Raw genomic sequence first — 72,089 nt, 5'->3', positions numbered from 1 at the left:
CTGTGGCAGGTTTCCTCTGCGTTGTTGCCCAGCAAGGGTGCCCCTGAGGTTGTTTTGATCAGGGGGTGCAACGGCTGCTGGAAGATGGCAAAAAAAATGCAATACCTCCAAATACCTCTTTGCTTTTTAAGCTTCTGCCTGCTGTTTTGGCGGGTAGCTAGTGTACGCCAGGAGATTTCAAATCCTTCCCCTGCTCAACACAGTGTTATCTCCCCTGTCTGCACCAGGCTGGCACTGCCTGGCATTTCTGCCAGCTTGAACCCCTGCATGGTGGAGGCCCCATAATTATGTTAATTTTGGGGCACCACTTGTAGTGTTACTTGGCCCAGTCCTTAATTGTATGAGCACTGGAACAGCAGCAATACTAGGCAGTGTAATGGTCACCCCTTACACTTCCATAAGGACGTTTCCACTGCAAAGAGTAACACTGTGACAGATGACTTTTCAGTGGCTCTTTTAAGAAGCAGCAAAGAGAGGGAGCATTTGCCTTTGAAGACATAAAACTGCCCATCTGAGCAGGCACATGGCAGCACAGCAGCTCCCAGTCCAGCAACCTCGTGGGCGCCTGGACGGCTGCTCCAGCTGCGCTCACCACCACGAACTGAGCTCCCAAGTCTTATGGCCACAGAAAATAATGGAAAATTTTGTGTTATGGACTACATAACTCACTTGAGACTGAGCTCTGCAGAGACTGCCTAGCTCACTTCGCATGTTCCCTCATCTTGCAAGTCCTTTTCTAAATAGCAAAAAAAAAACCAAACTAAAAAAAGGAAGTTATTCCTCTGGAGTGCTTTGATGAGTGCTATTTGTAAACCCTTTCAATTAGTTTTCCCATCATGGGATCCTGGGAGGCCACTATGTGCTCTTTGCGGAGTGTTTGCAATGAGACATGGCCACATCTGTGGAGTATTCCCATCCTGGACATGATTCCTGCCCCACTGCCGTGTCAGAAATAGGTCTGGCTGGCAGAAACCAAGCCTTTCAAAGCAACCATCAGTTTTGTGTATCTGTGATTTTGTTTTTTATTTGGGTTTTTTTTTTTTCTCTCCCATAATTAATACACAGAAGATTTCTCCAATTAGCCCTGAGTGACTTATGGCTTAGTCACTTCTGAATACTCTGAAAGTCACTGCAACCACAAGGAAGTGTTTACCAAGTTTTAAAGAAAAAATGAGCCTGCCCTCTAGCTGCTGCATGCACACCCGTCTCCACTTCCTTGGCTTTCCTGCAGCAGGCAGGACTTGAAATCAGTTTTGCTTCCTCCTCTCGCCTCTCACGCTTCCCCGGCTCTGCTGTTTCTTGCCCTGTGCAGGGGCTCCAGCTGGGTTTGCTACGTGGTTCCTTTGCACAGACACGACCACCCATATGGCCGTTTACTGATAAAGTACGGCTGTGTGACTTTTGCACAGTAAAGCTGATTCTCCAAGCCACTGGAGCCAGTTCATGGCTTTAAGTTCACCTGCATTGCCTTCATCACGGTGAGGAACCAGTTTTTGAAGGGCAGGCCCATTTCTCGCAGCCCTCAGGGTCTGGTGATGCACAACACCTAAGGTCAGCACCTGAATTTAAACCAGGTGTAAGATAAGGACCACAGCAAACATGGGTTTGAATGCCAGTTCAAATTTATATATAGATATTATTTGGATAAAACAATCTTGAAAAATGCAGGAGAAAGCAAGAGGTCACCTGCGTGCTGGGGGGCCGACACTCTAAAAGCATAACACCCCTGAAATGCCAGAAAGGTTCAGCATTTCGGAGTTTTAAATGATGAGAAGACAAACTGATGCTTACACTTGCTTGTATATGCTGGCACAAAGGCACGTGGCACTGTTCAAACAGACTGCCCTGCAAAGCACAGGCGGGGGCCATGGATTAAGAAGCTAATGGCTTGAGGCATGAGTTGCTTCAAGAAGTGGGATGCACCTTGGAGATCTTCAGGCTTTCAGGACTGAGCAATTAAATCGACTGCAAGGATACAGTAACTCTGAGTGTGGCTGGATAGAGAAGCAGTTTAGGAAAAGCAGAGGAAAGAGGGAAGGTTGCCCTGTAAGGATCTCTCCATGGTCTTTCCTCACTTTCTGTCTGTTGTTCTAGAGTTCATCTGTAGGGAAAAAAAGAAGGAGAAAACAAGAATGGGGAAGGGGAGAAAAAGGAGCACTGCTGTATGTATTCTGCTTGCTTACATTGGCAAGGGGCAAAATGATTTTAGGGGTGTTAGCGTGGTTCTCTCTTTGCTGTCCATGGTGAAGCCTGGCAGTGGCCATTCATAAACACAAAAGAATTCTCCAAATGGTCTGAAAGGAAAAAATGATAAACCATGTCAGAAATGTTGAAAGAGTTTTTTTGAGAAAAGTCGGAGTTTGTTCCAGAAAAAGGAAACATCTGGCACTTTCAAAATGGACTATTCTGTTCTCTAGCATTTACAATGAAAGGCAAGAAATCAATGTTTGGGGAAAGTGGCTTCTTTTTTATTGCTGCCTCTGCCTAATGCAAGTGCTAGAGAGAACATGGATCAGGTCTGGATCCTCTCTTTGGCCAGAGTGACTTGGACGTCCATTGCCCAAATTTAATGACGATGAAGTTCTTCTATTAGTAACTGCAAATGCATGCTCTGTGTCCTGTGACAAGGCATCCTGGCTTGAGCTGGGCTCATCCCGAGCCACCGTGATGCTGGCAGTCCTCGAGGGGTTTCCACTGGCCTCTTCTGCAGACACCACCTCACTTTGCTGGCAGCACTTAGGGCCCGACTGAGGCACAGAGGTATTTATTAACACAGCAGTTAGGTCACCGTGCTGAGAAGGGAGCAAGACTGATCGAATTAACTCTTTTGGAGACAAAACATAGTTCATAACCAAAACTCCCTGTTTCTTGGGGAAATGGCCTAACCACAAGGCTATGGTGCTACATCTTTTATCTGAATGAAAATGGCTGCAGGGCACTCCAAATCTAACTGCTGAGCTGAACAATAAAATCCTCCCTGGCCCCTGTAAAAAGCTAGTAAGAGGGAAAGGGGAAGACCACTTTAAACCTTTCCTGTTTAGTTCTTTTCTTGAAGAACTTGGATTTTAACTAACCTGCACATTTTGTGGCAAGTGTCTACCACCACTGACTGCTCGAAAGTAAAATATGCCACCTCCTCTCCACCAGATGTTTTATTAAGGTGGTAGGACAGAGGGGTAAGAAGGGCAGCCAAAGGGGGCTGGGCTCCGGGAAGGCTTTGAACAAGCCAGACAAACAGCCATCAGCAAAGCCCAAGGTGGTGGAAATCTCTTGTGGGGGTTTCTGAGGGTGCAATGAGAGGCGAGAACTTGCTAGGGCTGATGACAGATGGCTCTCGGGATGGGCCATCAGAGGAGGTTTGCAGGGCACCACACCTCAGCTTGCTTCTTCAATAGCAAGGTTGAGACATATGTAATGACTGGCAGAAGCGGTGTGCGTCTGAAAGTCATGTTTAATAAGGAATTTCCCACTTTGGAAGCCACTAGGTGGCATATGAGGTGTAGCAGAAATGAAGCACAGTAGCTGGAGGCAGAACAAGCTCCTCAGTGGTCAGGCAGGGCAGCAGGGGCCATCGCCCGGCCTGAGGAATCGTTGCGCAAGAGCCAGCTTGTTGCAGTAACGCCATGTTCTAACATGTCACAAATGTGTGGGTGTTGTGGCTTTTTTTTTCTTTAAAAAAAGAACAAAAATAAGTTGGGTTTTTGTGTGACACATATGTATGTTGACAGGCAAGAACCAGCTCACGGTTCTCTGCAGGGACCTCCCAGAGTGCCTCTGCCTCCCTCAGGGTGCAAACCAGGGGACGTAGTCACCCACCCCCTTGGTGGGTCATGCTGAGCCTTGGTAGCAGTTGCCAGTTACTTCCTGCTGTGTTTTCACTTCAAATTTAAACAGAGTGTTATTTTACATGAACATTCACCAGCTAGGAATTTATCTCTGGCCAAATATATCTTATAAAGGTCACTGAACAGCCACCGTGAGTCTTTACCTACTATTCAGGGGACAGTCTTGAAGCAGTTGTCCAGCTCTGTCACCTCTGTCTTGTACTGAACTATTTGGTCCTATTCTCATGGTGCTGTTTTGTTGTTTGCTTGCTTGTTTGCTTTTAATACTCAAGTTGAACAAACAAATCTAGTGACAGGTCACAAATCCATCTTTGTTTCAATAGCTAAAAGCATCTTCTACAATATGCTTTTCATTCATTCCTCCAGTGGTATTTGCAAGTAACGCCACAGAGGTGTCTTAAATTCCCCCAGTGCAGCATTAGCATATGCCAGCTCAGAAACAATCCTCTGAATCCTGGTCCTCGGAATCACTTGGTCACGGCACAAAATGACATTTTCTCCCAGCTATTCAGCTTGCAGGAATATTGTCATTTGGAAGAGAAAACCTAGTTAATCAACTGGTGGAATAATGTGCAGAAAAATATGAAAATTACAGGGTACCTCTACAAAAATGTGGAAGCATAAGTAGCCCGGGCTATACATGGGAGGATACAGGTTCCACCTGCTACTGAGTCCTGGTCTCTAGGAAAAGAGAGGGAGAGCAGTATTTTGAAAGGCAAAAACAGGGATTAGGCACCTTACTTCTGCACTGAGCATCCTTTGTACAACTATCCCCAACCACCCATGAAAGCTGTAGGCTGGATGTGTGAAAGGTGGGGGCAGGGACATGTTCCTACTCTATTGCTTGCAATGAGAACCCAGCCCCTAATTTGATTATGAATTACGGGGGCCCATCATCAGCCCTGGAGAGGGCTCGCTGCCTTCACCTTTTTGCCCCAGCCTGTATGTGGGTAGTATTGGCTGGATGGTCTCCATCTGAGTCCTACACAGCTATCAAGGACTGTCAAGGCGTATATGCTTTCTGCTAGTTGAAGTCTTGAGTGGATTTATAAATGAAGCAACAATTTAGAAGTTTTAGGAGACTTGCTGGTTTGACTACATGTGCTTTTTTGGCATAAACACTGCTTAGGGCTTTTCAAAGCAAACCAAAGTGGTTGCTGTTGTAATTTTGGCATTAGCTGTCAAAACATCCCTCTTGGTAGCTCTCTTGTTCCTGTGGTATGTGGGCCTGCATGGCTGGCTTTTGGCTCCACTGTTCAGAAGAATCTGTAGAACTGAGCAAAAAGATGAAGGGAATCCAGCCATTTTAAAAAACAAAACCAAACCCCAATCAAATAAGCTATTTAGTAACTTCTGGATGAATTTCTCCTTTTGTCTAAGGATTCAGGCTGTAACAATTAGGGATGGGGACTTTATATGTTTTTGCTAGTTCAAAGTAAACAGCTCTGTTGTGTGGGAGCAGTGATAGACCTCAAAGTAAAGAATCATAGAATCGTCTAGGTTGGAAAAGACCTTTAAGATCATCATGTCCAGCCGTTAACCTAGCACTGCCATCCCAAATGGGATGACCTATACTTTTTAGGTCAGCAATGAGAAAACATGCAGAAAAATGTTGAGGTAGCATTGGATTTATTGTGGAAAAAGAAGGTGCTAACGGAGCCCAAACTGCCTTTCTGCAATAGTTGTCATCTCCTGCACTCTACTTGCTTCTGGCATGTTGTCCTCTCCCTTCTGCAGAGAGCTTCAGTCTATTTCCAGCTCTGCCAACAAGTGCCTCCCCAGCTGAGGACCCTGCTCCAGCCCTGTCAGATAATGAGCATGCCCTTCACATGGTTCATGTAAACTAAAGCACAACTAATTCACCAACTGGTGTCCCAGATGATGCAGTAAGAAGTAGGTAAATTCTGTATTGCCTACAGGAGAAGAGGATTTAGTCTTAAATGCATTTGCTTTTGACATGCCAATGCTGCATGCTCTAGCCACAGAGCCACAGAGAACTTCTTGCAGCAGGAACAGGTCTCAGAGCAGAAACGCCCATGAGGCACCCATCCAGATGGACATGATTTCAGAAATATCCACCGTCCGCTTTAGGATGAACCCAAACTCCTGGGGCTTTTGCTGTTTAACAGAAAGGTCATAGAGATCTTTCTCAACTCCATAATAGCCTAGAGATCACCAGAAAGGCATTTACTGGGAAATGACAGGCCAAGAGTCAGTCCCTGCTCACGCTTTGTTCAGACTGGAGCTCTGCACCCTCTTGCCCACACCCATCAGGATGGGATAAGGCATGCCTTCCTTGAGGAGAGCGGTATCCACCTTGTTCTGGTTAAAGTTCATTTGCAGAAAGCTCAGCCCTGGCTTTCCTACAGCCTGGCTGCTCTGCTCTGTGCAGGCTGTCTGCTCTGCCAGAACCAGGGACGGTCTCTCTTGCATGGAGCAGAGATTGTGTGCCTACATTTTTGTAACACTGTGACCTTAGGTTGGTTGCCTGGACCGATGCCTTCAATTTTTTTGACATTTGTCCTCTAATGATAAGCTTAATAAGTTCCAATTAGTGTAATCTTCAGATGGGTTTTGACAGCAAAACAGGTTACCAGCTGGATGCTAGCAGGTGAAGTTGAACAAACACAAAGAAATGGACTGGAGGAGGAGACCCCACATTGATCATAAGGAAGGATGCTACAAAGGACTGACCAGGACCACAAGTCTGGGCTGTGGCCACATCACATCTGACTTCTGCAGGGTCTTGGCTACATGCGCTGGGCTTCCAAAACCCCAGCAGGTATGAGCAGAGGGGTTTTTTTTCTGCTGTTATTGCAACACTGGTGGTTCCCCCAAGAATTTTAGCTGAGCTCACCACTGTTCCATCCAAACTCCTTGAAAAAAGATCATTCTGGCCCCACTTCTGGAAAGAATTTATTTGTTCCCCAGAAGCTGGTGGCCTGATGCAACCTCCGTGATATAAAGCAGAGAGAGGGACAGGCCCTGGTCTTTGGCCTCAGGCCACACCAGCAGGGAAGACATACCTGCAGCTCTCTGTCAGCAGGGATGGGTTTTTTCTACAACTTCAACAAAAATTTTTTTTTTTTTCTAAAAATTTTCTACAGTGTTGACTGAGAGAACTGTCTTGCCCTACACTCTTGGCCAAAACAGCTATTTTGGTAAAACCTTGCAAAGTAGAGGCTGATCCAGGGTTTGCATTTTGGTACTGTGGTAGAAACATTTCTTAGGATTGTGGGAAAAGAATAAGGTTCCTCAGACAGTGCTAGGTTTGGGTGGTATTTCAGCAAAGCAGCTCGTGATCACAAGTGTTTGATTTTCAGCTCGAAGCTTTTAGTGCATGTTCCCAGCTAAAGGGTCAACTTTGGTTTTCCAGGCACAGAGTTGAGCTGTGTGGTGCAAACCAGAGGCAGCTCACTCGCAGAACACGGAGCAAGAATCTGCAAGTCTTCTTCATGGGAAGATCCATAATTTAAAGAATCAGAATGAGATCACATTCAAAAAAGATTTGGATGCATTCAAATTTTGCATGTTGAATGCTGAAATGTTTTGAATGTGGAAATATTTTTATTAGACTATGAAATAAAAATGTTCTTTTCTGGCAGTGCCAAAATAGAAATTCTAGCCTTACCCAAATGGGTGTTTACATTTTTTTCCTATGAAATCTCACTGAAATCATCCCGTTTCCTGGAGATTCCGGGTTTCAACACAACTGTGTTTATTTGTGCATGCCATTCTGTAAGAAAATTTTCAGCTCTTCCTAGCTGCAACTATTGCCTAATATAGAATCAGTCCATCTACCTGCTGTACAATTTTACCCTAAGAAATTCCCTCAGCCATAGCATTTTAATAAAAGCTGCACAGATGCATGTATGTTTGAAAGCTGGTTAGAAACATCTTACCTGCAGTGTGCTGTATTCTGAAAGAGCATTATCATGACAATAAAATCTCTCTTCTCTTTCATCTGTGACCTACTTTACAGTAATTTCCATCCAAAAGTATAAATACCTGCTGAATAAAACTCTATAGATTGTGCCTCTTGTCTTAACTTTTTTCATTAACCTTAATGAATGAGCCTCTCAGAAGTCCAGCTGGCACCTAAGGGGGTGCTCATTGCATGTTTGGGCACCTGAGGAACTGGGGAGGTAAGGGTCTGACACGCTGGGTGTGTTTCCACGCGAGCCTGCAGCAGAGCCTATGAGACCGTCGGCAGCAGCTTAATTTCCCAGAAGCTCGGGGCAGTTTTGTTTCATGATATGGGTGCCTTCTCCTGAACTTAGTCATAAAATAACTGTGGGGAAAAAAACCCCTCTTCTGGCATGAAGACTGTGGAAAGCCTTGAGATGTTTTGCCCAGTTCTCATACGATCTATTAGTACATGTGATGCAATATGTTTTACTGTAAAATTTAGGAGGTTCAAATTGTGATGTGCCAGGAAGTGAAGCAGTAAAGAGGAAAAGGAGGAAGTCAAAATAGTTCCAGATCCTCCGCTTGTCCTTGAGTTCCTCTGCCAAAATGTGGTGCTCACACTGCCCTGTATTTTTAGTTTCCTTTATCATGAGACGGAAGAACTGGACAGATACCAGGAAAGCTAACAGGCTGGACTGACTACGCAGAGACACGGTAAATGGGAATAGTCTTCATGTCCTGACAACTGTAGCAGATATATGAGGTGAAGGAGGGAAAGACTCTTCTGAGCAATCGTTCTGTAACCGCACATGCAAGAAGTGACAGAATACAAAACATTTTTCCACTTGGCAATGTTATTCTTCTAGGGGGCCTTATTTTCCTCTTGTGATGGTGTGGCAACAAACTCTTACAAACACAAGCAGCACAATGAGTGCTATGTCCTCGTCAGAGGGTCAGGAACAAACCTCCTTAAGCCACAGAGCAGAAATGCCTTTCTGAACGTGTTTGTACTGTCTCAGTGCAGTGATTAAATTTGCTGAAAAAAATTCTCAAGGGGTTTTCACTCCATTTTGTTTTGTTTTGTTTTGGTTTGGTTTATTTTATTTTATTTTATTTTATCTTATTTTTATTTTTAGCAGGTGAAGTTGATAGTAATTGTAGCAGCCATAGAGTGTAATTATTACTGTTCTGATTTTGGTTTAAATCCCTTGAAGGCAAGACTTTTTTGAGCTGCAAATCAAGGGCACTCTGGTGAATGCTTTCCTGGCTTCCAGAGAGCGATCAGCAATGACAGCTAAAGATCCCATCTATTATTTATCAGCTTTATCATAGTTTTGAGTTTTGCCCTTTATATCATGCAGGCAGCGGAGTGGAGTAATAAAACACCTCTGCATGAGAAATGATTTAACTTGGCATGGGTTGATCCAAAAATAAACCTGACTAGCATCCAGGTACAGGGAACATGGACGCTAGAAGCTTTATGGAAGAGGTGGATTGCCAAATGCTGGGGTTTCTTTATTGATCGCTCCTCATGATATCTTTCATTTTGTAAAAACTGGAACATTCATCCATGCTGAAAATCAGAAAAGGCCCTTTCGTTGCCCATTTCTGTGGAGGATGGTGGGCAAGCATGTGCCAGACTCTAGTGTTATTACCCAAAGTGCTATGCCAGCTTGGAAAAATGACCTTTCTAGGACTGATCCTGGGTTGAATTTCCATCGAAAAGCCTGGCTGCTCCCCTGTCACTCCAGGATGCCCCATCTGTGGGAGCAGTGTGAGTCCTCCCAGCCTGGCATCAGTGCCTGATGGGCTGCACTGGGTGGTGCTGGTCCATGGTGATCCCCATCAGAAAGGCACTCAGACTCCATGAAGTATCGTTTAAAATGCTGTTTATTAGAGCTAACATTATACAGATAAAATAGCATAGATAATCTTACATCCCTTTAGATGCCAGGAACCCTGAGCTGTGCACCCACACACCGTGCAGAGAGGGTTACCCCAGTTTGGTCATTCGAGCTGTTACAGGATTTTCTTACAAGAAAACAACTCTACTCATCATTACTGTCAAACAGAGAGGATGTTTGCACCAAGGCTTCTTGCTGCACTTTTGGACAAAGGCGAGGCCACGCTGGTGGCATAATTGCTGGTACCAGGTGGGAGCTGCCTGTAGGCTCCTGCATTACAACCAGCTGGTGAAGCTTGTCCTGCGGCCGCGGGGTGCCACAGCCCGGGGACACAGTGCACACACAGGCTAACTGCGCCCTGTGCACGGTGGTCCTCTGGTCAGGATCCCTGTGCCGAGGCTTCCCCACGCCTTGGTCTCTTGCAGAAGCTGTCCCAGCCAGCAGCATGTGGCACCGGCTCCTGAGGGGGACCTACGGCAGCACCGTGGCACTGCAGACCTGCTCCACGCCACGATGTCACGTGCCAATTATTCTGCATTCGTATGCCAGGCTGCCAGCGGTGATAATTATGTCCCAGGCATATGGGCTAATCCGTTGCCTCCTGCTGTGAGATCACCGTCATCACAGCACATCTTTCAACAAACCCTGCCAGGGAGGTTTAAGATACCCCTTAACAAGCCAAAACTGAATGCCAATTCAGTGTTGTCAAAACCCTGCACATCATTAAGCAGCTGTTCTTAAAACAATGTAGATTGAAGCTGAATTGGTGGAGTGACCACGAGTGTCTTTGTGCACCAGCTGATTCACACCGACATGTTTTTGGTTCTGTAGCTATTGTAGAAAAATAGGGTCCCAATCCCCTGCCACCTCACCCCACCCCTGTCATTGCTTGGCTTCTGCCAAGGGAGTAGAAAATGCTACCAAACCAGAAGAGCAGCTCTCCCAGCAGGCATGGTGTGTGCACGGGCTAATCCCTCCTGCCACAGAGAAATATTTAAGCAGTGACAACAGGCACGTGGTGGAGACGCGGTGAGGCTAAGGCAGTGGCCTCCCCAAGCACCCAGCAGATGCTGGAGGGTTTTTCTTTCTCCCTTCAGTGCAAATTGGGGAGAAAACGGGAATGCGTAAGGAGGCATACGGAGGTGCATGGGGACGCCAGGCAAGACAGAGCAGGGACCCCGGCCCATGGTGCTGTGGGGTGCATGGGGGTTGTCGGGAAGTGGGAGCTGCCAGGGCCACCCCTGGGCTGCTGTGTTTGATGGGTTGGTGCTTGCAAAGCACTGGGACCTCAGCTCACAGCACTGTGCAATGGCTCTACTGCAGGGAAAATTGCTTTGGCCCTCCTGGCTCAGTGCTTCCCCATCTGTTTGGCCAGGATAATTTTATTTTTCTCACTCCGAAATAAATATTTTTAAATGGAGTTGCCTTAGCCTCCACAGAGGTTTATTACAAGTTACTCGGGCATGTCTGGAGCATACAGTGTGGCTGCTGAGGCTTCAAAAATCAGATTATAGTTTCCTTTTAAAACCTAGAGGAATGTCTTCTTGAGCTGTGAGTCACCACAACTCTGACGTACTTGTTTGGACTATTTCTGCTTAAAAAAGAAGCCCTGAGCATCAAACAGCAGTGGGAGGTGGCAAGGGCTGGACAAAAGTCTTCAGGCGCTTCATCCCAAGGCAAACCCAGCCGCGAGCGTGCCCGGCCCCAGCAGCAAGGGGCTGCATCCCCGTCTCCCGCCAGGTGGGCTCCTGCCCGGCGGCACGTGGCGCAGCATGGAAGGAAGCGTTCCAGTGGTATGGAAATCTACGCTGACGTGACATAAAGACAAATGCTGTTTTGAACCCCCCCCACGCACACACAAAAAGGGCTTTCCCTCGCAGCTGTCAGGCGAACCCTTGGGTGCTTGCAGCCCAAGCAGGGCAGTGGTCTGGGAGCAGGGGGCTTCTCCTGTGCTCCTACTGCTGTGCCCATTGCTTCTGCCTCTGGCCCCACAAATGCCCAGAGGGCTGCTGGCACAGTCCAGCATGTCCCCGTGCCCTGCAGCAAGGCTCAGCACCATGGCCCCAGTCCCAGTGTGCAATGGGGTGGTGAGGGCTGCATCGGGGTCCAAACTGTCCTGCAAATGGGATCCCAGACCCCAACACAGCCGATTACAGGGAGCACTGCCTTGGGGTGCACCAGGAAGAGCAGCCTCTCGCGGGGGTTAGATAAACCTGACCTGACAGAGCCTCCAGGGAGAGTTTGCAGCAGCAGGGAAGGATCATGTTGGACGCGATTCAATTGCACGGAGCGGAGCTCCCCGAGGACCTGCGGCCAACTGCTGCCACTTCCTGCGGCCGGCCCCTGCCCTCGGCAAAGAGCAGAGCAAAACAATGGCCCGGCAAAATGAAACCCCAAAAACCTCTCCTTGCTTTTCTAATGCGATTGAAGTGCAGCCTGTGGTGAGGGGAAGGGTAAGATGCCAGTTTGGCGCTTTTTAATTAGTCAATGAGTAAGCAAGGTCCGGCAATAAGCTGGTGAGCGTCCTGTCGGCGCTAGTGCTGTCCCCTGACTTGCACATCCCCCATTTGACTTCAGCAGAGGATTTTGCACTTGTGTAATGCAGCCCTGCTGTTATACAACGAGCTCCAGCCACACGTTTTCTGATTTCACTTGTGATTCCTATCACACAGGAGCCAAAACACGCTCGCTGGCTCCCGCTGAGCAAAAGCCACCCCGCATTATTCAGGTTAAGGTTCATAGTACTCGGACCCTTGAGCAGCAACAGGCATATCAAGCAAATTGACAGTGGTTAATATTTACAGGACCAAAGATAACAGAAAATCAATAAAGTCTGTGAGGTGGTTGTGGGCCAAAACTTCAAAACCAGAGGTAAAGCTTTCCAAACTAAAGGGCCGACAAAAAACCCACCGGTGTCTGACAGTGCTGTTTGCTTCTTTCCCTTGTACATTCTCTTGTGCAACACCACATGTGCAGCTTAGACCAAAAGCTTCTGACCCTAAAATGAGGCTTTATATCACATGCTTCAATGAAAGGATTTGTAGCAGGCAAAGGGAGCACCAGGCTAATCCCAAAGGTATCTAGTTCATGGAGTGCTTTCCTGGAATTTGAGCAACAACCAAATATTGCAGGCTGGTGCTTCCTAAGCTGCCTTGTGGTCTGCAGGACGTAGGTCTGCAGGCAAATTTTTTTGGGATACAACTCCCACTTGCAGAACAATAACTCTGTGCAGTCCCAAGTTCTTGTGTCATGCAATTTCAGACTCTAGCAGATAAGTCATGCAAAAGACGTTGCAGGAACAGGGTGAGATAAGACACAGAGAAAAGAGCAAGCAAAAGCATACGGCCTCCCCTCTAGCTGTTTAGCTGTAATAAATGTTTTTGACTAGAGGCTCAGAGAAGGTCTCTCCTGAAGTCACTCCCATGCTGTACCCTTGTGCTGAAGCTCCTGAGCTCTTGCTGGACATTTGTGTTGCACCTCCTGCTTGGCTGCCCCAGCATAAATCCAACTAGAGAGCAGGACATTGGTCCCACTTTTGGGGACAAGGACTCCATTTGATTTAGCTCCTTTTTGAAAAGCATCCTCACATGCAGGGCATGTCCCTGGCCAGCCATCTAACCTGGTACTGCCTCGGAGATACAGCACAGGCCCAGAGCATACAAAAGCTGGGGGTGAGGGTGGAGGGGTGGCTCACAGTACACCACATTTTTGGTCCCAGATGATGGTCTAACTGCAGGCTTGTTTGTGGAGCCAGAGTTAAGCTGAGACTAGATGCAGATTGGGGCTGAGTGCCCTTGCACTGCTGGGGGAAAAGGGGGCAGCAAAGAGGGCAGCCAAGGAGGCAACATCACAAGAGAGGTGCAGAGGTGGCCAGTTGTGGCCAGAATGATGCTGGTCTAAAGGGGACCCTGGAGTTGTACCTGTGGCCACAGAGCTCCGGTGTAATCATAGAATCATAGAATGTTTTGGGTTGGAAGGGACCTTTGGAGGTCATTTATACCCTGCAGTGAGCAAGGACATCCCTAACCAGATCAGGTTGCTCAGAGCCCCGTCCAACCTGGCCTTGAATGCTTCCAGGGATGGGGCCTCCACCACCTCTCTGGGCAACCTGTTCCAGTGTTTCACCACCCTCATTGTAAAGAATTTCTTCCTTATATCTAGTCTAAATCTACCCTGGTTTAGTTTAAAACCATTACCCCTTATCCTGTCACAGCTGTCCCTACTAAAAAGATTGTCCCCATCTTTCCTATAGGCCCCCTTTAAGTACTGAAAGGCCGCAATCAGGTCTCCCCGCAGCCTTCTCTCCTCCAGGCTGAACAAGCCCAACTCTCTCAGCCTGTCCTCATAGGAGAGGTGCTCCAGCCCTCAGATCATTTTAGTAGCCCTCATCCCAGGAGGGAGGAAGACTTAATGCAAAGGGGTTGTTCTGGGGCTGGGGATGCCCAGAGTTGTCCCTGCTGGACATTTCTCTGGTCTTGTGATCCATCAGCCCTGCATCCCAGAAGATCCCTGAAACAAGAAATCCTGGAAAGGACTCTCCCATAACCACCCCATAACCACCGAAGTTAATCCTCCCACTCCCCCGCTCCCCGTAGCCATTAGTGACTGAGACATGACAAATGCAAAGAAATCCTTCTGCAGAATTGATTGATAGTTAAATCGGCAGCTTTCCACCTGCAGCCCATGAAGTCCCATGGGTACAAGGTACAACAAATGGGAAGCCTATTGTCAGAAGGCTTAAATTTGCCACAGGGGGATCCCACATCTGCTGGGGAAAATATCTGGGCCCATAAACGTAAAATGGTCCACAGCCTCCCAGATGTGTGTTTGCCCATAAACCATCCAATATTCTGGTGGAATGGCTTTCCTATGGAGTTAAAATTTAGCCACAAGACTAAAATAGCCAGGGCTAACGTTTGGAAAAGTCATCTATGTTTTGCAAATCTGCAAAAAGCCATTATGCAAAAACAGTTGTTTCATGTCCGTGTCATTTAATATCACAGGGATTTAAATCTTGGCTAACCCAACTGGCCAGGCCAGTTCTTTTATAATCCTGAAGAAAAAAAAGTGAAGTCATGTGTATTCTGTGTGGGGCTCTATTTTTGTTTCTTGCAGGCTTCTAGCTCTTTCTCTATTGCTGAACCTTTCTTGCATAATACATTGCAATTTTAATTCAGGGAGAAAAGCATTTTGTGGCTTGCAGTGGCCTAGGCAGTGAAAATGTTTTACTGGTAAAATTGGGCAGGTAGTTTTATTGGTGGCTGAGGAAGAAGAGGAGGTTAAACCACATGAAGGTGTTTCTGTGTTCCAGCATTTATTAACAAGACAGGCAGGGACTCTGTTTGCTCTCAGAGGGATTGGTGTTCGATGTTGCAACACGACTTCATGCTGCGCCAGGAAATCTCTGCTTGAATCCTTTGAAGAGTGAGGGTGAGTTAAGCAGAGACTGACGTTTCACTCGGTCCCATTAAGCAGGGCACTCAGCATATAAAAAAGCTTTTTGGCTGTGAGCTCATCTTGCCACATCCATATATATTGAAGATAACGCAGAATTAGACAGCACTAATGACACTAAATGACACTGAGCTCTTTGCAGTATGATGGCAAATGGCCTTACTGAAGTGGGCACATATTACTTGCCTTGGTTTGCAGATGTGGAAGCTGAAGTGCAGAAGTGAGCTGCTCAAGGTGACAAATACAAACTGGCAGGACTGCAACTAGGACCCAGTCCTGCTTTTTTCTGGAGTGCCCTTGTGCGATACGTTCCCAGACTTTGTATTATGGGTTAGCTCCAGCCTTGCCTCTGGGCTGCTGAACTTCTGACCTGTCATGTGTGGCTGCAGGTCAGCAACTGGGACACCCCTGTAGGCTCAAGTGGCTGATCGCCTCCTGGCCCTGGGCACGAACCAGCCATGCTCCTGAGCTCTTGCTCTCTGCAGCACTTTACACACTCTGTCCCACACTGAGCTTCCTACAGAAGCATCTTCATCCCTGGAAGTTATTTAAGAAAATCTTCAGTACCTGTTGTTCAGAAGTGCTATAAGGGCAGCTGAGCAGCAGGTTGCATTAGCTGACCTCCTGAGATCTGCTCCAGTCCTAACTGATTTTATCTCAATGACTAAAAAACCTTGACACCCTATATTCTGGCAGGGATTGTGCTGAAGAGCCTCAGTTGTTTATCACCTGCTGTCGAATGAGAGTTGTGGTGGCTCCAGTCCTTGCCCTCCAGAGCCACTGCTGCTGGAACCAGCCTGAGGCCACCGGTGCCTTGGGATGCATGTACCAGGGTTGCTGTCTAAACAGTGGCTGATGGTTTTGATCTTGGAGATGCTGGGCATGTGTCAGCAGCAGGATCCTCTCAAATTAAATCACAGCTGCTCAGACTACACTTGTTTTTTATGCAACTGGCTTTCCCAGCAGCTTAGCCAAGGTGGAAACCACCAAGGAGAGAAGCTAGGCCCCTGCCTGCGGCACAACGCTTTTCCTGAGCTTGGAAGACGCTAATCCCACTCAGATATTAAAATAAGAATTTTCCTTACAGGATGAGGCAAGCACTTAAATAACTTGATTGGATTTATCAAAGCCCTTTGACTAAGCTGTTACAAGCACTTCAGCAACCTCTGAAAAATTGCTTAGATCACCACCACCTTGGGATCTCCCACATTTTTGTGCCTGGGCCATACATACACAAGCATATAGAGTGTATAGCATGTTCAACATGTGTTCAAGTGTGGTGCATTGACCTTGACTGGCCGCCAGGTGCCCACCATAGCCGCTCTATCACTCCCCTTCCTCAGCTGGACAGGGGAAGAAAAATATGACAAAAGGCTCATGGGTCGAGGTAAGGACAGGGAGATCACTCATCAGTTACTGTGATGGGCAACTTGGGGGAATTAATTGAATTTATTGCCAAGTAACACCAGAGGAGGATAATGAGAAACAAAACCAAATCTTAAAACACCTTCCCCCCAACTCTCCCTTCTTGATGGGCTCAACTTCACTCCTGATTTCTTTATGTCCTCCCCCTGAGTGGCACAGGGGGACGGGGAATGGGGGTTGCATTCAGTTCAACGCACTTTGTCTTCTGCCACTCCTTTCTCCTCACACTCTTCCCCTGCTCCAGCATGGGTCCCTCCCATGGGGTGCAGTCCTTCAGAAGCAGACGATCTGCTCCCCCGTGGGCCTCCCTGGGCTGCAGGGGCACAGCCTGCCCCACCATGGGCTGCCCCAGGGGCTGTGGGGAATCTCTGCTCTGGCGCCTGGAGCCCCTCCTGCCCTCCTGCTGCCCTGGCCTGGGGGGCTGCAGGGCTGCTCCTCTCACACATTCTCACTCCTGTCTCCAGCTGCTGTTGCTCTTGTGCAGTAACTTTTCCCCCTTCTTAAATTCGTTATCCCAGTGGTGCTACCTACCACTGTTGCTGAAGGGCTCGGCCTTGGCCAGCAGTGGGTCCGTCTTGGAGCTGGCTGGCATGGGCTCTATTGGACATGGGGGAAGCTTCTGGCAGCTTCTCACAGAAGCCACCCCTGTAGCACCCCCGCTACCAAAACCTTGCCATGCAAACCCAGTACAGTATGGAATTTGGTTGCCCTTGTCACCTTCTATTCCACTTTTGAGACAGGAGACACTATTATCCCTGTTTATGAAGAGTCTGCTGAGACAGGAGGAGCCCAATGCCCAGGCCAGGACTGCCTAACCCCTCCCTGTATCTCACTGGAAGTCTGATAGGAGTTAGGTAAGAAAACGCTTTTGGGGTTGTGCAGCTTAATTACTTGCCTCGGGGCAGAGAGGACAGCTACAAAGAATTGAACCTATATTTCAGGTTAGTACCTTATGCACCAGACCATCCCCCTTCCCCCTCCCATGGACGTGGAGTTGTAACGTTCACATAAGACAAAAAAGTTGCTGTCCTTGGCAAGTACTAATATTCTTGATTGAGTAGTTTCTTTGGTTTCATAGTTTAATTCAAATCTAAATATGAATCCAATTATTTCTCAGCATCCTAGGAATGTAATTTTTCTACTAGTGTGAGTTTTGAGTTGCCACTGCTTTGAAAGCTTTTAAGTTCAAATTCTTAGACTTTGCACACGTTTATACCTGTCATATCGCATTCTCCCACTTGCTTTTGAAAAGAAGGAATCATTAATGTGTTTTTCTTCTCATGGGAAAATACATTTTCTCTTTCTAGAATTGCATTGAAATAGAGAATAAAAATTGAGCCTTTATGCTTTTTTTCAGTAAATTGAATGATTGTACACTATTTTTCTCTCAGTACTTTGTGTTGACTTATATTTAATGCATGCCATTGTCATTTCCAAAGCTTTCATTTTGCAGGGAATTTAGATGCACGTCCTCGGTCCTTTGACTGTAACACATCATATTTCTACAGACCTTGGTTTGCTTTCTTTGAATTCTTCTGTACTTTGGAGGCATCCTTTTCTGCACTTGAGAATACTTCTCATTACTGCATGGATTCTAGCTTAAAATTACCTTCCTTCCCAACCCCAGCTGGCTTCAATTCCCTTTGAAATGTGAGCCTGCATGCAAGGGTAAAAATGACAGGCAAAATACATTCTCCTTAGGGCCAGCTCTTACTAAGAATTTGGGTGCCTACAGGTCAAGTGTTCGCCCTTTGAGGGTTAAAAGCAGATGTCTGCTCTCTGCTGGGTGCCCATGGTCCCCTCTCCAGTGCATGCAAGAGCCCATGGTCTCAAGGTGGGACCCCAAATGGTCAGTGCTCCAGGCAAGCCTTAGAGAGTGAGAGCAAGGAAAGACCTGAACACCGCTCCTCAGGCAGCTCAGCTGGGGCTGTGGGCAGGCATCTCCAGAGAGGACTGTCAGGGTGGATGCTCAGGGACTTTTCATTCACAGAACCAAGCAGGACTCACTCCTTTAAAACTGAGGTGGGGGAAAAGATGGCCCATGTGCCCCCCTTCCCATTGAATTATAGTTTGAGTTTTCTAAATACAACAGATTAGCAATTGCTAATTGTATTGTAGGGTAAATTTGATGGCACTAACCATCTGTGCGCACATAAAAACTTTTGCATTTTTGGTTGAAAGCAAGTACTTCTTAGGGATGGGCTAGCATTTCTTCTAAGTATTTAACTTAACAGTTCCTGATGAGTTTTTTCTCTGTACATTCCTACCTATCCCTTCCAATACTGCATGCAGACTCTCTCTTTCCTTCTCTTTCCATTTATATCACTTTTTGTAATCCCTTAGTCATCTGTTGAAATTGTGATCTATTATCCACACCTACGATTTCTAAAACTAATAGAGGAACAAGTCAAGAACAGAAAGATGCGTAAGCTAGTATCTTACTGTGACTTACTGTTACAGTCCCTCCAATTTCTTATCAGACAAGGTGATTCAGGAGCTGTGATTCAGAGACTAACGGGTACTTTGGTAGTAAACATCTGTCTTTGGCTTTCTGTTTGCTCATTTGTTCATAGATTTGCTATATGAGGTTGGAATGGTGTTACCTGAGAGGCTTTTCAGGTGCAAGTCTGCAATGTCAGCACATAAAGAGGGTGACTGCAGCAATTTCAGGCCTATCAGCCTGACTCCAGGAATGTATCTAGAAAAGATCCCTGCTAAGGCGTGCTTCCAAAGGGGACTTGAGGTACTTGTGTACATGAGTGCAAAAATTACTCCCTGCCGCAAACCTACCCCAGGAGGTACCACAGATACCTCCATCCCTCATCTGCAGGCTCTGCCTGCCTGTAGAGCAGCAGGTCCATGCAGCTCCCTGTCTTGGAGCCTAGATGTTGCACCTTCCCAGGGAGGGTTTGCCCACATTTTGCTCATATCTGGTTGGCATTTCTGAGGATAAATCCTTCTTACCTTGGCCCTCCTGGTGATGCTTCACCCATATCCATGAAATTACTTGGGGGTCACTTAGCAGCCAGGTTCTTAGAGCAGTGAGCTGGGTTGACCCTCGCCAGCAGCCAAGCACCCAGACAGCTGCTTGCTCAGTCCCCCTTCCTCAGATAGGATGGGGGAAGAAAATAGGAAGAGCAAAAGCAAGGAAATTGTGGGTTGAGATAAAGGCAGTTTAATAGGTGAAGGAATGAATTAAAAAACCCACGAGTGATGGAAAGGAAATTGCTCACCACCTCCCACAAGCAGACCGATGCCCAGCCAATCTCTGAGCAACAGCCACCTTAGAAGCCCCAAATCTCCCCTCCTTCTTCCTCTCCCCAGTGTTATTGCTGACATGATGTTTTACGGTATGGAATATCCCTTTGGCCAGTTCAGGTCAGCTGTCAGCTCTGCCAGCAGTGGGGGCAGAGTGGGGAAAAGAGAAAGCCTTGATGCTCTGCAAGCACTGTTCAGCGACAGCTAAAACATTGCTGTGCTATCAACACTGGTTTAGCCACACATCCAAAATGCGGCACCATGTAGACTGCTATGAAGAAAGTTGACGCCACCCAGCCAGACCCAGTCCAAGTGCCTGGCCCAGGAGGGAGAAAAGGAGTTGAGTCCTGCTCCTCATGCTTGCTCCTGCACTTTATCCCAAGATTTGTCATGCTATCGCACAGGGCCACCCCAGGCAATAAGGAGAAGGAACCGGGGCTCCCCTGCCTGGGCAAGCACAAGGACCACCAGACCACTTGTGTCCTCGGTCCTCTGGCAACCTTGGGATGTCTGATACCCGGTTTACACAATCAGACAGCTTCAGCATGAGGCTTGACCTACCAGCAGGCTCCTGGGGGTTGCCCTGGCTCCTGGAAGATGTGCTTTCAAATCCTTTTCTGGCACAGGAGAGAATTCAATTTACCCCATTTGCCTTAGGCAGAAGAGGCTGGTATTCAACACCTCTGCATTTAATGAGATATCTGATGCTGTTGGTGTGTGCTCGCTGTGTTATGAAGGTACCAGATGGATTCAGCCCCCAGGTTGCCCAGGCTGGAGCCATGTCTGTGTCTTGACTGGGACATGGGCACGGAGCAGCTCCTCCTGACAGCCTGGGGCAGCTCCAGCCTCCCCCAGGGGTGCAGCTGGAGGTCATCAGAAATTTAAAAAAGCAGTATTTGTGTGCCTCAATGTGGCACTGAGCAGAGGTTTTCAGACTCATGGATGTGAACAGAGGTAGGGTTCTAGCTCGTAGCTCCTCCAGATGACTTGGCCTGTGATGCCACTTCTCTGCTCCCTCCCCAGCGCTGCAGCACATCACCTGTGCTCACAAGCACTCCTTCAGAAAACATCTGAAAAACCAGTGGCCATTTCTTTCCAGTCTTTCTTTAAATACCCACCATGATCTCCAGGCTTTAAGCAGCTAGGGCCCTAAAAACATACGTGTTCATTTGTGTGCTCTATTAAAGACAAGAAGCAAGACACAGGGAAGTTTTCAACTTGAAGTGAAATGCGTAGTTATAATTGCCTTAGTTCTTTTCTGGATCTCTTGGTGCTTCAGAATGAATCTGGGCATCCTGTAACCACAAGGGTAACAAAGGCAATCCACATGCACCCTAATTGTCGCCAATAGTAATATGATCTGATTGTCATGGAATCAAGACTCAAATAAAAATCCTAATGTCAGGAAATCAGTTCTGTTGTTTACCGTACCTTCTGTTAGAGCTATAATGAGGCAGAGAAGCGAGGAGGAGGTCTGAAGACATAGGTACTTCATAGACTATCAAATCACAAGATGGAGCCAGATCCATCAACATAAATATTTATATTAGAGAGACAAAGCTGCAGCAAATTCTCGGCTGATGTGAAGAGTCTTCAGCTGATGCAAATTTTTATAGATTGTGCTTTCCAGCAGGGCTGTGACAATTCACAGCAGCAGAGGAGCTGCTGCTTTATAATTAGCCAAATCCTTGCAACAGGGACGGCTGTCACCTTCCCATCAACCCTGCTTTCCACACACGGTTGCTATTTAACCAGTTGCAAAAATGCTGCTTATCAGAGCATCTTGACAGCACACCGAACAAAAGAATATCTGGAACTCAGGCTCACTGTCAGACAGGCAGATCCACAGATGATGCCAGCATTGATTTGGGATCTTTAGTTATATTAGAAGATTAAAGATCAAGCAGATCAAAGGAGACAGTTTCTTTTGCAAAATGCTGGATGCAGGAGTTGGGCTGAAGTTACTCCTGAGCTGTTGCCTCTGGGTTTCAGCAGGGCAGGCAGTTCGCGATGGAGGTGGCGGAGCTTGCCCGCTGGGAAGGGGAGAGCACAGGCGTCTGCTTCCACCTGCAGCCTGGGTCGCTCCCGCACGGGTCAGGGTCTGTGAAATGGGCTTTCGCCCTGAGCGTTACACCTAGCAAAGCCGCCTTTAACACATAAAAATAACAGAAGCATCGCTGGGGTGATGAGGTCTTGGTCAAATGCTCTCCGTCATGTTTTTCCTGGGGCAGCAGAAGGAAAGTACAAGTGATGTGGGAGAGCTTGGCTTGTTCTGCGTGACTCTGAGCAGTGCAGCAGTAGCAGGGTCCCTGGTAAGCTGGCAGCCCTGTCCTGTCTGCTGCAGCCTGGTGGAAAAATAGTCCAAAAGCAGTTTTCCTGGGAGTTGCACAGCCCCATCAAATGCCCAGGCAATGCCAGAGCTTAGCTGGAAGCAAGTGCCTACAGTTTTAGAGAAAGACATGGAAAAGGCAAGTAATTAGAAATTGGAAACCAAAAAGATCACAACATTTCACTACATAAAGTGAACATAAAGCCCATTCCCAATGCACGTGGAGCCCTCATTATTCAAGCAAAACCAGGGTCTCACCATAGGCCAAAGAGTGGCTTTCACTGGGGATGACCCTCCAGCTCACCTCCCAGATCACAAACCCACATCTGGGCTGGCGGCAGCACCTGTGGCTGCTCCACAAGGTTTTCTGTGCACCAGGAACATCCACACCAAGAGCACGGCTGGGCACTGTGGATGGGAGCTGGGCTCCGCACGACATCCCTTAGCTCAGCTTCTGGCGTGAGCTTGCTGGGGCTGTGCTCTGCCATCACGGTGCCCTGATTGTTCAGGCAAGGACCGCGGCGCCCTGCCCCATCATTTCCACACCGGTCTGTGCCGCGCGGCCCCTGGGCGGCCCCTTACGCAGACCAGGGGGTTAGCTGCCACCTCGTCCTCCTCGCCAGGCCCCAGGGAAGGCTGTTTCTTCAGGAGATGAGTGCTATTTCAAAGAGATGTCTCCCCTCAGGAAAATCACCAGAGTGGGTGTTTTGTTTCCAGGAGTGAGTTTTCCCAAGGCTTTTGCAGCAGCACTGCCTGTGTGGGCTCCCATGCCAGCCCACTCTCTGGAACAACCCAGGCTGATGCTTTATTTGGCAGCTTATATAGAATTTGATTGCTTTTGCTCTGGACCATGACTGTATATTTCTACTTCTGGCCTGAAGGATTTGCAGAGTCAGGGTAACCCCTGGGACACTCTGACCTAAGGGATGTCTGTATACAGCATCCATCCCCTCCACCTGGAATCTGCCCTCGCCACCGCTCCAGTTAAATGCATGGACCTGGCAAAATAAGGGAACCACAAGGTGCCTTTATGCACTAGTATGGATCACAGAAGTATCATTTGAGCATCAGAAACTTCTTAAAAACAGAGTGAAGGCAGTGGGGTAGGAAACATTCACCTTGTCATGACGGCACTACGGAGAGGGGCATCTCTCTGACTTCACTGTTTCACAACAGTTCTGCAAGTGGGTCTTTGGCAAATAGGTATTACCTTGCCCCTGAGTAAGCATCACTCAGTTTATCGAAGAGTAGTTGAAAAGGTAAACTGCTTTCTGACTACAGCTTTACACTGCCCCTTTCCTGCATGGTTTGTGGAAGGCTCCAGCAAACTGCGAACGTGATTTCCAGCCTATTCTTAGAAAGGATATATATGTGTGTGTGTGTGTGAAGTATGTGGGTGTGTTTGTTTATATATATGAATACATATATGTTTTGCTTATTGTCTTTTATGTATGTGTGACTACAGAGAGAGAGGAAGACAGCAAAATGGGTGAGGATTGACCTTCATCAGCCCTGTCCGTGCAGCGAGCTGTGTCCTCGCTGCCCTCCAGCCGCCTCCGTGCCCACGTGCAGTGCTGCTGCAGGGTGCTGCCACAGGTGAGCTGCTCCTGCTTGCCCGCGGGATGCAGATGTTGTAGCAGCCTCAGCTCATGCCACCACTCCTCCATGCACGCTCAGACGTGCTCTGCTGCCCAACACAGCCTGGGTGGCGGATGGAGTCTGCCCAGGGATCTCCTCCTCTGCCGGGGAGGTGCGCAGAGCCCGAGCGGGGCAGATGTGGGGCTCTGCTCAGCCCCTGTGCTCTCTGCTGTGGAGATGGGAGGAAGCATTAGCCCACAGTCTGTGCCTGTCATCCCCATAGGACCTCTTCTCCTTCACACAATGAAGGCGTCAGCATCTTCCCACCATTCCTTTGCTACTGTATTTCCACACCCGTTCTGAGTATGAACAAGAAACTGCTAGGCAAAAATAGGTTCTCAATTGCTCTGGGGCCCTCAACGCTTTACTGCAGTCACCGACACTGCCAAAGCATCAATGCCTGCAGTGAGGATATCACCACGATCCCCACCTGCAGCCCAGGCTGGTCAGCCCTCTGCCAAGCAACAGCTTTGAATATGCGAGACCAGTGCCTGATCCTGCTGGGCTCTGGAAGACCCCAGAACACTGCCAGGGTGTCCAGTCCCAGCTTTTGGTGCTCCACTGGGCTTGCTCCTGGGTGCAGTGGTGATTGGTTGGGGCAGCTGCTGTCCGGGGGACAGGAAGAAAGATCCCCATGGGTCACAGCAATGGCTGTGCACCTGGCCCACAGCACTCCTCTTCCCTGCAAGGTCCACCAGGCTGGGATGGGGATATGGGGATCATCACAGGCTGCCCATAATGACGGGGAACTGCCAGGAGTTCCTCTGGCTTCAAAAGCTCCACCACATCCATCCTGAGTGGTCTTCTGTTGATCATCATCAAGGACCCTGACCCGCTGGGCACCCTTCTGCCACCCTGCTCAGACCCTGTTGTGGGAGCAGGGTGCTCACAAGCTGGGGAGGCCACCAGGATGTGGCCAGAACATGGTGCCTGTTTGCTGGGGTACGTGGAAGGCTAGGAGCCCATTTTATGCCTACAGCTTTAGAGGAGGCTGCTGTGCAGAGGGATGCTGGAGGAAACAGGGAATGGCTGTAGTGGCTGTGGACGGCTGCACCACCAGGCTGACCATCAGTCTGGCCAGAATGGCTGCAGTGAGAAAGCACTAGGACCACTAGATGTAACCAGGGATTTTGGCAGCCCCAGGCCATGGGATCCTTGGTTTGGGGGTCTGCAGGGCAGGGCTGCATTTCATGGTGATGGGGGCTGGAATGGGGTCCTGGGCCATGGGCAGGGCAGGTGGGAAAGGATGAGCCCATGGTGCCTTCCCGCTGCCCAACACCTCAGAGGCATTCATGGTTCTGCCCCCTGCATCAGACAAGGTCTATCAGACCTTAAAAAGTTCACATTTTTTTTCTTGATCTGATTATTCTAGGCTTGCCGCATATGGTGTGAGTTGTGCTGCTCCCTGAGCCTCAGCAGTGTCTGAGCTTTGGATGGGAGCTCAGTTCATCAGATGCTTGGTGCCTCAGGTCCCCTTAATTACTGACCTGTCAGTCTCCAATAATATTGGAAGAACTGGTACAGAGATCCACTAATAAATAATTAAAGGGAGGTAATAGGATTAGTGTTGCATAACCTAGATTTATGAAAGATATTACATTCACATTTTAAAAGTAATGTTAAATTAGTTTGAGAAGTTTGGTTGATAAACATGATGTAATTAGAGCCATACGCTTAGACTTGTGTAAGGAAGCTTGCTTAATCTTAATTTATATTCTGACTGAGATAAATGTTACGACAAAATTGACACTGCATCTTTGTCTTTTTTGGGAGTGATCCAGAACAAAAAGATCATTATTGATAATGTTGGGGGAATTGATAAAAATACTGGCACAAGCAAATAATGTGTATTTTGGTAATACAATATAATATATCTAGCAACAAAAAAAAATGCAGGTCATGTTTGCCTAATAAGGTATTCTGTCCTGCAGAGCAGTAATTCTGGAAGAGATCAGTTGTAATGAAATCACAATATGATGTTGGGACCTTCCGAGTCAGTGCTGTTCTTGAATGTAGTCCCCAGCTTGTCGCTAAGCCAGAGCTCAGTGAGGCTTGTTGCCTCTGCATCTGGCACAGCTGCAGCTGGAATGTGGTGTCCAGTCCTGGACTTCACACTCCAAGAGGGATATAAAAAAATCAGAAAAAGTTCAGCACAGACCAATACTGTCTGAAGGTCTGAAGAACCTCTTATAGGAGACACAAAGTCTACTTATCTTCTCTAAACAGTCTGTAAGAACGTGCCAAAGGATTTTGATGTTACAGATAAAGATACAACAGCCTTCTGCATTTAGAGTTGATAGATAAGTTTAAGCAAGAAATATGATGTAATTATTTTCACTAATGAGGATGATGATTGTTATAGATTTGCCATCCCTGGAGAAGTTTTCAGTCAGTATTTCTCTGAGGGATATCCTCAGATTCAGCTGTAGTTACTGGAACTGAATCAAGGACTAATTTGGGGGAATTAGGTAAGGACTCAGACAAATGACCTCAGTTGTTCTTCCTGGCCTGATGGTTGGATGTAATCACACAGCTCAGCCCTATGCAAATCTGAAAATCAAAGTTTGAGCTCAGTATCTTTTCATGCCTGCTGTACAATGTTCAACATCTTGGCAAATGCCAGGGAGGAAAAAAAATTGTGCTAGAGACTGCAGGGCAGTTTTTTTCTTCCCTTTGGGGAGATCCAGGGCTTGTGGCATCTGCTGTGTCCCAGCTGTTGGCTCTGCGGCTTTCATTACGTACCTGAGCAGCAGAAGAGACTTTTATGGCATGAGGTTCAACATGGCCAAGTGCAAGGTCCTGCACCTGGGTCGGGGTAACCCCCGGTATCAATACAGGCTGGGGGAAGAAAGGATTCAGAGCAGCCCTGAAGAAAGGGACGTGGACCTGTTGGAGCAGGTCCAGAGGAGGCCACAAAAACAATCCAAGGGCTGGAGCACCTCTCCTATGAGGACAGGCTGAGAGAGTTGGGATTGTTCAGCCTGGAGAAAAGAAGGCTGCGGGCAGACCTTATTGCAGCCTTTGAATACTTAAAGGAGGTTTATAAGAAAGACGGGGACAGTCTTTTTAGCTGGGCCTGTAGCGGTAGGACAAGGGGTAATGGTTTTAAACTAAACCAGGGTAGATTTAGACTGGATATAAGGAAGAAATCCTTTACAATGAGGGTGGTGAAACACTGGAACAGGTTGCCCAGAGAGGTAGTGGAGGCCCCATCCCTGGAAACATTCAAGGCCAGGTTGGATGGGGCTCTGATCGAGTTAGCGGTGTCCCTGCTTATTGCAGGGGGCTTGGACTAGATGACGTCTAGGGGTCCCTTCCAACCCAAAACATTCGATGATTCTATGATTTAAGACATATCAGATATAAACTATGGAATCCCATTACTTATTTACCTTTGTGAATCCTATTCTGATCTCCAAGCTCATGTAGTGGAATTGCAGAGTGAATCATGACTGGTAAGTTTGCATGAAGCCACCTGTGTGAGTGACCATCTCACGGTGTTGTGAAGACGTGACAAAGGGATGCCTGGAACCTGTAGTCCTGATCCTCCTCCTCCAGGGCCTTAAGCTGGCATGAGGGCCATCTCCACTCATGTGGGGGCGACTCTGCCAACTGCGATTCTCTGGTGGAAAGCTGGACAGGAGACCAGATTTAGCAGCCCGTGACAATGCCTAGGGCTAGCTGACAAATCTGGCTATGGGTGCTGAGCTCATTGCTCCAGCACATCACACCGTCTATCGGTGCAGTCCCCACTGCCAGTAGCCAATGAACACCCACACTTTTACTTCATCCCTTGTCAATGTGGGGTGTATCACACTCCCACCCAATTGCGTTAAGAGCAAATGGATGTGAAGCTCTAAGTTCCGAAGCTTCTCATGGGTTAGGAGTGGCTTTGAGGCAAAGCTTTGTGATCATCACCTGCTTCAGCCTCGGGTTGCCAAATCACCAGTAGTGTCTGTTGATACTTGCAGCCTTGTACGTAACAGTCTGCCTGGTAGACTGTAAACAAACTTTTCTCAAGAAGATGGTGTGTAGCTCTGCACCACACACACAGGCAGTCTGGCTGCGTTACTGTGTCCTTCTCATGAGTCCCTGGAACCTCCAGTACCATTGCAGTTTCAAATAACGATGTCATTACATGTGTGTGTATACACAGACAGATACCCATACGCACATAAGGAGAGCTGTAGGTATAAAATATATCTACTATAGACTACCTAGAATATCTATAACATGTAAATAATGTAATTATGAAGCAATACAGTGTGTTTATATAAGCATATATATACACACACGCACATATATATGTGTGTCTGTATGGAGAGAGTGAGCGTCTGTGAGTTGGAGTGCACAGCCACTGCACCCACGCCTATCACTGTTTCTTAGCACCTTCAGCCTGGTGTGAATCCAGAGCTGACGAAGGGCACTCGGCCGATAGCTCAGGATGGAAGCTTCTGCCCACTTCAATGCTGTCAGCAGCCCTGTGAGCTGCTTAATCCTGATCCCTAGCAATTTAGCCTGGGTGGACCCACTTCTGGTGTAATAAGTTGCTGAGGTTGGCTCAGATTAAAAACTAACCTCGGGCCTAGATTTGCACAAGCAGTCTAGACATAGGAGCTTTCTCCTCTGCAAGGACTGTCTCTGCAAGCACTTCAAACCCATTTTTTTCTTTTTAATTATTCTCTTGAGAAGACTAAGGCTTTGAAGAATTTTTAGAATGAGGAGCAAAAACTAAAAATCTGCCACTCTGTGTGACCGTGTTTAACAGAATTCTCTATTTTGACTTGGAATGCTAATTTAAAAGCAAGCAGCCAAGAGCACAAGGCATTTCTGATTATTCTGTGCTGTTACAGGCAAGAAAATTCAAGAATGAGAACAACAAACCAGATGTCATGACTATTACTTGTAACTCTTCTTTCAAAGGTCACAGATGTTAAGGAGTCTGGATCAGTGAGAAATGCTAGCTGCTTCTGCAGGCTTCTCGCTTCTTTATTCTTTCATTAGGACTACATATTCAAATACAGCAGTATCGCCTTTCCCAGCTCAGACCATTAAAGCTTTGTAAATGTGTATGTTCATCCCATTTCTTGTTTTGGATTTCATCACCACTTCTAGCAAGGTGCAAAAGTTATTTTTGCAGTGCAATTCTATGAAATCCAGGAGTCATTCTTCCAAGGCTTTTTATTCTGTGTTTGAAAAAAAAAAAAAAAAAAAAAAAAAAAAAAACAGCTATTAGATGTGAACTGCTTCAGCAACATGGCTCGGTTTATTGACTATATGATAGCAATGAAGTTGGCCAAACTTTACTTGACAAACCGAAAAATCTCCACTGTCTCATTCTCCACATTGCCATAAACATCAGATCTCACCTTAGAACCAGAGTTAAAACCCAGGTCTTTGGGGGACATGTGATGCTTTATTTTGTATCTTACACCACGCCACAAATTATGTCTTCAAATCAGTTCTGGATTTGTATAAACATGGAAAAACAAGGCACACACAGCTGCGTGTGTAAAATAGCACCTGAGATGGTTTTGTAAGTCCTCCTTGACTGGTCTGAAGAGACATGTGCAGTACAAGCTATTTTTAACTGTCTCTTACTGTGTAAGGATGAACTCTGCAAGCACAAAGAAAGCGTCTTCTCTGCAAGGCCCGTGCCTGCTGTGCAGGTGCACCCGCTGGGGCTGGCCTTTTGTCAGGCAGGCACAAGGGATGCAGAGATATTTTTAGTCTTTGTACATATATATTTTTCTCTATATCCATGAAGGACAGCATTTTGGGACAAGGACTGTGTCATCCAATGAGTCACGAGCGTTGCCTGTAGGACAGTTTGCTGTTTCCAGCCAGCTTGCCAGAAGCGGGGACATGCTTTGCTTCCCGTCAGTTCTCAGCAGCTCAGCCCTCGTCTCATAGTGAACACTCTCCCCCAGTGTTTCATCAGAAATAGTCCTCAGACATTCTCCCACTTCAGTTCTTGTGCCAGGGGTTCAACCTTCCTGTTAAAGGTATCGCCAAAGTGATATTTCTGTGATATTCTGCTTCCCCTACGTTTCCTCCAGCTTAGGGCAGGAGTCACACCACAGTTACAGCAGGAGTTCGCCACGAGCCTCTCTGCTTAGCATTTCCCAGGATGCAGGCCAGGTTTGCTCATTTACATTTTGGTGCTGGCCTCAAGGCTTGCTCCCCAAGCCAGCTCAGGCTCCGGAGAAGGAGCACGTCACACACAAAGCTGTCCCCAGCAGCTATCCCACCATCCTTCCCTCTGAGGCCAGGGTGGTGGTGGACTGCCAGTGCACACCAGGGCCAGAGGAGGGTCTCACACAGTGTCCTGATGCCCAATAACTGGCTTAAGCAGGGCAGTTATCCCTCCACCCATGGTACTCCTACAGCTGTTGTCCTCATTCCCTCCAGTCCCTGTTTCCTCCAGCCAACAGACATTTTTATTCAGCCCATCAAATCTCTCCAGTGGATGCTAAATCCCCTTTTTTTCTTTCGCTACTTCTCAGACTATGTGATTGTGGGTGGAAAATGATCTTTTACCTCCCCTTCTGCCCTCCCCAGTTGGATTTCTTTCCATTTTCTCCTTTTGGTGGCCAAGTTGCAATCCAGGGCTTATTAGCTCCCTCTCCCCTCCTCTTCTCACACCTGTCTGCAAAAATACTTCATCTGATTTAAACCATTCTTGAAGGTACTGATTTTGCCTGCAAAGAAGATGCCAAGTGAGAATTCTGCACAGCTTATGTCAGAATGTGATTTAAATAATGACTGCCTTTCCTTGGCACCAGGTGATGCTTCATGGGACTGAGCTTTCGAATGCAGAGCTTGGAAGGATGAAATATAGCACTAACCTTTAAGGCTCCTCCAGAAACTCAAAACGTGGCACTGATCAAATGTCAAGAGCAGCGCTCTTAGGTATTTTATCTGGGCTATATGCATTGAAAACCCAAGCACTTTGCTACATATGTTAATCTGCGATGTATCACTGAATCAAATCATTGTGTAATGATTATTACTCATGCATTATTCTCCTGATTCTCCATATGCATACTTCTAGGTGTTATCATTTTAAAATGAATGACATTTATTTGAAAATATGATGAGGGCTATGTGGATGCCTGTAGTATATGGCTTTGGACTCAGCCATTTGAGTGTGCATAAACTCAAAAAAAAGGCAAAGCTTGATTTAAAAGTACTTTGAAACATTTCTCTTCTGAGAGACCCTGAATCACTCAAAGCACTCAAAGGGATCGGGAGCCACATTCAGGACCTGCTTCAAGAACTCCTCAAGACCAGGGTTGGAAGCCAGAACTTCTTTGGCACCAAGCTATACTGAGCTTGGTAAGGTCAGGGAAGAGATCGTGTGACACGCTGCTGCTCTGGGAAAAATGAACTTGATGACCAGAAGGTGTCTGTGTTCTGAATGTTTGTATCACGTATGAGTGCTTAGTCAGATTATCAGCCCTTGTATGGTCCTAAACCAGCAGATCATGTGTGTATTTGTTGATCTTAAGCCTGGACAACTCTTTTGGCTTGAAGGGGCTACTTAGGTGCATGAAGTTAAGCAAATGTGTGATTGTAGTCTTCACAGGAGTTTCGCAAGGCCTTCATTCCAAAACGAGGTTAATGCAAGTGGGTCCTTGAGCCCCCATTGAAACTGGATCTTCAGCTGCTTCTGCATGTTCACACTTCTGTTGTACAACTTCTGCTACTGCAGCAGGTAAGAACACTCTTCATGAGCAAAGTTAGGGACTGATTTCACCTGGGAGAGTGGCAGGAATTGAAAAATGTGTTTACCTTGATAACACCATCTTCAAATCAACAGCAGCTGAGAATAAAACATTTTCTAAAATGGTTCACTTCAATTTCTAGGATATTTGCAAAACTGTTTTGATCAACTACTGGATCCAGTGGTCAACCCAGACTGCTGTGTAGCAGACTGCTCTAATGTCCACCCTCCTCTTTTGGTCTCATTCTTGGAATCTGTAGGTTCATTACATCCAACAGCTCAAACTACAATTAGCACTGACTGTAGCCTTTCTGGGTGTAGCACTGAGACTCTTGGTGATCTCCTTAGGACCAAAAGGATGGCAAGGCTTCATCAGAAGTGAGCTGGGTTTATGCTAATCATAAAAGATTTCCCAACGGAGCTTACAAAATATCTGAATTTCAGTGCATGTGCTTTACAGACATCCTAATAGTCCTTTAAAGCTCATCAGTTCAATACCAACGATCGGGTGGTAAACAACTTGTATTGAACTGATGGTAAAACTGCTACAGTGTGGCTTTGAAGGAAGGCATCCAGCTGACAGGTCAACAGAGGAAAAGTAATTTGAAAAAAGTTCACTACTGCCTTGCCATCAGCAGAAGTTTATGTATTCAGCCCGAAACAACACCAGCCCCTCTCAGATCGGCTGCTTCTCCCAATAGTGCAGAGACAGCAAAAGTCAATAGCTGTATTACATAGAAGAAACACAGCAGGCAACAGTGTGTGTGTATATATCTATTTGTGTGTATGTGTGGGAACGCATCGCATATATAACAAATGTATATGATACATATCCAAACATAACAGACTTAGAAACACTGGGATGCAGCAAGCATCCTAGCAGAGCCTTACCGTGTGTCACTCATGCACGTGCTAAACTTTATGTACACACCTACGCTGTTGACTGAATTGATGCTGGAATAAGTTGCCCAGCCTGTTTGCTCAGCTTCTCGGACTAGGATTGAAATCCTGCTCTATTCCTTTAGGATAAGAGATGCCTCCCATTTTGTAGTTCTTGAAGCAGAGTTGGAACTGACAGTAGTAAAAAGTGGTGCTCCTAACATATTCATGTAAATGTTCTACTTAAAACATTTGGAGGTCAGTCAGGCTTCTAAAAATAAAAGCAAAACAAAACCCCAAAAGAAACTATTGTGGGTTTCTGCTGTCCATTATGGCTGTGGTTTTTTCCCCTGTCTAACTACAGGGAAGAAAATATCAGGAAATATTTCTAAACCTCAAGTTTAAACCTCTCCTGTAGACCCCAAGATTCTGCTTCCATGCGGATGAATCAATCTGATCACAGTGTGTTGTATGAAAACCCATTCTTGAGATTCATCTTGAACAGTTATGGCTGCTTCTGTGTTTTACAGTCATCAAATTCTGCTCTGAATGCAATGTAAACACCCTTTTCAAATGGATTTTACAATAGGTTTGGGGAAAGTTTTCCTAAGACAATCTTTTCCCTCACCTTCCATATGAGCAGGGCACATTTTTTGTGGTGGTTAAACTAATTTGCGGAGATCAGCCTGTAACATGTAGACTGTAATAGCCAACATTTAATTTCCTGGTGGAAACATTTCTCATGAAAAACTGGCAATGCTTTGGCAGATTTCTGGGAAGAGGATGGAGGGGGGATGGAAGTGAACAGAAGGTAAAAAGGGAGGGATTTTTTTTTTTTTTTTTAATAGTGCTGCCAGTAAATATGTGCATCTGGTTTCACTTAATCATGTTCTTTTTTATTGTCCTCCACTGGGCTTTCTCTCTACCAGATTATGGAGATCCAATACATATCTGGTGGTCTGCAGTGACTGTTCAGGATACCCACTGCCCCAGCAGTCTCAGACCAGATGTTAATGAAACATTCCGCTCTACAGAACACATACCAACTTGTATTTGCTCACTTTGCCTTTACCTCTCTTAAATGCAGATGTTGAATGAAGGCCCTCGATTACCAAACACTGGTGGTTGTATTCTGGCTGCTCATGTCCTCTCACAGCAGAAGTCCTGATAGGACGCAGCAAGCACAGACAGCATCATTGAGATGATGGACAGGAGAACCTTTAAAAGCTTTGTTGAGGGACAGAAACCATATTTTCCACATATACCCAGCACAATAGCTCAGAAGAGGTCAGGAATGAACCTCACTGGCTATTTTTTAATTGCCAGGACTAGTGCTGACTGCCACAGTACCTTAATGCTTTACCTTCCCAACGACACCAAGCCTGAAGGTTCCCAAAATTTACTGTTTTACTGTTGAGTACAGATGTAAGCAGTCACCCAAAAGCAGCTGACACACTACAAAGCCACACTCTGTTTATGCGGCAATAACGTACCCCGTGCCCATATCCAAGACATTCCCATGAAACACTGGTTTTGTAGCATATGCTGCCATTCACGAGCTCTCCATCAGCAAATCCCTGGAAGTGAGCCACTGACTGGGGAAGCCACAGGAGGAGAGATGGAACAGAAACGTCACGTTTCCTGTAGACAGAAAGCGGGAGAAAACCATTAAGGAAGCGGCAGTGTGTGGAGCCCACCATTGTGCTCCTGCGTGCCTGGTCAGGTACCCTGTCTGAAGTGAGCACTGGATACCGCTCTCTAAGTGGCCCACGGGAAAACTAAACCAAGAAAACCCAAACCCCCTTACAAAAAATCAGCTTTTTCCAAAGAATCCGGTGAGTTATATTCTATCCCATGTTCTCTGAAGCTTTTACAAGGAGTTCTCCTGAAGGAAGAATTATCCCTTATGCCAACATAATTTCTGCTCCCTGTCTTATCAGTGTAAAGCTATTCTAAAGCACATTTCAACAATTATTTTATAATGGAAACAATACAGCTTTTTCTTATCCTTCTTCACATCTTGCTAGGAAACACTTTTTTTTTTCTGACTAAAGCTGACTTCTGGGCAGAGTTTCAGTATTGCTGCTAAAACCTCATCCCTCCTCGGCTGCCTGAGGTTTTATTTGCTGCACCCTAACAACCATAACAAGTTCTTTTCATCTCAGACTCTCACCCCACGGTGCTCCTCATTATTGTTTCAAGAAATACTTCTTCACAACAGTTGTGGAGGGACAGGAAGTTATTACTATTTTTCACTGGTCTTGTAAAAGAGATCTATCTGTCATGACCAGGAAGCCAATGGCAGAAGCAATGAAACAGTCCAGGTCCTTCATGTCCTATCTACCAAGCCATAGGAGCAGTCTCGGTTTCCAGCAGGCCCATCCCTCATTCTGTACATGTCATAAAACTTCAGTACTGACGGTTTCAGGTACCCAACCCCCCTCTATCAGTTTGCCAAATCCTTCTTCCAAGCAATGCATGGAATGAGGTAGGCAACCCAATAGCAGCAATCAGATATGATCACATTACAAAAGTTTATTACAGTGAAGCCATGCATAGTCTGAAATAACTGGGATTTTGCAGACATGGCCTGCAAGATCAGTCCACAGCAGGAGATGGTACTGGGATGAGACCTGTGGCTCATGCCACAAACTACTTCCACACAAGTCTCTGTGAATTACGGGGCTAGGGAATTTGGAATTTAACCTCCAGCCTCAGGAATTTTGATTTGTCTTTAAAGAGGCTTAGACTCCAGCTCACAGCCTGCAGCGTGTAACCTGCAGTGAATATACTGTAATACAAATGCATGCAGAGAAATAAGGAAGCACTGAGAGGATCATGTTACAGGGGATCTCATACCTTTTCTGGGAAACCAGCAAGACCAAGTGCCTCTCTGAGGTGCCTGTACACCAACACATGGAGCAAGGGGAACACACAGGAGGAATTACAAGGTCTGTGATGTGATTGGGATGACAGAGACATGGTGTGACAGCTCACCAGCTGAAGTGCTGCCATGGATAGATACTGGCTCTCCAGGAAGGACCAGCTGGGAAAGTGAGGAGTGGTTCACCCTTTACGTGCAAGAGCAGGGGCAATGCATGGAGCTCTGCCTGGGGTGAACAGTGAACCAACTGAGAGCTTATGGGTTAGCATTAGAGGGCCAACCAATGTGGCGAATGCTGTGGTGGGTGTCTGCTACAGACCACCTGGTCAGGAAGACCACTTCCCACTGGTCTCAGGGGCCTGTGATTCTTGAAGGCAAATGTCACCAGTAAAGACCAAGGCTTTAGACGCTGTCTCCCAGAACATTCTTACAGACAAACCAATGAATTACAGACTAGATAAATGCACAGTGAGGTGTGAATCAGTGGCACAATGTCCATCTAGAGGTCTTTCACTAGTGGAGTACCCCAGGGGTTGATACTGGGGCTAATACCACTTAACATCTCCATTAGTGACCTAGATGATGGGAGAAAGTGCCCTCAGCAATCTGGCAGATGAAATAAAACTGGGAGAAGGGGTTGATGACCCAGAACATTTTGCTGCCATTCAGAGAAACCTGCACAGGCTGGAGAAACAGGACCTCATGAAGCTCAACACAGGGAAACACCAAGTCCATCACCTGGGCAGGAATAACTTCAGGCACCAGAGCAGGCTGGAGGTCAATTGGCTGCTTTGCAGAAAAAAGCAGCTTTGCAGACAAGGACATGGGGGTCCTGGTGGACAAGCTGGCCATGAGCCAGCAATGTGCTCTTACAGCAAAGGAGGCCACCAGCTGCATTAGGCAGAGCGTGGCCAGCGGGCTGAGGGAGGCGATCCTTCCCCTCTGCTCAGTGCTGGCGTCTTGTGTCTCATTCTGGGCTCCCTGATACAAGACAGGCATGGACATACTGGAGTGAGTCCAGCAAAGGGCCACAAAGATGATTAAGGGACTGGAGGATCTGACACATGAGGAGAAGCTGAGAGAGCTGGGACTGTTCAGCCTGGGAAGAGAAGGCTCGGAGAGACCTTATCAGTGTGTATAAATAAATACCTGATGGGGGAGTAAAGAAGACAGAGACAGACTGTTCTCTGTGGGGCTCAGTGACAGGAGAAGATGAAATGGGCACAAACTGAAACATAGAAAATTACATCTGAACATAAAAAGCCCCAAAAACTTTTTTACTGTGAAGGTGCTCAGACGACAGTGCAGGTTGCCCAGAGAGCCCGTGGGGTTTCTGCTGTTGGAGCCTGTCAGAAGCGCACTGGGCACAGCCCTGAGCAGCCTGCTGTAGCTGACCCTGCTCTGAGCAGAGGGGCTGGACTGTGATCTCCAGAGGTGCCTTCAAACATCATCCGTGCCGCGACTCTGCCTTCCTATGGTATCTCTTGTAGATGCCTGCTCTGATCCTCAGCTCCTGGCCCATGGCACAGGCAAAGAGTAGCCTGTCACCTCTCCAATCAACCTAAGCTGTCATCAGCGTCAATGGTACCACTCACACTAATACGTGGATTGGATGGCTGAGGAGCTCAATGCACAACTGCTGCTGCTACCCCTGCTCAGGAACAGGAATCTCCATGGGGCCAGAGCTGTAACCCTCTGAATCACTCCAGCCCAAGTGCTCAAGGGCATGTCAGAACATTTGGCTGGTTTGGACTGATGCAAGGAGAATGGCTTAATACACCGATAGAAAGAAAAAAAAAAAAAGTTCTTTATCCTTTTAGCCAAGCTCTCTTTCAGCTGTTGAGATAAAATGGACTAAATCCAGAGGAACTGTGAGTTTTCTTTTATTAGTGATAAAATCTAAGCTGTTGTTAGAAACATCAGGGGGATTTAATAGGCTTAACAGAAACTCCTAAATTCCTCAGGAGGCTTGTGAATTTGGAGTCCAGATCTGTGAGAGTGAGGAAGCACTTGGCACCTTATCAGCAGTCAGCTCGGCAACCTTCGGAGAACGAAAATCACCTTTTTGTTCAACTTCCCTTGGTAGCTCGCCAACCTTCTTGTTACTCACTGAGGCAACTGTCTCTAGAAAATATGCTCTCTGGTCTAAGCCACAGGGTTCAAAACACAGCTTAACAAGTAAGCAGCAAGTTGATGGGATTTATATTATATCATAACATCTCCTCAACAGGCAGAGGCAGTTCAGTGCCTTGGCTGCCCGATGCCTTAACTAGTCAATGGGTACTGCTGAGTGGTGCCATTACCTTGCAGGCACAGAGCCCTCCCCATGAAGCTGTCTGGCTTCTTTCCTTCTGGTAAGCGGTGGGCAGGCAGGGACGCAGAGAGGCAGCATGGAGGAAAGGACCAAGGAGAGAAAAGCCAGATAAGGGCAGTAGGTAGATGAGCAGCTGACAAACAACCCCAGAGCCATGACATTTCCGTAGCGGTCTTCTCAGAGTGGTTGAAGCATCCTCCCCGAATTAGCCTCATTGTGACCCTGGGTGTTTCTGTTCACACGGCTGAAGTTTGCTAAGATGCTCTTCTGATAATCTCATTTTAATAAACACAAATATTCTGTGTGTACAGCTACAATTAGTACTGCCTAAAGAGGCATAGGATAAAATGCTCTTGCACCAGTAACTGGGAATACTGAATTATAATCACAGCTGTCACTAGTCTCCCTCCTTCCCCTTCAAAAAAATCCCCAAATTACATTTATTCTATTGGCATCCATGCCCATCACTGGAGAAGCTGTACCATAATCAGAGCCCAGCCAGAGACCCCTGTGGTACACACCACAAGGGATGGGAGAAAAAAGAAACACAAGGGCAACGGAAGGGATGTTCCCAAATACATTGCTTGCTCTGAAACATTAAATATTTTGCAGTCACCTTGACCATTTGTGGAGTGCTCTCCATTAAACATTCATCATTTGCTATCCCATTAATCATGGCAAGTGAATCAGTAAATAGCTGTGATGAATGTAAGATATGTGTCAGCAAACACTGATAATTTTTTTCTAAATAAAACTCTGTCTAGCTCTAGAGGAAATGCTCCAAAAAAAAGTCTGCTTGCTCACAGATCTAAGCAAAATGTGCACAGGAATCCAGGACTTGGCTGGTTCTCCCGTGTCTGGGAATTTGGGTGATTTGTGATGCTTCACTCTTCTAATTTCAAGTAGCAATGTGAGTTTGCTTGTTCTGCAGCAAAAAGTGTATTGGTGGTGTTGTTTCCCTTGAATAGCCCTTTTGTCTGAAATGCATCTCATGATCCCTTCAGCACGACAAAATAACACCCTTCATCTCCCCCTGGAGCCTGGAAAATCTGAGATGAGATTGGCACTGCAATATAGAGAGATACCCTCAAAAGAGAGGCACTGGAGGCAAACCCATTTGGCCTGAGTGGAAATAGTCACTGGTACTTCCAGCCGCAAACAGTCCTCTGATTTCAAGCTGTATTTCAATGCAAAATGGCTTTCTCTCATCATGTTTGTACAGCACCTAGCACAACTGCATCCTAATCTTGACTGTGGGTTTCTGGCACTGCAGTAAAACACACATTGAGCTTATAAAAAAATACACAATCACATGCGTTCTCGCATAAGCCATCTATGCCCTCAGCAAAAATTAAATCCAGGCGTGGGTCTTTGTACAACTTCAAATTTGGACATTAAAAAAATAACACTGTGTCCAGCAGAAAATTTTTCTCAACTAATCCTGCATTTCAGAGCCAGCCAAGTTGGGAGTTTCTTTTTAAAAGATAAAACACGCAGGTGGTCTGCCATTTGCTGTGGGTACATAAAAGGAATATTACACAGATAGCGAAGGAGAAATGGATGGATCTGGCAGATGGCATCACGTTCAGGGTTAGCCAAATCCCCTCTCAGGCACAGGAGCCCAGATGGCCAAGCAGAAACACTCACTGCCACAAACCCTTTGAGTGCCTTTGTGGCACCTCTGTGCTGGGAGGGGAAGTATGTCGATCCACAATCTTGCTGTGATAAAACAAAACTGGATGCATTTTGGCAAATATGTTCATTCTCAGGCTCTCCTTGACCCCAAAACTTGCCTTCCCTCATCTGAGCCTCTGCATGGTTGGATTGCTAATCATGGCTCCTGCACGCTGATTTTGAAAGCCAGCTTTGCAAAAAGAGGCAAAAAACCCACTCTTGGCAGTTTTCTGCCCATGCACCTCTAAAATCAGTAAGGTCTCTCTGAGAAGCTGGGGGAGCGGGGACTGGGTGGATGCAGCTGCTAAGGAAACCCAGCAAGGGTGACTGGTGCTGATGGAAGTGCTTTGCAAAATGCTCAACACTTCCCATTTGTCTTGACACTGTTCTTTAGCTTGTGGGATTTTAAAAAATCTGATTTGCTCAAACCCATTGGAGGTCTGAAGCACATGGTTATCCAATACATTCTCACCACTTCTCTCACAAATGACATTGCAGGACATTCAAGGCGTCGAGACCTTGCAACCAACTCCTACCTGCTGCTTTTCATGCTCAGCCCAAGTTGCCACACACTTGTCTCCACAAACTTGAAGGCACCCCGGGAAATCCTGACTGGGGGCCCTTGCACAGGCACAGCAACCTTCCAGTCCTGTGCGTCCTCCTCCAGGGCATTGCGGTGTGGTGCCCAGCGCTGGCACGTGCACCGGCCATGATTCGCCTGACAGTGAAATAAGGCTTGGGGAGATTTTAGTGAGGGCTACAGACCCCCAAGCATCTCCCCAAGCATTTGTTAAATGCTCGGTATATGCTGAGAGAGTGCACAGGGACTGGATGAGGGGAGGAGGAAGACGAGGAGGAAAAGTCAAAAATGGGAGAAAGAAGTGGGGCAGGACAGGGAGGAGAGAAGCAGGGCTTGGCTCAAAGATAAGGGGAGGAAGCATCATATGGATTTGATGGGGAAAGAGGATGAATTAGTAATCACCTTTAATCTCCCCTTCTCTTTTTCCTTTCCTGAAACCTGACATAGCCTCCATACCATCCAGTCCTGCTCCAGACTCATTCACAGACACCCTCAACACCTTGCACAAGCCTGCTCCCTCGCACAGGCTTTCCTTTTCTCCTCCTCTTGTCTCCAGCCCTCCCTCCCGACCGCGGGAGCCTGTGGCTGCTCCCTTGGTGCCTGCTCCGTCCCCAGCTGAAGGACCCCGGCTGTGCAGTCGCTTGAGTCGGGATATCGTTGTCATCATGCCCTCCTCTACACATGCGTCCTCTCGTGATTCCCTAAATGCCTGTAAAGATCTCAGCTCCAGCACATCCTTCCTCTTCCTCCCTGAGAAACGTCACCTACCATAAATTGTTTGCTTTGTGCACACATTTATGCCAGGAAACAGCCCCTCTACCATCCCCGCTGTGGTTTACAGGCAGCGATGATGCTCCTAAGCCACCTTTCCCCTGGCTGCTGGGCCAGCTGGGCCAGCAGGTGCCGTGCCACAGCCTGCACAGATGAGCATGGGGGGGTCAGCCCACTCCATGGCACCCCGCCACTCACGCCGCCTCCTTTCAAGCTATAGCAGACTTCTCCATGCGACACCTGAGGCTTTAGTCTACAGCAAAGAGCAAAACAGAGCCAGAAGAGAGGCCTGAGCAGTAGCTCGCGATCAGCAACTGAATTGTCAGAGAGGTCCTTGGCATGGGTGAGGTCTGGGCAACCCGCACCACGTCTGGCCAAGGCACGGGCTGGCATGAGCCTGGGTCCTTGCAGGCTCTTTGGATGCAGCCATCTGCTTTGGCGATGAGAGAGTTTGGCTGTATGGACACAAGCTGAACCATGCCAGGGGGACTCAAAGCCAGAGAACGGGGTTTCATTTCCTAGCACAAACGTAGCCTCAGCATCAGGAAAGCCTTCAGTGTAGCCTACAAGCTGTTGGAAGCAAGAAACACACAACAGCCTCTTCAGTAAAGTGCAATGGATATAGTGTGACTTTACTTTTTGCAGATGACAAGCAACTTTATTCCAGGACTGAGTCAAAGTATAGAATTATAGAATCATAGAATGTTTTGGATTGGAAGGGATCTTTAGAGGTCATCCAGTGCAACCCCCCTGCAGTGAGCAGGGACATCCCTAACCAGATCAGGTTGCTCAGAGCCCCGTCCAACCTGGCCTGGAATGTTTCCAGGGATGGGGCCTCCACCACCTCTCTGGGCAACCTGTTCCAGTATGCAGCCCAGAGTACGGTTGGCCTTCTGGGCTGCCAGCGCACATTGCTGGCTCATGTCCAGCTTTTCATCCACCAGCACCCCCAAGTCCCTCTCGGCAGGGCTGCTCTCAATCCTTTCTTCCCCCAGCCTGTACTGATACTGGGGGTTATCCTGACCCAGGTGCAGGGCCTTGCACTTAGCCTTGTTGACCCTCATGAGGTTCACACAGGCCCGCTTCTCCAGCTTGTCCAGGTCTCTTTGGATGACATCCCAACCTTCTGCACCACTCAGCTTGGTGTCATCTGCAAACTTGCTGAGAGTGCACTCAATCTCACTGTCTATGTCATTGATGAATATATTAAACAACACTGGTCCCAGTATGGACCCCTGAGGGACACCACTTGTCACTGGTCTCTATTTGGACATCAAGCTGTTGACCATTACCCTCTGGACGCTACCATCCAACCAATTCCTTATTCACCGAACAGTCCACCCATCAAATCCATAGCTCCCCAATTTAGAGAGAAGGATGTTGTGGGGGACCATGTCAAAGGCTTTGCAAAAGTCCAGACAGATGGTGTCCATTGGTTTTCCTTTGTCCACTGTTGCTGTCACTCCATCATAGAAAGCCACTGGGTTTGTCAGGCAGGACTTGCCCTTGGTGAAGCCGTGCTGGCTGTCTTGAATCACCTCCCTGTCCTCCATGTGCCTTAGCATAGCTTCTAGGAGGATCTGTTCAATGATCTTCCCAGGCACAGAGGTGAGGCTGACAGGTAGGTAGTTCCTAGGGTCTTCCTTTCTACCCTTTTTGAAAATGGGCACAATGTTTCCCTTTTTCCAGTCACCGGGAACTTCATCTGACTGCCATGACTTTCCAAATACCATGGAGAGTCACTTGGCAACTACATCAGCCAATTCCCTCAGGATTCTGGGATGCATCTTCTCAGGTCCCATAGTCTTATGTATGTTAAGGTTCCTTGGGTGGTCATGAACCTGATCTTCCCTTACAGTGGGAAGGGCTTTACCCCCCTGGTCCTCTTCATGTGGTCCATTGACTCGGGAGGGGTGAGGAGAGAGGTTACCAGTGAAGACTGACCTCAGCCTTCTCCTTGTCTGTGGATACTAGGTCGCCATTCTTGTTCATCAGGGGGGTACACTTTCTTTAACCATCTTTTTCTGGTTGACATACCTGTAGAAGCTCTTCTTGTTATTCTTTGCATCCCTTGCCAAGTTCAGCTCCAGCCATGTGTTGGCCTGCTGGACCCCATCCCTACACAACTGGGCAGTGTCCCTATATTCTTCCAAGGATACCTGTCCCTGCTTCCACTGCCTGTGCAGTTCCATCTTGTCCTTTAGTTTGACCAGCAGGTCTCGACTCAGCCATGCTGGTCTCTTCCCTTCCTTGCCTGATTTCTTACACCTGGGAGTCAAGCGGTCTTGCACTCTATGGAACGCATCCTTAAAGATATGCTAGCTCTGTTATGCTCCCCTGTCCCTAAGGACCATTTCCCAGGGGGTCCTTCTGACTAACTAAGAGCTGGAATTTTGCTTTCCTAAAATTTAGGGTCCTGACTATAAGCCTTGCTTTTCCCATATCCCTCAGGAGTGTGAACTCCAATGATGCATGATCACTGCAGCCCACGTTGCCTCCGATCTTGATGTCACTGATGAGCTCACTTGCATTGGTGACCATGAGGTCCAGTATTGCATTCCTTCAGGTGGGGGTGTCTATTGCCTGGCTTAAGAAGTTGTCCTCAGTGCATTCTAGGAATCTGCTGGATTGCCTGCAGCTTGCTGTGTTACTTTTCCAGAAGATGTCGGGGTGGTTGAAGTCCCCCAGCAGGATGAGAGCGCGTGAGCATGAAGCCTCCTGGAGCTGGAGGAAGAACTCTTCATCAGTAGGCTCCCCTTGATCTGACAGCCTGTAGTAGCACCAATCACTTGTTGCCTCTGCCTCTGATTCTTACCTGTAAGCTTTAGACCTCCTTGTGGCTATTCTTCAGGGACAGCTCTTCACACTATCGATTTCTTGATGTAGAGGGCAATGCTTCCACCCCTCCTTCCTTGCCTGTCCCTTCCAAAGGTAGGCTAAATGCTCTCCCAAAAACTCAGTGAGTGGTTGTTGCATCCCCAAGTTTCATATTCAGGATTTTATTACTTTGGGATAAGCACCTTCAATGCCACGGAAGGGAATTCTACATCTCCCTAATGTCAAGCAATGACTTTGCTCACATCATCTGTCAAACTACTGTTGCTGCACCTTCTTCTGCCACCTCCGTTTCCGTATCTCTTCCCATCTTGTACACAGTCCCAGGTCAGACTGGCAGACTCTGGCATATCCTAACAGATTCTGACTGCTAGCCATGTCAGGATTAAGCCTAACTTTAGGGTTTAGGTCGCTAAGACAGTAAAATGCCAAATGGAAAGTTCTTCATGTCTCTGAGAGGGCAGACTTTGAAAGGGCATCTGTCAGGGTGTGGAGTGAAAGCCAGCTGGACCCCCGCTGATGTGCTGAGCTCGGCATGACAGCATTTCTTGAATAACAAGAGGCACTCAGAAACTCGGTGTGGCTAAACCCAACGCCTGTGCTTGAAATGGAACCCTGACAAGGAAATGGAATTAAAATAAGATAAAGTCAACTTTTTTTTGCATATCACCTGGAGGCAAATATTCATTCTCACTTAGAAGATGTCTGTCAACCTGTAGATAGTGCAGAAAAAACTAATATTGGACTATGAGTGGGAAAATCCCTCTTTGCATATTTATTCTGCAACAACAAGGTCGTCTTTCCCTCTCTGAGCACAGCCCACTGTGTCTGAGCAGGGCTGCAAAGCAGGGAGCACTCTTTTCCTCCCCATATCCCCTCTCCCTTCCCAGTTGCAACATGCAGCAGCTTCACCACTTCAGCTTGGTTTGGTGGAGGATACTATGAACAGCAAAGGGGCAAAAGCCACTCGTGGCCAGGGGCTCCGTGGCCGCGTGGTTCAGGCAGCCTGGGCAGGCTCTTGCCAGCCAGAAGCACATGTGGGGAAGGAGTACAGCAGCTCACTCCCCTCTGTTTCCTAGCTGATGGCAGGAGCAGTATTAGCTTGAAGACTGCATGTCTGGGAGAATCAGGGAACAAACCTGGAGCTTGCTCACATGCAATCTGCTCTAGGTGAACCTGCTTTAGGAGGAGGTTTGGACTAGATGATCTCCTAAGGTCCCTTCCAACCCTTGCCATTCTGTGATTCTGTGACATTAAAGAGATGCCCCCATCTTACTCCCAAAGTACCTAACTGAGCAGGTGGAGCAAGAACCTCAACGGGGTGTTGAGAAATGGCGAGCTGTTGTAAAGGAGAAGCAGCAGGTGTTTGCTAGCTTGACGGGATGAATAAAAACAATTCTTAATTATTCCTATCTTTTAGACTCAAGGGCCTGAAAAGTTGGGTGTAACCTTTATGGACTCTTCAAACTGACTGTGATTTCCCAGGGCTCCAGGAGACGGCACAGTATGGCTCACTGGCAGTCTAACAAGCAGCCACGGAATACCACCCGGCCAGCACGGTGCCCGGCTGCCCCCCCAAGCCCTTTGGTGGTCCTGCCTCCCACCAGGGCAAGCCAGCCCGTGCTGCGCTCCGAGCTGCCCACGTCCACTGACCACAAGCCCGTGCCTCAGCACAACACTGCTGCCATCATTTCTGTGCCGCTCCAGCACGGGCTGGCCCTGACTCCTGTTTACTTGTAAGCATGAGAAAGGGAGAGGGTACTGCTATATTTGAAAAACAAGAAATTGGTTTCTTCCATGCCATTTCATTGTTCCAGCTCCTGGTTCGGTTCCAGGAGCTTGTCACCCCTCAGCAGGGATGGCCCTGTGACAGAAACAAAGTCTCTTTGTCTGCTGTGGGTCCCTGGGCCCTTCTGGGACCCATCTCCCACTGAACTGCCTCAAATACTTTTTCCTGAAGTAAGCTTTGAGGTGGTTCCATTTCATCCCACTTCCTCAGGGAGTTATCCTGCATAAAAATGCTGTAGCTCTTTCCCTTTCCCTGACAGGTCCTTAAGATATATTATAACTATATTTTATATGGATGCAAAGAGGCTGGCAGCATTAAATTCAAATGGAGCCATTCGTCACCAGAGGTCAGCAAGGATGAACATAATTTAACAGCATGACGAAATTCTTGTTCTGTTTTTGCTGGAACCCCAAAGCTGTGGGCGAGAACATTTCAGGCCTGAGATCCAGACCTTGTCACTCCTGAGGAATGGTGGGCACAGCCCTAGGGGCATTGCTGGAAAGAAAGACTGCCATACGATGCTACTCTGACAATTCTGGGGGCAGCTGTTATTTTCTGAAACTTTTGCATCTCTTTTATTTTATGCTGATCAGGAAAGCTCTGAGCTGAGACCAGATGGTTCTGATTTGCTCAGGGTTATTGCTGGTCGAAACTAAACAGTGCTGCGCTCCATTCCCACAGACAGCTACTAAACTGGAGATGATGATTATTTATTCATTGGTATTTCAGCGGTGTTCAGTGGGAGCGAAGCCACACTCAGCTGGGCACTGTTCACGTACGCACACAGGGAGCACAGTTCTCCGTCCCCAGAAACCTAAACCTGAAGTGAAAGCCCCAGATGCAGAGCACCCTGACCTCAGGCTGCTATCAAATACTTCTCTCTACTATTTCAAAACCCATTTCTCAGCAATATGACTTCCTCTTTTTTTCCTCCCCAACTTGAGGAGACGTCATATTACAGCAACTGCTGACGGACCGGACCAAGAAGGCACCCCTCAAGGCACTGCCGAGGCTGCTGCAGCTCTGCTGCTGGGGTTGCTGGGAGCGGTTGCTGCTGCTTTTCTGCATCAGAACATCCTCTGCCATGTTATCATCTAGTCTAGGCCTCCTACACCCATTTGAGACCTGTTTGATTTGGTAAAACACAGGCTAAACTGCCTGTGGACACTCCTGGAGATGGGGCCCTTGGGCAGCTTTTTTCTTCTTATTGAGGGAAAGAAAGACTGCATGAGGTAGTGTAGATCACAGAAACATTTCCCTGAAGCAATTCTCAACAAATCCATTACCCTTCTCAAGGTCTGTATTAAACTACTGATTCTGAGCACTATGGTCTAGCACTAGGACCTTAGCAGCTCAGCATCCTTGAAAGCCAGTCTGAACTCCTTGCCACCTCCATAATTAAGTAATTGACACACAGGAGCTCTTCAGATGGGAATTTTGGGCAGTTCTACGTATTCTTCTAGGTAGCTCCTGCTGTAGCTCCTCTCCTTTGTATGCCGAAATGTGTATGTGTTGATTAACATCCCGGGTGGACTGTCCCTGAGGTTCTCATGCAGTTCTGCTGCTTCGGTAGTTGCAGAAGAGATAAAGTTGTACATAGATAAGACATTTGCAAACAGTCGGTATAAACTGTTCCTGCAGATGCAAAAATACTCATGTAGGACAGCCTTTTGTACACAGTTAGGATATTTAAACCAGTTTTGTATGCAGCTGTCATGGACAAAACAGTCCAGAGTTGGAAAATTTTACTTGAGTTAATTTATCGCCAGGCCACACAAGCTTCTGATCCCTCATTTGGGTATTGAGGGAAAGAAGAACACAAACAGCTAGACAGACACTTACATGAAACTCCTCCTCCCTCCTTCCCAGCCTCAACTTCCCTTATTTTTGCTACAGTTACAACCAGTCCATCAAAACTCTGGCGATGGACGGGCGGCATGGCAAGTGGAAGCAGTGTACATGATGGCTTTCTGCTGCCCTGCATGTAACTGTTTCTGACGGGCTGCACTTCGTGATCCCTGACGCTTCTTCTGTAACTGTTTCTGCCGCGCTGCATGTCACGGCCTCTGCTGCTCTCTTCTTCAGTGTCCCCGCTCTGGCATGAGTGCCCATGGGTGTGTTTGTCCACTGTATGGTTTCACTTACTGGTGAGGTAAGGTTGGAACCATTTTTGGCAAGCAACAGGTGATGGGCTCACCCCAGGCAGGTGACCACTGCAAACCGACGTTACGTATGGCCTGCAACATCTGCCCATTGCAGTATGGCAACAGGGATGGATTATGCATGGTCATGCAGGACGGCTTGCAACCAAGAACCTGAATGACCATTGCAGTGGGGATTCCTGTTGGCATGGGACAGCAAGCAACCATTCTGAGAGATTTGATTCCCCATGTGAGAGTTACCTTATGATAAGATTAAAAAAATCCAGTTTTTATTTTAAACAAACACTGTCATTGAGTGTCTGTGCAACGTTGGGCTGCATGAGAAATGGTTATTAAAATATCTCCCTCTGAAAGATGCACAGCTCAGCAGCTCAGTATATCACCAAAAGCATGAACATGAGGGTTAACTCTGCCTGTCACCAGTTGGCTCACTTCAATTAGAAACTGTAGTAACCATTTCAGAAGTAGAGCCAAAGATTATCAGAGCTGAGGTTTTTGTTTATGCTGCCTAATGAAGGGAATCTGAAAAGTGGCTGTCCATCCATCTCTCAGAAAGCATTGCAAAGGAGGAAACCTGACAGCCTGCTGAGTAGTGTTCCTACTTTAGGATGAGTTTTGGTCCCATAATTGCCATATGTGTTTGTGGGTGTGTCTGTGTGTTTGTGTAACAGGGAATCTGCTGAGTTTGCAGAATGGAAGTCAAAGCCTTACCCGCAGTCAGGCTGCATGTATCTACCACACTCTGTGTGCTTTAAATAGAGATGTGGGACCACTGAGGCTTACATAAAGTGTCTCAAACAATTCCTCCATGTACATACTCTGCGCTGGGTAAACAGTCTCCCCATATCATGTCAAAGCTGTACAGGCCTGCTCCATCTGTGCCCATCTGGGCAAAGGATTAAGAGAGGTTTAAGTGTGTGGGGGCAGCCTGCAGAGCTGGTGCATTTGGGTGGGCTCCATCCTTATCGCTTCTGCTGGCAGACTTGGAGTTTTCATGCTTGATTGATTGATTTCTGGAGAAAAGGAGGCTGAGGGGAGACCTTATTGCTCTCTGCAACTGCCTGGAAGGAGGTCATAGCCAGGTGGGTGTTGGTCTCTTCTCCTAAGCAAAAAGCTATAGGACAAGAGGAAATGGCCTCAAGTTGCACCAGGGCAGGTTTAAATTGGACATTAGGAAAAATTTCTTCACCAAAAGGGTTGCCAAGCATTGGAATGGGCTGCCCAGGGAAGGGGTCTAGTCCCCATCCCTGGAGGTATTTAAAAGATGGGCAGACGAGGTACTTAGGGACATGGTTTAGTGGTGGAATGGCAGGGTTAGGTTAATGGTTGGACTCAATGATCTTAAAGGTCTTTTCCAACCTAAATGATTCTATGATTCTATGATTGTTTTTCACACCAATGCTGCTATATTTGAAGGTACAATGATTGCTGTAACTCAATCACTTCGTTGATCTAAATAATTTCTGACAGCTTTATTTGTACTTTGCTTAAATTTCTGAAGAACACTGTCAACTCTGGTAGCATTTATAAAGTCCTCAAATACCCTCAGATATTGCTGTCCATAATGAGTGCACTGTGAAATCTAAAGATTCTTTTCAGAATATGCTTTTAAATGAAGAAAGCCATGGCAGCTTCTCAGGGGATGCTGTTTGCAGTGGCCAGGCACTTAATTTCAATGCTGACCCCTAATCCTACTTGGAGTAAATCAAAAGTGGAGATAAAAATGTACTATTACACAATTGCCAAGGCAGTCGATTCTGCTGTCAGCAGATGCAGTGGCTAAAGATCCCCTTAATCACAGGCACAGGATGTTTGAGTGATGCACCTCTGGATAAAGGAACAAATACCAATGTGACAGCGAAACATTGGCAAACATTTCACAAAAAAACTAAGTTACATAGCGTGCAAGAAGGTCTGAGTCATAGGTACTTTATACTGCAAAACTAGATGTTGCAGACTGTGAAAATGTCACTTTTAGTACAAGTTCTGCCCCCTCATCAGGCAGAAATAATATACATAGGCCAGTTAACCTGCCACATACTGCATGTTTTTACTATTACAGCATCATCATTTTACTATTATGGCATCTCCATTGAATTCCTATGTGTAATTTATCTCAGGAATAGATATGTGAGTGAATAAATATATACATATTTCTTAAAAAATTAAAAATCTTTATTTAAAAATACATAAAAATATAGATATATTTTGTATGTTGACCTCACTACTCCAGACAGTTGCAAAGTTCTACAATCACACCACAAAGATTTCTCAAAGGGACTGACAAATTGTTGAGGTTTACCCCAGGGTAGTTACTGTCACTCCGTGTGTATCTTTCATCTGTCAGATACAGTAAGTTGAGATACAGTCTGCCAAATGATGAATGCCTGTTTTCTCAAATTCCTTTAAAGATGCTCAACCTTTAACTGTTCTTCTCAGACAGCAGGTGAAAGCAGCATTCAGCCATTCAACAGCTGAGTTTTGCTGCATATATTCTCCCAAGGCTAAGAGAATGGAGATTCCTTGAGGACGTGCGAAGGTGAGCTCTGACAACGCATTCTCAGCTGGCAGGTACTTCAGCACATAACAAACGTGGAATAAATCCAACTTTTTGGGGGGAGTTGTGTGAAGACTAATCTGATTTAGAATTCCTGTGCAAATGTTGATAGGTAAATGGCATAAGATCATCTTAAATACAGGCTGTCTACCTCATTTCTTCTGCACTCCCTTTCTTTTATTTTTTTCCTTAAACTTCTTTTGGCTTTGAAGGCCCCGATCACATTTTCAGTGCCCATGATTATATATGTAAAAACCTGGAAACCAAAGGGTTGTTTAATTTCAGAGTATGCATATGGGCTATGCTAAAGTCCGTGTGAGTTACTATATTCCTTCTGAAAGTCTTGGAAACAGCAAAGGGCAATATGTTACTGCAACTTGTGAAAGGCTGCAGCTGTCTGTTTAATTAGTCTGAGATTGCATTTCTGCCGAGTCAGTTGAGTTTAGAAGCTGTGAGCTGTGGACTGCTAGCTGACGAGGCTGTCATACCATGGCTTCAAGGGATTTGAACTTCTGCACTCACAGGGGAAAAGAAGCATTTTCAAGGCTGCGTATGAGCAATGTCCTGTCATAAAAGAACACTTAACACTAGTGTAGGTGGAGCCCTTATCTCCATCATCCCCAACAAAGCATAATTTTCTATAGGAGATTGAGTGTCCGCCCTTATGTAGATACTTCTCTGCTTAGTACCTGGTGAGTACAAGGACCATGCACAGATTGATTGTACTCCCGTTGTGAGGCATGTGCTGCAAAAAATCTGGCTCAGATTTTGCTTGTTGCCCAATTTCCCCACTACAGAGTTCTATGTAGTTCCAAATAGGTTCCAGGCAATGTCAGGTCTCTCAGTGTTACGGAAAACAAATGTTCAGCTGAACATAAATTCCTTCATCTTTGGGTAGGTCTGCAGTATGTGTTTACTGCATGTTCTGGAGTGAACTCCTGGGCCCAAACTGCTGCTGCCAAATTGCTATGTCTCACTGCCAGTTAATGGGACTTTGGACTGCTGGTGCTATTCCATTAGGAGGGGCTGCTCTACTACCCAGTAAACATACAGTCAACAGACAAGCTCTTAGTGGAAGTGGTGCTCCCACTGCAGAGCAGGTACGACTCAACAGACCAGTTCTGATTCAGGGTCCCGGACAGGATAGGGCCATAAAATCATAGAATGGTTTGGGTTGGAAGGGACCTTTAGAGGTCATCCAGTCCAACCCTCCTGCAGTGAGCAGGGACATCTTTAACTCGATCTGGTTGCTCAGAGCCCTGTCTAACCTGACCTTGAATGTTTCTAGGGATGGGGCCTCCACTACCTCTCTGGGCAGGTCACCAGTTGCCATTTATCTCTAGGCCCTGGGAAGAAGGACCAGTCACAACAGCATGGCAGCAGCCAGTGTCTCTCCACCTGAGAACCTTGTGGAGACAACATGTCTATCAATCCCTGCAGATTTCTGAAAAGACACAACACAATGCACTGCTCATATCTGCTCTGTACAGTGCCCTCAGTGCCAAGGTCTACATTTTCAGCAGTGGAGTGAGAAACCTCAGGGAGACTTGCTCATTTGTTGCCTGTGTTGTAAGAGGATTAGGCCGTTGAGTGGCAAGGCTCTTGCAACACATTCAGCTCAGCAGTAGCCTACGCTTCAGATCACAGAGAGAGGAGTCAAGCAAGCACAGGCAAGGGGAGGGAAGGGAAGACTCAGTTTATGCACAGTATATGGACAATGACACCACAGTAAATGCCCTCTGCTGGGACTTTATAACCAACTCTAATTAGTGAGTGAACTGAGCAGCTCTTGCTGATTGAGGTAGTCATCAAAGTGGACGATACCTTTGAGTACAGAGACAAAGCCCCTCCCACACTTGCTGTTCACATGCCTCATGCTATGCTGTGACCCATCCAGACTGAGGAGTGGTCTGGTCCAACATGTTTCTGAACACTTTAAGTAACCTTTATTGTCAGTCAGGAGGGGATTTGGCTTTTACAAAGGCAGGATGTTATTTGAGGACTGAAGACTGTGGGGGAGTGACAGGATTCACCTGATGAAAGAGCATCTTTGTCAAAAGGCTGACCATCCTGGTAAGAAGGGCTTTAAACCAGAAAGACTGGGAAATAGAGGTTATGACCCACAGTTAGGTGAGGAAACAGAGTTTGGTAGTGGACAGCAAATAATGCAAGTGGGTGGCAACAAAAGAGATGTCAGAAATTATAAGATAGGGCAAAAGGACACCTATCTCGAACGTATGTCCACAGCCCTGAAAAACAAGCATGAAGACCTAAGGCGCTACATGTAGAACTGCAACATCACTGGAACAACTGAGATGTGGAGGGACTGCTGGCATGACAGCAGTAATAGGAGGGATGGACAGAAGCTCTTCAGGAGTGACATGAGGGAAGAGGACAAGAGAGTTGTCCTCTAGTGAAGAGGCAGCTTGGATGTATGGAACTCTCCTATGGGATAGATGACATGCTGGTTGAGAGCTTATGGGTCAGGATCAGAAGACAGGCCAATAAACATCATACTGTGGTGGGACTTTGTAACAGACCACCCAATCAAGGTGAGAAAGTGGATGAAGCCTTCCTCCAACATGGAAGTCTCTGGATCACAGACTTATCAATACTTTTTGGGGGGTTCAGCCTCTCTGACATCTGTTGGAAGGGCAACGCAGTGGAATGTAAACAATACAGGAAAATTTTGGAGAATGCCAGGGATGAATTCTTTACACAGGAACTGAATGGGCCAAACCTGGGAGACATACAGCTGGATCTGATATTCACAAAGAAGGAAGAATTAGTTGTGGATGTGATTATCAGTGGCAGCTTTGGCTGTAGTGCCCATGAAATAGAGGGATTTGAGATCCTCAGGGGAGTAAGGAAGGTAAGTAGGACAGTACAGGCCTTGGACTTTAAGAGAGCAAACTTTGGCTCCTTTAGGGAACTGACAGGTAGAGTTCCAAGGAGAACAGCTCTGAACTGTAAAGCAGCTCAGGAAAGCTGCCAAGGCCTTAATTACAGCATCCTCCAAGCACAAGTGCAATATGCAGGATGTCAGGTAGACTTAGCAGGAGACTGGATAGTGTAAATAGGGAACTCATGACTGAACCCCTGTGCAATCAAGCAGCATACAGGCAGTGGGAGCAGGGAGAGGCAACAAATGAGGAATTTAGAAAGATTGCGCAGGCACACAGGGACAGGGTTAGGAAAGTCAAATTCAAGCAGAGTTGAAACTTGCAAAAGATGTGAAGGGTAATAAGAGGAAATTCTACCACTACATCAGTAGTAGAAGGCGGAACAAAGAAAATACGGGACCATTGCTGAATGGGGTAGGCTATTTAGTGACAGTGGACACAGAAAAACTGAGGTACATAGCGCCTTCTTTGCCTCAGCCTTCACTTACAAGGTCTCTTGGGCACCTGGGCTGAAGAACAGGGTTCAGGGAGGAGAACTGGCAGCAATCAAGTCAGGGACGATTTGATAGAATTCAATCCATCCAAGTCCATGGAACCAGACAGGCTGCACCCAACAGTGCTGAGAGAACTGGCCAATATTGTAGTGAGGTCACTGTAATTTTTGAAAGGTTGGGAAAAGTCCCCAACAAGTGGAGGAAGGCAAATATTACACCCATCTTCAAAAAGGGCATGGTCAGCCTCACTACAATCCCTTGAGAAGTCATGGAGCGAGGCCTCTTGGAGCACATTTCTGGGCACATGAAGGAGATGATGGTGATTGGGAAAAGTCAGTGTAGTTTTTACAAAGGGAAAATCACGTCCAAACAATCTGATTGCCTTCTGTGATAAAATTACCAGATTTGTGGTGAGGGGTGAGAAGTGGATGCCCTTCATTTTGAGTTTAGCAAGGTTTTTGACATGCTGTCTCACAGTAATCTTGTATGCAAGTTGGAATGTTACAATCTGGATAGGTGGACAACTAGATGGAAAAAGCTGGTTGGATGGTTCAGCTTAATGGTTAATGGTTTGTACTATACATACCTGGAGGCAAGTAACAAGTGGAGTACTGCAGGGGTCTGCCACAGGGCCTACCCTGTTCATTAATTTGACCAGACATCTGAAGGAGGCACTGTCATAGTGTTTTCAGATGACACCAAATGGACAGGGCAGGAGGAAAAACCAGACAGTATATTTAAGGGCATAGCAGCCATTCAGGGGGACCAAGGCAGCTTAGAGGAATGGACCATCGAGAATCTTCTGAAAATCCACAAGGACACATGCAAAATCCTGCACCTGCAACAGAAGAACCCCCTGCAACTACACAGGTTGGGCACTGGTTGGCTGGAGAGCAGCTTTGCTGAACAAGGCCTAGAAGTCTTGGCAGACAGCAAGTGAACATAGGCCAAAATTGTGCCCCAGCAGCAAAGGCAGACAGCGTTCTGGGGTGTATTAACAGGAGCAGTGCGAGTAGATTGAGCAAAGTGATTGGCATTTGTTAGACCACAGCTGAAACACCACATCCAGTTTGGGGGCCTCCAATACAAGAGAGATCTTCATCAACTGAAATAAGTTCAGTGGAGGTTCAGGATGATCAAGGGGCTGGAAGCACATGCCCCATGAGGAGAGGCTGAGCTTCTATAGCCTGGAGAAGAGAAGGGTCTAAGTGATGCATGGCAGAAGAGCAAAAGGTAACAGGCATAAATTGAAAAAAAGAGAGGTTGTATCAGACTGGATATTGAGAAAAATGTTTTCACCATGAGGACAGTCAAGCATTAGAACAGATTGTCCAGAGAAGTTGTGGAGTCTCCATCCTTTGAGGATTTCAAGACCCAGGATAAAGCCCTGAGCAACACAGGCTGATCCCACAGATGACTCTGACATCTCTTGAAGTCCCTTTTGACCTGAAGTATTCTATGTTTCCATAAACTTCATGGAGTCCTCATTGCTGTTGGAGTTCGCCTTTGTGCCCCATTCTCAGTGGTCTTGGTGATACGCCATGGATTCTGTGTTAAGGTAGGGATTGGTGAGTTCTAATGGCTTTTAGGGGAAGATCTCCAACATACACAGGTCTCATGCTGACTTACAATTGTCTGTGCATCCTGGGGCTTGTATATGTGAAGAATTAAGAGGTTCCTATCTTGCTTTGTTTTACCAGAAAGTACCTATTTCTTCCAGCCTTTCTCCTTTCATCCACCATATCACTGGAATAGTTCTGATGATGACTGCTTGGACTCTTGGGAATGCCATCATGGCAAGATTTTGGTAGTGGGGGGGCTACAGGGGTGGCTTCTGTGGGGAGTTGATAGAAGCTTTCCCTGTGTCCGATAGAGCCCATGCCAGTCAGCTCCAAGACAGACCTGCCGCGGGCCAAGGCCAAGCCCATCAGCAACAGTGGTAGCACCTCTGGGATAACGAATTTAAGAAGGAAAAAAAAACCCTGCAGGGAAACAGTAGCCGGAGAGAGAGGAGTGAGAATACATGAGAGCAGCCCCCCTGCAGCCCCCCAGGCCAGTGCAGCAGGAGGGCAGGAGGGGCTCCAGGCGCCAGAGCAGAGATTCCCCTGCAGCCCCTGGGGCAGCCCATGGTGGGGCAGGCTGTGCCCTCGCAGCCCAGGGAGGCCCACGGGGGAGCAGATCTCCCCCTGCAGCCCGGGGAGGACCCCACGCTGGGGCAGGAGGAGGGAGGGACCCCGGGCTGGAGCAGGGGAGGAGTGTGAGGAGTCCTGCCCTGAGGAGGAAGGAGCGGCAGAGACAGCATGGGATGAACTGACCCCAACCCCCATTCCCTGTCCCCCTGTGCTGCTTGGGGGGAGGAGGTAGAGAAAATCAGTAGAGAAGTTAAGCCTGGGAAGAAGGGAGGGGTGGGGGGAAGGTGTTTTAAGATTCGGGGGTGTTATTCTCTCCTACTCTGATTTGAATTTTGATAATAAATTAAACTAATTTTCCCAAGTCGAGTCTGTTTTGCCCACGTCGGTAATTGCTGAGTGATCTCTCCCTGTCCTCATCTCAACCCATGAGCCTTTAATTATATTTTCTGTCCCCTGTCCAGCTGAAGAGGGAAGTGATAGACCGACCTTAGTGGGCACGTGGCATCCAGCCAAGGCTAACCCACCACACTGGACAACAGGTAGACATTTTCCAAGGCTAGTGGAACGTGGAGAAGGGGACAATACAGCCAAGGAAGTTCTAGAAAAGGAAAAAGGGGGTGGGGGAAGACAGTGCTGCACTGATTTTTCCCATGTAAGGTGAATAAATGTAACTGCAATAGCACTTTGACAGTAACACCACGAAACCAGGCCAGTGGCAGGAAATGAAAGCAGATGCTGTTCAAAGCAATTTTTCCTCCCAGAACTGCAATCACAATGTACACAACTGACTCAATAGTTGCAGCATGCTCTTAACAAGAGTGACTCTTGTCACAGATGGATGTAGCCGGCTTCTGTGCAGAAGTCCTCTTCAGCCGATGCCAAACAAGGGAAACTCCTGTTTAACAAACCCAATACTCTATACTGTCTGTAGGTGGTTTACAGCAGCAAGAATGGCTGGGACAGATTTGGAAAATTCTTGCATTCACAGTCCATTGCCCTCATGCCCCCTTCTCCCTTCTCTTAGGGTTGAAGCAACTGTACAAAGCAAAGCAGTCACCAATGTTATGCTTCTGGGTGGTCAAGAACCCTGGCGAGAAGACTGAGGAAGGTGGTGACAGAGGAAGGAAGCAGTTTCCTGATTCCATTGGATGGACTTCACCTAGATCAATGTTCTTGACCTTGGATGGGAATGACAAGCCAATGTCCCAGGCTTCCTCTACCATGGCAGGCCTTACATGAAGGCCAAACTACATGCAGCACCACAATGAACTTACAGTCAAAGCTTTCAATCTGATCATCTCAAGTGAGGTAATTTTTGACAAGCCCTTGACCATACACTTACTGCCCTAAACCATGAACCAATATGCTGCTATACCCATCCCCTTCTAGCCCTACTGCTACGAAATCTTCCTGGCAGCAAAACCTGACCCCCCTCTTCCAGCATAGCCTCACATGAACAATGTCATTTCTAGACCCCATGTCTTCCTCATCTAGGGGATGAAGTCTGGGATATTTACTTTTGTTTGAGGAGAGGGAAGAAGCAAAAACCAAAAAGTAAACCCCTAAATTTAAACTGAATAAAGAGAAGGAATAGCCAAGGAAGAAGGATAGTAAAAAGAACAGCAAAAAAAAACCAAACAGAAGGAATAATAACAAACAACAGCAAAATGTAGCGCCCATGCCAATGGGCCTTTGGCAGCAAGCTGCTGAACGGAGGGCTTCTTTGATCTACGGTGCAAGTCATGGAGAAACCCAAAGAGGAGTGATCAGAGAATGAGGTACACACAGTGACCAAGGCACCACAAAAATGCTAACTCTTCCAGATGACAACATGGAATTGAAAATTCAAGGGGTAAACGTAATTAAACGCTGTAAAATGTTCTGGACCCAGAGCGTGGGACAAAATCTTTGCCCAAAAAACCTCCAGTGGAATTTAAAAAACAGTTACAAATTTGTATGCCTTGATTTTCCTATTTATTAAGTGAAAATAATGTTACCTACCTGATATATTTTATAGGCTTCATTCCTTTGATGTTCAAAGGGGTCTAAGATCTTAAGAGGGTAGACTGATATAGAAGTACAAAACATACTCTTTTTGATTACCATCTTATTGATCAAAATCTCTCATATATTTGGAAATACTGCCTCCCTGAATTGAAGTGACTTTTCAAAACCACATACCAGTGCTTGACTACAAGTGAAAAATAACCTGAAGACCCTTTTTCCAATTAAGCTGAAGAGATGGGAAATTTATTCAGAATGCTGGATTAATATTCTTACTTTAAAAAAGTCTGTAAGGTTCTGTAAGATAATAAACCCACAAAAAACCACAGCATAAAAATTCTTCTCATCTCAGATCTCTTTGGGCTTCTGATCTGGCTGCAGCAGGAAACAGAAAAATGCAAATTTAGTTCTTGGAGAAATAACCCATTAAAAAAATCTGTGTGATGTACAAAAAAAGTCATTTACTAGAGAATGTGTATGTAATCAACCTTCCATTAAAGGAAGGTATGTTTTCAAAATGCATTGATGGCATTAGCAAAACCTTCCAACAATTTGTACATGACAATATAGTGATGTGGACACTTTTAATTTCATTCTATAAGGCAAGACTTTCTGATAACAGCATAAATAATCAGTGACCAATACTTGTAAAGTAAAAATGCAGTCTGTTTTAATAAAAGAATATACCTTTCATCTTGTCCACTGGCTAGTCCATGGAAGATAAGAGTCTACTGCTGCTCCTGATGGTGCTTTTAATCCTGAGAAACCCAGCCGTTGTGACCTTAATCAGATTAAATTTAACAGGCTTGATTTTGATATGATATAGAGTCACACTAATGTGACATATAGCGGTTTTATTCATTATTTGAAAATCTGTTTTTATCCAATATGTTAAAAGAAATATGCTAATGGTACAGGACTTTATTGATCTTTGATTTAATTATGATTTAACCAAACTGGACACGGATCAGAAAAAAAGACATTTTGAAGTGCCGCGCTAATGAAGTCCTTTGCCTTCACATCTGAGAATCCATGTTACTTAAACCAGAAGAGGGGAAAATTTCAGCTTAAATTTGCCTAATTCTGTAATGATTACACCTGTTTTATATAGCAGTCACTACTACTGATTTCAATATGTTTACGCCTATTTTGTAACAGAGAATGAAACAAGGCCCATTTATTTTAATTTGACTCATCTTAACCTTCCCTATTCACTCAGCTAAATCGTATACAGTTAGTATGTAGGAAAGGAGTAAAAGTTTATGCTCCAGCAGTATCCTCAGAAATTGGAGTATCTGTACTTGTGTGATTGCCACTAAGCGCCAGGTAGAGCTGCACAGACCTGAGCTGTAGAAGATCAAAGCACTTCAATCTCACTGCTTCTGTTAAGTGCTACGTGTTGCTCAGAAAGTGGTAAATGAAGTCCAGGTTTTCCCTAGGCACTTATAATCAAGAGCATTAAATCTATGCAGGAATTCACTATGATTTTCTAGATAACTCAACTGAAGATCAGAAATTTCACAGAAGGTAAAATACAACATAGTCTTTTATACATGAATAAATTGCAGTAGTATTCACAGAAGCATTCACAGGAGTATTGGAAGGTCTTGGCTCCTTATGACGAATTTACAGATTTTAAAGTCTTTCTCAAAAGGTATATAGAAATATATATATGGAGAAAGTTGTCACTGTGTGTTGCTTATACAGACTTGTCCCACCATCGTGAGCTCCCCTGCTGACCCAGAATGGTTCTGAATCACTTTCACCCTAAGTCGACAATCAGAGGAAACGATGCCTACAGCAATTGCTCTAAGGTATTTACATTGTTTGTAGTGGCCTTCAAGGGGGCACCACAGTTGCATGCTGCATTCCCTAGTCTGATGGGTCTTCCAGTCAGCTCACTGGAAGAAAAGCGTCATCAAAAAAAGCCAGCCAACTTCATGAAGAGGTGACTGTCTGTGCACAGTGAAAGGGGAACAGCTTTTTCACCTACCACGCTGTAGCCACCTTCCTTCATGGCTGGCGTAACATTCAGGGTCTTCCGTAATCTCTGGCTGTGATGACAGGGACCAACATTTCCTGGGTTCCCAACAGCCTGCATTACCAGAGCAACAATGCTGCATTATCTGAGCAACCAGCTGGGGAATCTTCTGACTTACCTCAGGAAATACTGAGTAGCTAGAATCAACACATCTCACGAATACATATGGGCTTTAACGAGTTTCTTATTAAAAAAGGAAAAGTTCAAATAAAACCTTATCTTGCTTGTTTCCAACCCTTTTATTAGGCTGGAGCATGCTTGGTCTTCCGGGAAACCCTGATGATACGGCTCACCCAGTCTTATTTAGTGCTTGACAAAGAGTGAGGAGCCCAGAAACCCTGCAACCATTGGGTCCAAAGCTTCCAGGTTCATCCACTCTTCCCAGGGCTTCCAGTCTCCAGTTCCCTTCATCCTGCTGGGGCTCCAAGCAGAGCATTCGAGTTGTGCACTGCAACTGGCATCTTAAAGCTGAGCTCCCTGCCTCAATGTCAACATTTTTGAAGACTGTTTTTAATAAAAGGTTTGTATTTATCTTAAAACAGTTATTAATAAATCCTTCCACATCAAATATTGACATTTCTACCTTTGCTTCTAATATAAAGATTTTCATTGCACACACAAGTTTCCCACAAGGCAGATATTTCTGCTTTCAACCAGCTCTGCTCACAATTTTTTCGTGTATTTATCATTATAATATGCTGGTAAAACAGAAAGGTACAACCATCCTCATGTTACAGGGAAGGAACAGGTTTGTCAACTGGTGAAGAGGACTTCAATCAAGATACATCAAGGACTGGTGATAACAGCTTGCAGTTAAGCAAGGGCAGTCAGTGTGGTAAGTAGGTGAGACGAGGTGACAAGAGCAAGAGACCCCTGGGATGGATAAAATAAGTGTAAAGGGGCCACCTCAAATGCCCATACACAAACACATGCAGCCAGGGAATCAGGAGCAGCTGGAGCACCACATCTGGATTCAGAGCTATGACACCACTGGAATCACTGAGACATTATGAGATCAGCCATACCAGCTGAGTTCTGGGATGCTTGGATGGATGGATGAACAGATGGGACAGACAAAGGCTCTCACAGGAAATATTAAAACATTGCCCAGACACTCAGGGATGAGTCAAGAAAGCCAAAGCTCAGTTAAGAGTTGAAACTTGCAAAGGACATCAGGGACAACATGAGCTTCTACTGCTACATTAGCATTAAAAGAATAAACAAATGTGGGCCTGCTGCTGAATGGGATGGGTGATTTAGTGACAGTGGGCACAGACAAGGCTGAGGTACTCAATGTTTTGCCTCAGTCTTCACCAGCAAGGTCTCCTGGGCTGTTGTGCCTAGAGAGGGGAGTAAAGGAGAACTATCTTCTCCTTGGAAGAGGACTAAGGCAAGTACCGCTTGAAAACCCTTGACTCATACAATGTGATCAGATCACACATGCCCTGTGAGGTGAGGCTGAGCTTGTTCAGCCTGGAGAAGGGTTTAGGGAGCACCTAGTAGCAGCCTTTTAACGCCTACACGGAGGTTGAAACATGGGAGGTTCCAGCTGGATACAAGTGGGGCAAGAAATCACAATGCTTAATCATAATTAAGCATTGGAATGCATTCTCCGGAGACACTGGACAACCTCTATCCTTGGCAATTTTCAAGATCTGACAACAAAGCCCTGAACAATATGGTCTGAATTCCTTATCAACCTGCTATGAGCAGCAGGCCAGACTAGAGGTCCTACGAGGTCTCTTCCAACCTGGACAGCTCAGTGAATTATCACAGACAATTTGAGTTGCCTGAGTTCCAATAGGAAATGGTGGGAAAAGAAATGGGCTCAGTGCTTGCCAAGACTTCAGCTCACCAGTTTCCCTTTCTGACACATCTCCTCTTTCACCAGCTCAAAATAACATTATGGTTTTAGAGACTACACACACACCATTGCATCCAGGAATATCCTCTAATTCCCAGTTCTGAATCTGGAACCGTATCACCTCCTGACTGCATCTGGAGCTCTCATATCACCTTTCTGAAACCAGAACTTCATAGCCATCCTCCTTGCCCTGACCCTGCCTTGTGCACCATACAAAATAATCTTGGGTACATCTCTTGGAAAGCTGATATAGAATCATAGAATTATAGAATCATAGAATGCATAGAACCTGGTGCACTGGCACCTCTTTCTTTACAGGTGTCTCTTCCAAAATGGGCTCAAATAACTCCCTGGCCAGCAGCTATGACCACGGTCATGCAAAGCACGAGTTCTGCCTTTGGACAGGTTAGCACCTGGCCGCTACCTCCTCTGAAGAGCTGCACACAAGATAAATAAATCTAGTACGCTGATGCAAAAATTGGGTCAGTCAGAAATGGGGAAGCCCCTCTGCCTCTTGACTGTTTCCTCCCAGCAGCTCAGAGGTGGGACACAGCCTGAACCTGCACGTGGCGTGGGGAGGGCTGGGGCGATGATGAGTTGCCCTGATTTGTATTTGTTTTACCAATCATAGAATCACAGAATGTTTTGGGTTGGAAGGGACCCCTAGAGGTCATCTAGTCCAACCCCCCTGCAATAAGCAGGGACACCCCTAACCAGATCAGGTTGCTCAGAGCCCCGTCCAACCTGGCCTGGAATGTTTCCAGGGATGGGGCCTCCAGTACCTCTCTGGGCAACCCGTTCCAGTATTTCACCACCCTCATTGTAAAAAATTTCTTCCTTATATCTAGTCTAAATCTACCCTGGTTTAGTTTAAAACCATTACCCCTTGTCCTGTCACAGCTGTCCCTACTAAAAAGATTGGCCCCATCTTTCCTATAGGCCCCCTTTAAGTGCTGAAAGGCCGCAATCAGGTCTCCCCGCAGCCTTCTCTTCTCCAGGCTGAACAAGCCCAAATCTCTCAGCCTGTCCTCATAGGAAAGGTGCTCCAGAGGTCTTTTTTGTAGCCCTCCTCTGGACCCGCTCCAACAGTTCCATGTCCTTCTTGTGCTGAAGGATCCAGAGCTGGAGGCAGCACTGCAGGTGAGGTCTCACCAGAGCAGAGTAGAGGAGCAAACGTAAATGCATATGCTAGAAGAGATGCTAAACTGGATAACCAGCAGCCAGAACACCAGTGTACCACAATGTGACTCAACACATAAATCAGGCCACAACTCCTCTGTTGATTCCCTAGAGCAGTGGAACTCCTTAGAACCTCCCCACAGCCATGACTCACAGGGAGGGTGGGGAAGATTACTCCAACACTCCTTGCATAAACAAGGACAACTGACCATTTCTTCTACATATATATTCTCACTGTTGTCTTCTGGATCATTTATTTTCAGTCTTTAATTTCACTCCCACTCTTTTGCATTACTCCATGCTAGTTAGTTGACCCTCATTATCCTCTGAACATTCCCCTTTGGGAAGAGAAATTTTGACTCTTCAGTATTTCAGCATCAGATAGAACGCTGTTTCTTGAGCTACACACTCAGACATTCCCCCCTCAAATTTCCAGTGTTGTCTTTCCATTCTCTCTGTAGAAGAGACCTTTGGGATTAACAAATATTGCACAACATTTATCAGTTAATTGTTATTTAAATCTTAAAAGCCTCCTAAATTTAAATATTTTAATTGGAATCAAGTTATTATCAAACAGCAGATCTTCGTGACAGTATAATTTAGGTGACTGGATAATACATAAACAGCAATAGATATAAAGTGTCACAGAAATAAATCCCCTTAACAGGAACACAGATTAATTTCCACTACTATGGTCAGTTTATAAAAGAGAGAAACCATCACTGTGTAAACCATAGGAGGAGGTATCCGCAGAAAAAAAATACATCAGATACCTTCTGCTTCCCCAGCAAGAAGAAAGAAACTGCTGCCAGACACAGCAAAACGGGTGCTTTAGACAGAAAGACAAAATGAATGAGAACATGAAAACATAAGGAAGAGACTGGTTCAGTGCAGTAAAATTAACAGAGGCTATGGAAAGGTTCACATTTCCTTTGACACCAAGGATTGTCACAAGCCAACTGTTCACCTCACCGGGTTCACTGGACCATGAACTTCCCGAAACATTTGTGGAATGATTATTACTCGTTACCTGATGAGCTAAATGCCGGGTTGGTTTGGGTTTTTTTTTTTGCTCATTTCCATGTTTAAAAAGTAATATTGCCAGAAAGTTGATTATTGTTTCATCCTAAGCAATAACTTCAGTGCTGTTTTGACACATAAATCTTACCTCTAAAATCAGCCATCTGAAAACTCACTCTTGTTTCCACTAACTTCAAGACCTCAGGATCAAATTTACAGAGAAAGAAATATAAAAGACACCTTGCAAATGATCCCAAAGGAAGGACTAGCTGTAAACGAGTGTGGATTTCAGGGATGTGTTTTAATTATTTGGTTCGTTTCTTGAGACCATTCGGGAAGAACTGAATTCGGGGAGCTTGGCAAACCAGGAGGAGAAGAGGAGCTGGCAGGAAAACACTGCGCACAGGGGGCTGTGCTATAATTCGGTTCACTGCAACTTATCAGATCGACAAACTCTCCAAATGTTACCAAAGGGAAAGGGAAAAGCCAGACCTTACAGGTATCTGTTGAGTAGGTGCAATCCAAATCAAATAGCTCAAACTGGGATCCCACATTGATTCCTGATGCAGCACAAGCTGTTACACACTACGCCTGCCATCTCTCTTCCTACCAGGCTCAGGCAGCTTTTCCTTCCACTTCTCAGCACCTCTTGTAGCACCTCATAATTTGAGGTAGCGTCGTTTTTTAATTTATGCATCAGTCTGATCTGCATTGAAATCGATGCATAAAGTTCATCCCTGTCTCCTCTTCTGCCAGAGTAGACTCCAGTCTCCAGTTTTCATTTCATGTTTAATTACAAAGCACTAAATTAAAATTAGGACAAAAGTGAGTAAAGTAGAATTTAATAGAAAAAAAAAAAAGAGCTACATCCAAAGGTACCATTCATAGAAAACTGTGTAATTTAGTAGGTGCCTATTTGTGTAACCGAAAGACTTTCTTGGTGCCTATCAGTTTGCTTCTGTGCATGCCCACAACCTGACTGCTTTGGTGCCTACCTCTCTTCTGCCCGCCAGCATCCACAGATGACATCCCTCTGCTTACATTCAGCAGGCGTTTCTAGGCCATGCTTCGTGCACACTAATGGGATTAAGCTCTTCGCAAAATACAACTGCAATCTTTTTCCACGTGGAGAGCGCGAGCTGAAAGCTGCCCACGCATTTAAAGAGCAGCACTGCAGAAACGGGCCGTGCGGATGCTCCCAGCCTGTGCCCTCCAGCACAGCGCCCTGACCAGCTGGCTATGGGCGAGCCTAGGCTGCGTGCCAACCTACTCATGGTCATCTGCTGTGGAGAGAATTGAAGATGGATTGGGTCTGAAAGAGAGCAGCAGAAACCTACGTCTCATCTATATCCGTCAGGATATTGTGGGGCACCGCTCTAGGAGGGTGTCTGCTGCTCCAGTGACTCTGCATTTCACGTAAACCAGTCCACAGAGATCTTGGGAAGCAAAGTGCCCTACGTGCAGTGCAAATACTGTCTAAGACCACTTTTTAAAAGAAAAACAACTTTTTTCAGAGATCATTTCTATTTGAGACACCAGAAAGAAAGATCTCCAGCTCTGCAAATGAGTGCGCACATACTCACTACTTCGTCACTTCTGCAATTATTCACCAAACGTGCTGACTTTAATCCTGCTCAAGTCAATAAACTGCTAACATCCTAAATTTAAGCACCTGAGGTGGTTTTTGCTCACTACGGGCTTAGGCTAATATTCTAAATCCACTTTTCCCTTCATTGTTACCTTAAGAAGCAACAAAATACAAACCCAAACATAATTTTCCATGAGGATTTCCCCCGGTTCCAAAGGTGTTCCCCTAGGCAGTTCCACTTTGCACCACTGCACAGGAGAAGCACAAGCCAGGGCACAGTCCCCACAGTCTGCAGGCACCAGCACTGAGTGAGCAGAAATGATCCCGCATCTGCACACAGGACTTTCTCACCTACAGCTAGGATGACTTAGCAGAACAGCCCTGCATCCTTATGCAGCATCACAGCTCCAGCCACAAATACCCTTGGTGATTTACTGTCATGGCCTTAATTTGTCCCCTAGTCAAACTATAATCTGCGATGGACTGTTATGAAAATGGACAATGCTTGGGGCTCTGTCCTGATCCCTTTATAATCTAAATATTCACACTGCTCAGGAACAGGAGGAGCAAGGTCTCTGCCTGATAAACCTCTCAGTTCCCTTTTAGAAAGGGTGCAAGGGAAAAATCACACGTTTCTTTAAACTTGTAGTGTGATAAATTTTGTAGCCTTGTGATATTTTTGTGCCAGGAAACTGTCTGTTCAGTACAGCTTGCCCTCCATACCATTCTTTCAGGGAGCATAAATAAATTATTCCTTTTTTTTTTCCTCTCTTTAAAGAAACAGTAGACAAGATCCTGGGCGTACTGAAATCAGTGGCAGCTTGGAGTGCTCATTGGAGAAGCACTGCATGTTACAGGATCAAGCCTAAGTAGAAAGTGTCCGAGCATGTTAACACAACCCCAGAGAAAAGACAGTTCAAGGCTGAAGTTCATGCGAGGAGACCAGTTGGTGTCATGAGCTGTGAAACTGCAACTCCTCTAACTGTCGGGTTGTAGCAAAATGCTGAGCGTCTGGCCCTCCACTGCTTTGTACAAATGTGTTCATTTATCTTGTTTTGCTTCAGGTATTCTCCTCCAAAACCAGCACGAATATTGCAGAAACTGGGCAATCACTAAATATGTATAATCTTTCATGCTGTCTACACAGTGAAAACAGAAATTCTGGGCAACCAGTGTTTCTAGGGGATTCCAGGTTTTTTTTTTTCTTCACAGATAGGTAGAAATCAAACAAAGAGAAATATAACCTTCAGCTTGCTAGAACAAACATGGAATCCTGGATCATTAGAAAGTCATCTTCTGTCTTTCCAAACTGGACAACTGTCCCTTGGACCTCGGACATAACTGTGGCAGCGTTGGTTGAACTCTGCATGTTCTGCCAGCTCCGTGGTGTAGCAGCTGTCATCAACCTTGCGTTTTTACCTAGACACGTGACTGTACATCCCTCTCTCCTATTTGAATACATACAGTGTATTGCAAAATATGCAATCAAAATCAATCAGTGTAGCTTCAGGTCTCCCATCCCTCCACCACACGAAGCTCACTCATGCCCCACAAACGGTGTTAGTGTGGAGGCTCTGGTCTGAATCACTCCTCACCACATCAGGCGATAAGCAAACACAGAAGTAGAGATGGTCTCGGCTCCAGAGGACTCTCTATTTATTGTTTTACTCCGGAGCGGTAATAACTGATTAAATCATAAATGTTATTCTAGACAAACGGCAGTAAAATCTTCATGCTGTGTCACAGCATTGCAAATTCTCCACTGGCCAAACACTGCTGAAAAAAACTAGAAGTACTTATGAAACCTGAAATATCTCTATTGGAAATATTTCACTCTCCTTCCTGTAAAAGCCAGATGCATTCATTACGATGAACTCTGTTGGCCCAAGCTGAGCCTCAGGGCACTGTAATGAAGTGAAGGAAATTTGGTTTGCGAGGCAAAGAAAATACCTTGTGCTTACTTGATTTAAAAGAAACCCAGCTGTCTGGATGTTTGGGAACCTTGATGTGTGGGCAAAGCACAGGTGATCCAGTCTAATATTCATGTCAGCTCCCTTCTTGCACCGCGTCCCACGTGCCACAGCCATCACTCAACCAGCTGTAGAGGGTTTGGTTGCCCGTTAGCTGTGCCATGGACACACTCTGTATAGCACAGAGGTTGTTAATATCGAGTTTATTGGCTCAGGTGCAGCCCTGCACAAACGAGGTTAAACAGCTTTCGGTGTCGGTTCAAATCTAGAAGTGGTTTAGCCATTTTTATATGGTCTGGAACATGAAAAATAAGCTCTACTGACCCAATCCAGCTCCATTCACTGTATATCTGGACCACGGTACAAAACTAGGAAAACTCAAAGTGCAAGACCGGCACCTGTAACTTCATGGAGCCACATTACATTCAGCAAGCTTCTGCTCGGGAAGGTCTTTCCTGATCCAAGCCGGTGCTAGACAGATGCACTCAAACATCCATGCGCAACACTTACTTGCCATCCAGCTCATGAGGAACATCAAGCCCTGAAAAAATGCAGAGCAGATCCACCTGAGTGGTTCTTTGCGGAGGGAGCCTCATAGTCAGCCAAATCTGGTAAACTGTGCTGGATCCACAGTGAGTATGCAGAAGCAGTCGGGTATCTCTGTAACACAGGGATCTTCAGGGTGTCCTGTGGCGCTCATCCGTGTGACAGCATTTTCAGTTATCTCAGTTTCACATTACTCTGAAAAATGAAGCAACTGAACTTTTGTTACCCTTTGAAGAAGATGCAAAAACCTCAGCACTGGTTATGCAATGCAAGTCAAGAAGTAAAAAAACTGCGTGCTGTGATACAAAGCCACAATCATAATCTGAAGTTCACCTCTTCCAAAAATCAAGGCAAGAAGTCTCACAGCACGTCTTGAAAGCTAGTAATCCAACTCCCAGCAGAAATACACGCATTGACTTCCAAAGATAAGACCTCATGGTGAGACACAGTTCTTAAGGTATAAAGAAAAACTGATGTGCTGTGACTCACACTCAGAACCACAAAACCTGACGAAAATGTGAAGGTTAGCTGTGCTGAGCTGTGAATCTTCCGACCCAGGTCCTGCAGTCATATAAACACCTCTTGGTAGCCGGTGTTCAGAAAAGAGTTGTTATGCCACAGACTGAGCATGAACTTCAGTTGCAGACCTTCAAGCAGTATTTCAACAAAATATCAGGGGGTTTTATATACATACGCAGGCACAGACAAAAGATCCAAGTATCAAATAACATATAATCTAGTCTGACTGCTCACCAGAAGAATCTGCCATCTCCTGTAAACTGAGTCTTGCACTGGATTTAACCTTGTCCTATATACTGCATAAATAAAGCAATTCCTCTTAACTTTCATACATATTATAGTCAGTTATTTATATAGTCTGCATAACACATAATTTTTAGAGAGTACTTTGAGTTATGGTTTAATCAGACTTCCACACAAGCCTTTGGGTAAACGACAGGGGAGAAATCCTAGGCTTGCTTCATCCACTGAATATGATTTAAAATTATTTGTCAGGATTTTTTTTATTCACTTCTACGCAAAATAATCAACCTCTCCATGATTCCTGGTGATTGGGATACTATTTAACAAGACTATTGATGGATACTGTTTACCAATGGGAATTAAATTCTCGAGCCCACTAAAATCCACTTACGTGATCTTAACCAATTATGGACTGATTAACTCTGGAGTCCCAGCCAGGTATCCAAGGTGAAAGAACACTACAAGAACACAGAGGAAACACTGAGACGCTGTGGAATGGTGTAGGTTGGGAAGCTTTAGGAAGGAAAAAAAAAAGGGATTTAGGAGACTTGGCCTTGAAAACAAAGTCTACAGGCTCCACTCCATTTTCCTCATAGCTCCGCAACACAGAACTGTATGCACCGAGGTGGAGAGGGACAGATGTCTGATAAACTCCAGCGATACCAGCCTGGCTGTCGTGCACCGAGGGACTTGCTGCCAGTCATCGTAAGCTTCACCAACACCAGAAGCAGTAGTTGCACCAAACCTGAAGCACAAGGGAGTACAGCTAAAATTCTGTTCTTTCACCAGAAAAAGAACAGTATTAAGAGACAATGTTGACATTTAATCTGTCGGTATGCCTTGGAATAATCACCAAGATAAAGGGAGCACGGGGCATTGGTTCGGGCTCAGAATCATTGACCAGAAGACCCAGAAACTCTTTAGAGGGAAAAAATTCACCCTCTGTGCATCACCACGGCATGTGCAGGAATTTCAGTCACATAGATCTTCTATGCAACTGTGATGGGACTCTCACGGCTAGATGAAATAAATATCAAGTTTTGCAATAGTGATTGAAGAAGGGATGTAATGCAACACCCATCTTAATTTGGCTGTCCTGTTATACCTCCTAACACAGCAACTTGAGGATGTATTTGCAGAATAGCTTTCCTCCAAATACAGCAGCAGCAGACTACATTATAGACTTTATATACATAAAATGCTGACTGGACACTTCTGTTACACTGAATATAATTTATTCTCAGAAATCCCTGGGGAACAAAAAATGTCCCTGGATTAATATGAATTCATTAAAGCTACCATTAGAGCTTTGTTTATTAAAAATATCTAAAATGACTACCTCTAAAAATTTCTCACATGCCAAAGGAAAATGTTAGAAGATAATTATTGAAGAACTCCAACTCTATCAGTAGGCTAAATGGTATCAGAAACAACTTAGCTGAACTCGCATTTAAATTGAAGAACATGATTTCTTGGTGTGGTTCCATCTGAAGAGAGAAGTCAAGCCCCACTTACACTACAAATCCTGATTTCAATAAGCCAGATGAACAGCCCAAAGTCGGTTTCACAAATAATAGATGACAAATACAGCACAGGAATCGAGTGTTTGAGGTTCCTAGGATTATTTCTCTTTCGCTGTTGTAACTCTGCTCCCACCATCTACTGCTGCAAGAGTTGTATTTAATTTTTCTCCAAACTTAAAATATGTTCTCTCCACCAGCAAACTGTGATTTAATATAGTCCTGCTTAGCATAATACCATTTTCTATTAATACTCTGAAGTGTCCCAACTTTACAATATTTCATTACAGATACAGCTTTAGATATGTTCATATGAGCTAAATTAAACCATTATTCAAGTTCTGGCACGTCGTAAGATACAAGAAAGGGACAGCAGGAGGAGGAGGAAGGTGCTGACAAAAATTCTGTCTGAGCAAATCATCATTAATTATTCTACTGAAGGCTTGAAGATATATCAGCAGAATTCTGTGGCGAAAAATATCTTTTCAAAAACCAAGCCCTGTAGTATTTCTGACTTTTCTAATTTCTTGTGACAGTTAAGATAAAGACTGATCAGATCAAATTAATTTATTTATTTCTCTTTACTAATCTGCCTTATATTAAAATAGACTTTCCAAACAAAAACTAAGATTTGTCCTTTGTGTCAGTGAAATTTCACTATGAAAAATACACAGCTAAAGGATGTGGTAAGAGGGAAAATTCTGATGTAAATGACATCACAGAAGAAAGTCTTGGGACAAAACAATGCAGATTTGTATATCATTTCAAATTATTCCATAATCAGGTTGTTGTATTGATCGGACACTCCAAGAAAGAATCCTCAGAAGGAATTAAGGAGGAGTCAAGTCCAGAGAACTTCAGAAAAATCATTTTATATTTAAGGAGAATGTGGAAAAAGGTAGAGCAGCCCTCCAGAGTAGCAAGTAAACAGCACTTCGAGGTAAGTTTTGCTACTGGAAGAGAGCAGACTGGGTTGGCTATGCAGCAACAAGCAAGACAAAGAGGTAAGAAGGGGAAGCACAACAGAGAGCCCTGAGGAAGAAAATGGAAACGTCAACTTTCATTCCTGAAATGGGGAAGTAAGAAGATAACTTTGTGTCCATGGGACTGAACAAGAACAAGCGAAAAATCTAAGACAAGAAGAGCTGGTTCTAAGTTCATGGTGGATAATGGCAATAATAGCAATTACCATTGCTACTCCCAGATTTTGTTGCAGAAGAGCACACAAAGCTGGCAGAGAGAAGCGGACAGAAAACTCCCATATTCTCTTCATGTTTCCAACTGCTTCACTGACTTTTTCCTGCTCCATGGGAACCCTCTTTCCCACCTGAGAAAACTAACAAAGGTAGTTTCATATAGCTTGATTAGTGTTAGTAGCTGTCAATATTTACCTTGTTTTAAACAGTAAGTAAATGGTTTAATAGTAAATAGTCGCAATTAAACAAAAGACCTGGTGCTTCTCTCACATGAACTGGCATAAAGCAAGAGCACACTGAAGTCAACAGGGGCACACAAGGGTAACATGGCTCACTGTGCAATTATGGATCAACCAGGACCGATGTAGAATCATTCTTTGCAATTTTCTTGGATATTCACATTTCTATGAAAACCTGACTGATGAAACCCATGTTTTCTGAATCATCTTAATAAACAGTTATTAGTTATACAACTTTGGGTCTGGATTTGTATGTCATCAAATGTCAACCCAAGTGTTAATTCACCAGTGGTATTGCAGAAAAGGCTAATTAAGCAGCTTTTTTAATGCAGTGCTGATTCGCAGTATGGTCGATATTTAATGCTATTTTTCCATACATCTGATTAGTAGAGAGCAAGACGACCATCCTCCCACTGTGAAAGAGCCGTGATTGTGCCAGAAACCGTATTCGCTACTTGCTCTGAAAGAAGCTGTGTTTCCTATCACAGAATCACAGAAATCGCAAGGGTTGGAAGGGACCTCAGGAAGTCATCCAGTCCAACCCCCCTGCTAAAGCAGGTTCACCTACAGCAGGTTGCACAGGACTTCGTCCAGGCAGGCTTTGCGTATCTCCAGAGAAGGAGACTCCACAATCCCCCTGGGCAGCCTGTTCCAGTGCTCTGTCACCCAGTAAAGTTGTTCTTCTGCACATTCAACTG

This window comes from Egretta garzetta, unplaced genomic scaffold (assembly GCF_000687185.1).
Source record: "Egretta garzetta isolate BGI_Z169 unplaced genomic scaffold, ASM68718v1 scaffold33, whole genome shotgun sequence".
NCBI lineage: Eukaryota > Metazoa > Chordata > Aves > Pelecaniformes > Ardeidae > Egretta > Egretta garzetta.
The sequence above is the reverse complement of the archived record's forward strand: the minus strand, read 5'-3'. Positions refer to the sequence as shown.